Source organism: Humulus lupulus, chromosome 9 (assembly GCF_963169125.1).
Source record: "Humulus lupulus chromosome 9, drHumLupu1.1, whole genome shotgun sequence".
NCBI lineage: Eukaryota > Viridiplantae > Streptophyta > Magnoliopsida > Rosales > Cannabaceae > Humulus > Humulus lupulus.
Genome location: NC_084801.1, coordinates 71,127,914 through 71,200,002, shown reverse-complemented (window position 1 = coordinate 71,200,002; position 72,089 = coordinate 71,127,914). Strand labels below are relative to the sequence as shown.

Below are 72,089 nucleotides of genomic sequence, written 5' to 3'. Positions count from 1 at the left end.
TCTAGAATCTTTGTTACCAACTCCTCACACCTTACTCAGTACAAAATAAAAATTCCTGAAATGTCTTTTTCCTTGATCTCCAGCTAGTAATAACCAAGTCGCAGATCAACTCCTGGAGATATTGTCCTGTCTTGTACCCAACATCAAACTTTCCATTCTTAACTGACGATGCTAACAATCCCTGCAGTAAAATGCTCTGTCTATTCCAAGGTCAAATCTCTTCGATTGCTTCAATAATTCTTTCTGTCAACTACTATCTTTCTCAACATTCCTGATACCACTCCTATCTGTAGTCCGACCTTGAAGTACCCCCAATCTTTCCTTATATACCCATATAATTTTTCCCACTGGTCAACTCAGTTCCCATTCAGTCTCATTAACTTACTCCAGATGATATCCTCTACAATCCATGGTTATTTCTTAACTGATTAGCTCTCTCACTGTGACCCATGCTAAGGCTCCCTTAAGAAAAACTCTGTCGTATACTATGCACTTCTTGATCACTTGCATCCCAATCCATCTGCCAGAGTTTCAAATTTCTTCTCAATAAGTGTTACTATCATCAGCCTCTCAAATAGCACCTTTGAGGCAACCTCTCTATGTCCATCTCCCTCTCGGAACATTCTCAACACCGAGTTCTTCCAGTTTGTTACATGACCAAAGCATAAACCAGTCAATTAAATACTCATCCTCAAGGAATCAGCCTCGAACTTCGAATGTATATATGCATTCTAGTTCTCCGTTCCCTCACCATGGGAAATCCATCCTAACATATCGAGTCATTCTATGTAGAAGTCATGCCATCACCTGACCTCCTCTCAGGTGGCATCCTCTCCCTCATGTGCATACCAAATAACCTCCCTGGTTCCTGTCACCATCTTGATAACTACCTTTTCAATCAGGCTTCTTTCCAATCTCAAATTAGGTGCCCAAGCACTAACTGGGGTCCTTCTACCTCAAAAATTGAGAATCTATCCTTGCTGCATTCTATCAATAAAAGTACCATCTTATCAATCAGACTTTTCCCCCTTTCTGGATAAACCAGAAGCCACATAACTATCCGAGGTTCTTTTAACTTGATTATCACGAATCTATCTTTACTAACTCCATCAAAGGAAGCACTGCCATTGCGGCTCTAGCACTCATGCTCTATACATCAACCATCAGTTCCTCGAACAACATGGCCCTCTCCGCCATCCACATACAGACGATAAATTCTTACATCAGAGCGGCCCAAATACCTTGGACTATCCCAGAGTTCAATCTTTAAATGGGTCGTCATCATTTCCGGATACATCCGTCAGTATCAATTTCCAAAATGAATTACCCAATTCACGAAACCCATTGATTTACACTGTTGTTACCCTATCACTCCAAACCAAGCTTATAAGCCCACCAGTCTCCACAGTTCAAACCATGTCTCTATAACCCCCTTTCTTATCAATTCACCATCTGAGTTCTTTCCAACCCATCATGCCAATATCTCAGCCCGAGTACCATATCCAGGCATCCCTCTGCCACAATATTTAACACAACCCTTTAATCATGGGCTCTCATCCCCTTATAACCAAGGGTGGAATTAACTTTGCCCATCCACTGATAATTTCTTTGTTAACCCGAACTTTCCTCAGAACCAGAGGATAACACCCTTTAAGCCTTTCACATAACACCCTTGTCTGTCCATATCCCCCCAATAAGCTAATACTAGTAACCTTATTCTTATCCAAGCACACAAAGCTGTTCTTTCCTAGAGAAGTCCATTACTCCTCTGTCCCGTCCCAACTGTTAAATTCCACAGCCTGCTCACACATTGGCAATCGTCTACTGCATCTTTCAGGGGTAGATGGAGGTCTCCACTCCAACTATTACCAAAAAAAAACCCCCCTACAAAACAACACCAAGCCCACTTAACCAACCTAGGCACAAACAACTAGAATTCATCTTCCACCGCTGACCAAACTGTTCAACCTCGGGGTTCACACTCTGAACCAATCCATAACTAAATCCAAATATCCACAGATATCATGCACACACAAAGCATATTTAGGCCAAAACCACAATGATATACATTTAGCTACCAGATTTTAACATCACCAAGTATACCCAAGTTCCATCATGCTTTAACCAAGCCAGTAAACATATATAACATATGAATTTAATTCAGACAATTAACCACATAAACTCAATATGTAAACCATTATGCCAATATTCATCCACATGCATAATAATGTTATTCAGCACGCATCAATCTCAACATGCAATAGTCAAGGGCCCAGCCCCAACAGTATCTCATGCATATGTCAACTCATTCCTCATGCTCCATATATATAAGCAGGCAAACAGGGCATTCAAACATATGTTCAAGCATGTCAATCATCCATACCAACCAACCCTGAGTCGAGCTTGTCACTGACAGCGAGCGTACATGTTCGGTCAATCTCCAGAACCAATAAACCTAGGCTCGCTATGATACCAAGTTGTAACGCCCTACTCCCTTAGAGCCGTTACCAAGTGAGTTTTAAAAGAAACTTTGTGCAAAGAACTCGCTAACCGAGGTTTTTAAAACCAAAGTGTGATTAAGTAAAAGTTCAGGTTGTAATCTTTTGAAAATGCTTTACTTTATTGAAAACTTCAAGTATATAACATCTGGGATCCCAAAATAAGGTTTGAAAACTATTTACAACTTAAAATAAGTTTACAGTTGATTAGTTATAAAAATCACAGATTATTACATCCATTTTTTGTAAATACCCCCAACCAAAGCAGTCGGGCAGGCCAAACATGTACGCGTCGCTTCATGCTCTCCGTACTCATGGCTGGTTGACTCAATCCTTTCCCTTTCCTGCAACGCAGAGCACCCGTGAGCCGAAGCCCAGCAAGAAAAATCATACAGTTCATAACATATGCAATTTATACAGTTAACATATTAGACAGTCCATAGTTTCATCTGGTACTTGTTCAATACATCAAAACATTCTTGTAAATCCCTTACATGTCCTTCTGCTTTCTCAGACTTTACCCGCATGTCGTCCACGTAGACCTCCATGTTTATCCTGATCAATTCTTTAAACATGTGGTTAACTAACCGCTGGTAAGTCGCACCTGCGTTTTTCAGTCTAAAGGGCATTACTTTATAATAGTACAAGCCCGTATCAGTCCGAAAGCTGGTGTGATCCTCGTTAGGGGGATGCATGCTAATCTAATTGTAGCCTGAATATGCATCCATGAAGGAGAGGATCTCGTGTCTTGCAGTAACATCGACCAACTGGTCGATTCTTGGGAGTGGGAAGCAGTCCTTTGGGCAGGCTTTATTAAGGTCTGTAAAATCCACACAGGTTCGCCATTTGCCGTTAGGCTTGGGAACCAGCACTGGATTGGAGACCCACGATGGATAAAATGCTACCTTGATGAACCCATTCTCCTTTAACCTTTCTACTTCTTCTTTTAAGGCTCTCGATCGATCTTTATCGAGCAGCCTTCTTTTTTGTGGCACGGGCGGAAAAGTCTTGTCTATGTTTAGGACATGGCTGATAACTGCAGGGTCTATCCCAGCCATGTCTTTGTGTGACCAGGCAAAGACTTCCTGGTTCTTCTACAAAAATTCCACCAGTGTATGCTTCGTGGTTTGTTCAAGATTTTTCCCGACCTTTACGACTCTGGTCGGGTCTTTTTCGTCGAGTTGGACCTCTTCCAGGTCCTCGACGGGTCCAACATTCTCTTCAAAATCCCCAAAGCGAGGATCTAAATCTCTATCCTCACTTTGGGCAACACCCTATTTGGTGACCTCATCACCGGATTGGGATTGTGTATCGATCACCATCTGCAACTTATCAGAGGTAGTGCTCTTTGATGTTCCCTTTTTCGCCTTCGTGGCTGAGGCGTTGTAGCACTCTCTGGCTTCCCTCTGGTTTCCCAACACGCGTCCTACCCCTGCGTCTGTCTTGAATTTCATGGCTAAGTTTCACATAGAGGTGACGGCCTGTAGATCAACTAGTATAGGCCTCCCAATGATGGCATTGTACATCGAAGGACAATCGACTACTATAAAAGTAGCGAGTAATGTCCTGGTAGCAGGCGCTGTACCTGTTGTCACTGTTAGTCTGATTGATCCGGCGGGGGCGAGTCCCTCACCAGAGACGCCATATATTGTTTGGTTGCAGGGCTCCAGGTCCTTAACGGACAATTTCATGCGTTCCAGCGAAGACTTATACAGGATATTCACCGAACTTCCTGTATCGACCTGCACTCTCTTCACCATCATGTTGTCCATTTGGATATCCACGACCAGTGGATCGGAATGTGGGAACCGGACGTGTTGGGCATCGCTATCAGAGAAGGTTATCTCGCCTACCTCTGACCGAGCCTTCTTTGGTGCACGGTCATCCACGGTCATCATCTTGATGTCCTGGTCGTGGCATAGAGTCCGAGCATATCATTCTCTAGCCTTTCCGCTGTTTCCCGCGAGGTGCGGGCCTCCACAGATGGTTAACAATGTGCCAATCACGGGGGCAGGCTGCAAAGGTGGCGAGCGTTGACGCGTGGGCGCCTGCTTGTTGCCACCCGGAGCTTCTCGTTGGGAATTTCCCAAGGCCCGTACGTATCTTCTCAAGTGTCCTTGTCTAATAAGGAACTTGATTTCATCCTTCAACTGGTTGCATTCGTTGGTATCATGTCTGTAGTCGTTATGAAAACGACTGAACTTGGAAGTATCTCTTTTTGAAATATCCTTTCGAATGGGGGCAGGCTTCTTATAAGGCACGCTGGAACTCGTGGCCTGATAAACCTCTCCCTGAGACTCAACAAGGGCAGTATAGTTAGTGAACAGAGGTTCATAATGGTTACCCTTGGCTCGCTTATTGTCAGAGGTGGAAGGCTCATTGTGTGGCCGTTTCCCCCCATTCTTGCCATTGCCGTTGACGTTCCCATTGCCCTTGCCGTTTCCATTAGGCTTAGACCCATTGGCAACTTTGGCAGGCTTGGCTGCCTTCTTATCCTTGCCTGAAGGCTTTCCATCATCGGCAATGGCATCTTCGAGCTTGATGTAACGATCAGCCCGGTCCAAGAATTCCTAGGTAGTTCTATCCCCATCCTTTTGGAGGCTTTTCCAGAGGGGGTTGCGACGCCTATTCCCTGCAGTTATGGCCATCAGTTTGCCTTCGTCCCCCACTGTTTTTGCTCCAACTGTTGCTCGTATAAAGCGCTGGATGTAGTCCTTCAGTGATTCTCCATCATGCTAGCATATTTCAACCAGCTGGTTTGCCTCGGTCGGATGCACACAATATGTGTAGAACTGTCCGTAAAACTCCTTTACGAACATCTCCCATGAAACTATGCTTGCAGGAGGGAACTTGAAAAACCACTCCTGTGCGGCATCAGAAAGTGTTGCAGGGATGATCTTGCACCGAGCATCTTCAGACACTTTCTGAATGTCCATTTGTATCTCAAATTTATTGAAGTGAGATACCCATCAAAGTTCGGAAGCCTAGGCATTTTAAACTTGCTAGGAGTCTCTGCCATAGCTATCCTCTGGACAAAAGGAGTGCCTTTCCTCCTGTCGTGGTCGATGTAAGATGTTCTTCCCCCGACCAGCTGTTGCACCGCCTGGTTAACAGCATCTATCTGGGCCTGCACAGCGACATGAATCGCTGTGGCCTCTGTTGCTGGGGGGATGTTCTCTCCATGCAGCTCACGGCGATCGTTGAGTACATCTCTCAAGTCCTCGTCTCTTCTACGCTGCTCGCTAGCTCTGAGCCGGTTGAAGACGTTATTTTTCCTGGGTTGCCCCCTAGCGTCCCGTCTGCCGGGTTGGTCATCTTGAGGTGGCTGGCTCCTGTTTCCACCTCTTTCGTCATTCCTCCGACCGACATTTCCTCTGCCGAAATTGGCTTCACCATAACCATTGTCATCTCTAAATCGTGATTGGCTATGACAGGATCGACTGTTCCCTCGATTTCCTTCCCTGGCTGAAACATCCCGAGCATTAGAGGGTAGCCTGCGTTGGTCGTTAGGTCCCCGTGAATTATCATGCCGTGGGCGACCTCAGACAACAGAGCCTAACTCTGAGTTCCTCCTGTTACTAGGAGGATGTTGTCCTCTGTTCGAAAGGTTTGGCTCGTCGCCCCTATGGCGTCTAGGACTGCGAGGCTGCTGCCCAGTCCTATTCTGCCTCTGCTGCGGGGGATTGCCACGACCATCTTGGGAAGGAGGTTATGCCTCAGGGTCTCCTAGCGGGACATCGTCCTGAGGCGCTGGTGGCTGCTCGGGCCTTTGTGGGCTCGAGGGTTGGATAGGCGGACTAGGATTGGGACCCCTGTGGGATGGCCCATTTGCGGGTTGATCAGGCTGCGAGGAAGGTGCAGCCTGATTCCTAGCCAATTGCAAGGCTGCCTCTAGGGCTTCCATGGCTTCGCTTTGGCGACGGTACATCTTTGCCTGCCTCTCACTTAACTCCACGCGCTGCCATTCAATCTCTTACTACTGCCGCGCCATGATTTCGGCAGCACTTTCCTTACTGGCCCTCAGATTGGCCAGCTCTTCATGGAATGCCCCCAGAGTACTCTTCAGCGTCGCATCATCCATTTCTTCCTCCTCAAATTCCAAATGCGGCTCATCCTCAGCCACGTTGGGAGGAGGAGGAGGCGGGTTAGATGGTGCAGCGCCGGCCGCCTGTCCAGTTTTCCTGGTAGTTTTCGCCATTGGTTTTCTCAACGGTGATATATCAAGCTCTCAATGAAAGCACCAGAATGTTTACCCTGATTTTGGCCAACTGACATGGAGTCAGAATACGCTTGACGTGGAAGGATACGTTGAAATAAATGTAATGACGAAAATAATAAGAACACAAGATTTTAGAGTGGTTCGGCCCCAGGATCTGGTAATAACCTACGTCCACTTAGATTGTTATTGATATAAGATCAAAAGGAGTGATCAAAGAACTAGGGTTCAATGAGTTTCACCCACCTCTGAAGAATAAGACAATATCTCAAATAGAATTACTCTAGTCTCAAATCATTCGAAAGCCAAAAAGTCCCTTCCTTGAGCTATCTTTCTCTATTTATAGGCTCAAGGGGGATTACATGAATTTGTTACAGATATTCTTTCCTAAATAATTGGATACTCAGGAAATTGTGGGAGTCAATTTCGGGATTTACAAAGATCTTTATAGACACATCATGAAGCATGCGGAAGCTGTGACCACACTGGTCGCAAGTAAATTTCGGCTGCCTACTGCTTATAATTTGTCTTCTGGTCGATATCCTAGCAGAGTTCCTCCAAGTGTCAGCCACGTGTCCGGGAATCACATGCCACGTCATCCATGCCAGTTTTTTGGATAACAAAGGTCAAACACACAATCACACCCATAATCCACACTTTGGTTTCAAATTTCAGAAACTTACACCATAGCTTTTAAAACTTAAACCAAGGCTTGAAAATTGTAAACCATGCCTCAATATTCTTAAACCACACCAGAAACGAAAGTTCAAAGATGTAATGCCCCAAATTTCCTAATATGTTTAAGGACCTTGATTAGGAGGCCAGGAGGGCCATAATTGATTTATTATTGTATTTAATGATCATATGCATGTAATTGTGAATTATATTATTATACGATGATAAATGCATGCATATGGGTGTACTTATAATGATAAGGGCATTTTGGTAATTTGGCCTGCTGAGGGCGTATTTGTAAATTGGGTGCATATCGTAATTTGTGAATGAGATTTTATTATTATGGAGATATATTCTAGCTATTCGGCATGAGACGGTTATATATATGGATTAGCGGTTTTGTCATAACGGGGTCAATTTCGGGGTAATAGAAATGTTTATTTGGTGTTAGATTGGGAGTATTTGAGATCAGGGTGGAATTCTGGAAGTTTTGACTATAGTATCCCCGGGGGTGTTTTCGGGACCCCGAGCACTAGGTTTTATTTGAGGATACTTAAGCTTGCTAGATAAGAACGTACGTTAGAAAACCTCTCATTTTCTCTCTCGACAGTCCGTTATACCGTTTGAGCATTTTTGAGGAAATCTTGAGTTCTAGGAGTCAGAATCAAGTGAGGATCGAGGCATAGTGATCCTAGGAAATATTAGAAGCTTCTTAACCGAAGTATTTGACGAAAAACAACCCAAGCAAAGGTAATCTAAGTTTGAAGTTTGAAGTTTTTAATGTTTTTAAGCTTAGAATTGGACTTTGTGAATTGTTGAGTTTTTGATTAGTTTGAACCTTGGGTTTTGAGGGTTTTGGAGTATTGGAAAGCTTGGGAACTTTGATTTGATGATTGGGGAATGTTTGGGTATGTTTTTGGAGGATTTGGAGTGCTTAAAACACGTTTTGGGAATGGCCCAGGGTTGGGGGTCGCGGCCCTGTTCTTGAGCGCCGTAGCCCTAGTTTGATGAAGCAGGTGTCAGGAAATTGGCCTTCCTAGGCGCCGCGGCCCTTGCCTCAGAGAACCCTGGGGGCCGCGGCCCAAGGTGCTAGGGTCGCAGCCCTTGCCCTATTTTCACCCCGTTTGCTCGTTTTGACCCCAGGAACTTAGCTATGGGCCTCGGGAGTGTCCCTACTACTTGGATTAGGTTGGATTGATCTCTTGGAGGCCAGATATTGGTTTGAAAACCTTTGATTATCATGTTATTGGTGGTGTTCCATATTTGGTTATGATTAGGTGACCGTTAAGGGCTTAAAGGTTGATCGTTCTCAAGGGTCGTTCTTATATTGGTTCTAGCTCGAATCTGAGGTAAGAAAACTGCACCCCATATGTGACATGCATGGCTATGATTGATGCATGTTGGATGTTGAATGTGAACATTGATAGCATAATGTATGCTTGGAAATCTTGCCCATTTGTACATGATTATTGTTGAAGCATGCTGAATGATTAAGTGTGACGCATGTGGTGTACGAGAAACATTTGATTAGGGCATGCCATGAATGATGAATATGAGATTGGTCAGAGCTTAAGTCTCTATGTTTGTGCATGATCATGATTATGCAAGCAACTGTTTAGTAAGCATGCTAAATGCCCTATTCTTGGATAATTGGCATATGATACACATTGATAGCATTGCTTACTTGTGCATGGTACTGCCTAATTAGTCAGATTTGGCAATGGTGCTAGTATCAACTGTGAAGCTGTGACTCATTAGTCAGGTTGGGCAGTGGTACTGGGCAGTGGTCACGTTGCACTGACTCATTAGTCAGAACGGCCTTAGCGTATTAACGCGAGCCAACAAAGATTAGATCTAATCGACTATCTGCATTGAATGACTCAAAGAGCACTAATGCCAGACCGACCTCAAGGGTCGATGAACATTATAAGCGCTTGAAGGCTAGAGGCTTACCCAACAGCCAACCTTCCATTTGAATTAGTGACTCGCTTGTCGGTCACTCAGCATGGTATATCAGAACCTCAGGTGTTGCGACACTCATCTGATTAGGATTGACTTGATAGTCCTCCAATCAGAAAGCCAGGATCTCTTATCCTGCATACCCCGGCATATGTTGGAATTCGTTTGCATGCTGAAAAGAGCTGTGATTGCTAGACATGCCAGATATGGTTTGATATCATGTTATGAATGTTTATGAGCATGTGAGTTTTCTTGCTGGGCTTCGGCTCACGGGTGCTTTGTGGTGCAGGTAAAGGCAAAAGGAAGCTGGACCATCCTTGAGTTGGAGAGCTTAGGTGATGACGTGTACATATGCAGCTGCTCGACCAATACTTGGGTGAGGTTTGAAAGTGGAACTAGGGCTGAACCCTGTTTTGCCGCTTAGAACGGTCTGTTGTAAACACTTTCTTGTAATAAACTCTGAAATTATATTTTTGGGATCCCAATGTATACAGTAAATGTTCTAGTGAAACGTTATATCTTAACCAAATTTTTTAACCCCTAAACCGCTAATCACGCTTAGTTACACGTTTATGGCCAAACGACTCGATTAGCGAGTTTAGCACTGTTTGCAATGTGCACTGTAGCGGTCCCTGGAGTTGGGGCATTACAAAAGATGCTGAGAACCCTTCCCTCAATCAATAGTTCAACTTTGAACTCTCTCCAATTCTAGCTTTAAGTCAATTCCTCTTGACTACCAAGCCGAATTCCCATACAAAACCAGCCACAACTCTCTTTCAATTTCATGCTTACTATCTAAAAATCAAACTTGGAACTTAGCAAAACAGGGGTTAAACTCTTACCTCTGAGCAAGTCTTAGCCTATACTTGATTTTGGTTGCCTCAAGCCTATTGATTCTCTTCCTAAGCTTCCCAATTTCTGCTCCCCTCTTTTCTTCTTCTAGCCCTTAGTTTTCCTTTTCCTTCTAGTTTCTCTTCCAATTTCAGCAAGAGAAAAATATCACTAAGTGTAAGAACGTGAGTCATCTTTTCCATCAGCTGAAGCTATCTAAACCCCTGCCAAAAGACTATTTTACCCATCCAAGTAGTTCTTTTCCTAACTAGGCCTCAAGGCATTTTTGACATTTCACCTTTCTTACAAATCTACCATTCTCTCATCTAAAATTGTTACTCTTAATGGTCACCAATGGTCACTCAAGTTACTCAATTACCATTAACCACTAACTCACAAAATCAAAGTATAAAATTCCCAAAATACCCCTAGGCTCCTCCCGAGCCGGGTATCTAATCCCGTTGTGACTTTTAAACTAATTAGCTCCCTAGGACCGTCTCGACACGTGCATCACAATAATATCACCCCTCACACATGGTACTAATCATATTACACAATCATTACATTTTTTCCCTCAATGGCTAAGATTACTAATTTACCCATAACAAACAAATGGGGCCCACATGCATATTTATTCCACCTAAACATGCATTCTAATCACATATTCATTTAAATTCATATAATAACATGTTAATTCATTTATTGCCCTCCAGGCACGCTAATCAAGGTCCTAAACCTTATTAGCAACTTGGGGTGTTACAATTATCCCCTCCTTACAGAAATTTCGTCCTCGAAATTACCTGAATAACTCGGGATGCCGCTCTCGCATATCAGACTCAAGTTCCCATGTCGCCTCTTCAACCTTGTTGTTCCTCCACAACACCTTAACCAAGGTGATGGTCTTGCTCCACAAGACTCTGTCCTTTCTATCAAGGATCTGAACGGGCTTCTCTTCGTATGATAAATCCTGATCCAGCTCCAAACTCTCATAGCTCAACACGTGAGTAGTATCTGACACATATTTCTGGAGCATGGATACATGAAACATGTCATGCACCCCTGATAGAGCTGGAGGCATCGCTAATCTGTAAGCTACCTCTCCAACTCGTTCTAGAACCTCAAAGGGGCCAACGAACCTGAGGCTTAGCTTGCCCCGAGCACTGAATCGTTTCACTCCTCTCAGGGGCGAAACCTTAAGGAACACATGATCACCGACCTGAAATTCCACGTTCCTGCGTCTCAGGTCTAAATAACTCTTTTGGCGACTCTGGGAGGCGAGCATATGAGCTCTAATCTTTTCAATTGCCGCATTGGTCCTCTGAACCATCTCTGGACCTAGATATCTTCTCTCACCTGTCTCATCCCAATGTATCGGTGATCTGCACTTTCTCCCATACAGCATCTCATACGTAGCCACTCCGATAGTCGCCTGATAACTATTGTTGTACGATAACTCAATCAAAGGTAGATACTTACTCCAAGATCCCCCAAAATCCAACACACAGGATCGTCCTCTCAGATTGCCCATCTTTCTGAGGATGATAAGCAGTACTAAATCGTAACTATGTGCCCATTGCCTTCTGCAAGCTCTCCCAAAACTTGGAGGTGAAGGTGGGGTCCCTGTCGGATACTATCGACCTTGGAGCCCCATGAAGTCGAACAATTTCCTTGACATATAGCTCAGCATACTGTTCCACAGTATAAGTTTTTCTCACAGGTAAAAAGTGGGCGGACTTAGTATACCTGTCCACAATCACCCACACCGAATCATGCTGACCCACGGTCTTTGGCAATCCAACCACAAAGTCCATGATAATATCTTCCCATTTCCACTCGGGAATCCCTAGAGGCTACAATAACCCTGCTGGCCTCTGATGTTCAGCCTTAATCTACTGACAAATTAAGCACTTAGCCACATAGTCCACCACATCCCTCTTCATGCATGTCCACCAATACAAAACTCTCAAATCTTGGTACATCTTCGTAGTACCTGGGTGTAAAGAGTAGGGAGTGGTATGAGACTCATCCAGAATCTCTCGCCGAATATATGAATCGATTGGAACACAAATCCGTCCCTTGTACTTTAACAAGCCCATCTCTGAGATAGAGAAGTCCCCAGTCGCTCCAGCTCAGACATTCTCTCTACGTTCAACTAACTGGGGATCCCTTCCCTGTACTTCCTTAATCCTTTCAAGGAGCGTGGACTGAAGAGTTATGTTGGCCAACCTACCAACCAAAAACTCTATACCTGCTCTGGTCATCTCTTCAGCTAATCTGTCTGATACCTGCCTCGAACTAAACAACTGTCCTGGGCCCTTCCGGCTCAATGCATCAGCCACTACATTAGCCTTCCCAGGATGGTATAGGATATCACAGTCATAATCCTTTGGCGCATGTTCAAATCTTTCTGAGTAAAGAAATACTTTAAACTCTTGTGATTAGTGTATATCTCGCACCTTTCACCATACAGGTAATGTCTCCAAACCTTAAGTGCAAATACCACTGCAACCAACCCCAGATCATGTGTGGGATATCTCTACTCGTACTCCATTAATTGCCTTGATGCATAAGCTATTAGTTTCCTAGCTTGCATCAACACACATCCCAAACCCTGTCTGGAAGCGTCACAGTAAACCACGAACTTCTCATTATCTTTCGGCAGACTCAACACTGGTGCAGTAACCAATCGACGCTTCAATTCCCTGAAGCTGCTCTCACATCGATCTGTCCACACATACTTGGTCTTCTTTCTTGTTAACTCTGTCAATGGAGTAGCAATTCTGGAGAGCCCCTCTACAAATCGCTGGTAGTATCTTGCCAACCCAAGAAAACTTCTGACCTCAGGAACACTGCTTGGTCTAGGCCAATCTCTCACTGCCTCTAACTTACTTGGGTCAACCAGTATCCCCTCCTTACTGACAATATGGCCCAGAAATGTAACTTGCGGTAACCAGAACTCGCACTTGCTGAACTTGGCATATAACTTATGCTCTCTCAATCGCTACAATACTAGGCGCAGATGATGCTCATGCTCTGTCTCTGACTGGGAGTACACCAGGATATCATCGATAAATACAATCACATACTTATCCAAATAATCTTTGAAAATTCTATTCATCATATCCATAAAAGTTGCTGGGGCATTGGTTAATCCAAAGGACATAACCAGAAATTCATAGTGCCCATACCTTGTTTGAAAAGCTGTCATTGGTATGTCCTCCTCTTTAATCCTCAACTGATGATAACCTGACCGGAGATCAATTTTTTAAAACACCGTACTCCCTTGTAACTGATCAAATAAATCATCGATCCTAGGAAGTGGATACTTATTCTTAATAGTCAACTTGTTCAACTCCTTGTAGTCAATGCACAACGACCCATCTTTCTTCTTAACAAATAACACTGGAGCACCCCATGGTGAGAAACTCGGTCTGATGAACCCCAAATCTAGTAGCTCCTGTAACTGAATCTTCAACTCCTTTAACTCTACCGGAGCCATTCTATAGGGTGCCCTAGACATTGGCTCTGCTCCCGGTGCCAACTCTATGACGAACTCGATCTCCCGCTGTGGCGACAATCCTGGAAAATCTGCTAGAAATAGGTCTGGGAACTCACAGACCAATCTGGTTTCATTCGGTCCCACAATCACCACTCTAGAGGTATCTACAACACTTGCTAGGAGTCCTATGCAACCTTCCTGCATAAGGTCTCTAACCTTCAGTGCTGAGATCATAGGCACTCGCGGTCCATTCACCGTCCCCACAAATACAAAAGGTACCTCGCCTTCTGGTTCAAAAGTAACCATTCGTCGCTTGCAATCAATCGTTGCTCCATACCTCGTTAACCAATCAATCCCTAATATCATATCAAAATCATCCATGTCTAATTCAACCAGATCAAAAAAAAATTCCCTACCATCTATCACTACTGGTAATGCTCTAACCCATCTCCTAGAGACTAACAGTTCTCCTGTTGGTAACAAAGTCTAAAACCCCTAGCATACACAATACTAGGTCAACAAAGTTGGTCTATCACCCTAGTAGATACAAATGAGTGGGTAGCCCCTGAGTCAATCAATGCAGTATACAAGGAACCAGCGCTAGAGATCTGACCTGTCACAACTAAGGGACTAGCCTCCGCCTCAGTCTGAGTCAAAGTGAATACCCTGGCAGGAGTGAGACTGTCTCCCTACTTTGGCTCATCTTTCTTAGCTTGTGGGCAGTCTTTCTTCAGATGGTTAACACTCTCATAAATAAAACATGCCCTAATCCAGCACTCACCCTGATGTCGTCGTCTGCATCGAGGACACACTGGAAAACTCCTCCAGTTGTCCCTTCCTCCCTGACGGTCACAAATAGAACCTGGTACCCTCCTATCAGAACTAGGAGGAACAAATGAATCTGGGACTCTTCTTTTCTGCTCACTAGGGCCACTACCCCGACTAGACCCGGTAAAAGGAGGCACCGTCCTCCTGGCATCGCGCCTAACAGCGCTGTCTTTCCATATCTGATCCTCAGCCCTCTCTGTAGTAAGGGCCTTATCCACTACTTGAGCATAGGTAGTTGTCTCTGAATTTAAGGTAATATTCACATCATGGGCGATCATCACATTCAACCCCCGTATAAACCTATCTCTCCTAGCCGCATCTGTCGGCACTAAGTCTGGCACAAACTTCGCCAATCTATCAAATCTCACGGTGTACTTAGTAATTGATAACCTGTTCTGAGTCAGGTTGATTAACTCATCAACCTTCGCAGCTAGAACTGCTACGCTGTAGTATTTCTCATTAAAGATACTCTTAAATTCCTCCCAAGCCATAGTTGAAATATTCCTCCGCTGACTCACTACATTCCACCAGATGCGGGCATCCTCTCTAAGCATGTAGCTAGCACAAGCCACCCTTTCATTTCCTTCAATCCTCATGAAATCTAAGATTAAGGAAATCATATTCATCCACTGCTCGGCCCACAGTGGGTCTAATCCACCCTCAAAGGTAGGAGGTTGTTGCTTTCTGAATCTTTCGTACAGAGGTTCCCACCTGTTCTCAACCACAGGCTGAACTGCTGCCTGCTGCCTCAACTAACGAAGTTCTTCTTCTGTTCTCTACAGTCTAGCCTCCATTTTGGCTAATATCTGTTGCCAGTTCTGCGGGGTAGGTGGAGGGTCCTGACCCTGGCTGTTATCCTCGGCTCTACTACCGCGGAGTCTAGATGATTGCCGAGGCATCACAACTATATGCCTACAATCAGTGACGCCACTCATTAAGCATGATAACAAAGTCCATCTCCACCTCCCATTCACAACAGCCAACCATAATCAACAATCCAGATAACATACAGATAACATATAACACACAACAGGCCTTGCCCTGGCATCACGCATATGTTAACTCATTCATCATGCTCTTTATAAACTAAGCAGCCAAACAGGGCATTCAAACACATATTCAAGCATAATTATCAACCATACCAATCAACCCTGAGTCAATCTTTTCAAAGACAGCGAGCGTACATGTTCGGTCAATCTCCAGAACCAATAAACTTTGGCTCGCTCTGATACCAAGTTGTAACGCCCTACTATCTTAGTGCCGTTACTAGTGAGTTTAAAATGTGCAATTAACTCGCTAATCGAGGTTTTTAGAATGAAAGTGTGATTAAACAAAAAGTCAAGGCTGTAATCTTTGAAAGTACCCTATTTCATTGAAAATTCCAAGTTTCTAACATTTCGGATCCCAAAATACAGTTTATAAAATATTTACAACTCAAAATGGGTTTACAGATAATTAACCAACAAAATTATAGTTTAATACAACCATTTCTCAAAATGCCCCCAACCAAAGGAGTCGGGCAGGCCAAACATGTACGCGCCACTTCATGCTCTCCGTACTCATGGCTGGTTGACTTTTTCCTTACCCTTACCTGCAACACAGAGCACCCGTGAGCCGAAGCCCAGCAAGAAAACTCATACAGCACATAACATATGCATATTATATAATCAACATAACAGATAATCCATAGATGAACAGATAGTCCATCAGACTAAACAAATACGGCCATTCTGTCCCAGAAGCGTTACCAAAGCCTGGGGTCTCGGTTCTCACCCTAAGGATATACCATGTATCCATTGGGGTCTCACCCTAACAATAAGCACTCTATGTGCTAAGTGTTATTCCCGGCCCCACTGCCGTTCTCGGCCCTTCACCATTCTTGGCTCCTTGTCGTTCCAAGCTCCTTTGTCGTTCATTCTACTATAATCACATATAGTATAACTTAAACAACATTCAAGCATATAATAATTCAATCAAGGCTACACCCTAACATGTAATACAATCTAGGGCCGTGCCCTGCAACAATACTATGGGCCCATGCCCTGCTCTACGAGTACTACAGTTTTCTTACTTGTATCCCGAGCTTCACAATGCACCAAAGTCACGAGCACGGTCCTCTAACCCGAGCCTCTCTGAAAACCTAGTCACAACACATATAAAACACTCTGTAATACTAATCAATCCAAAAACACTTCCCGGGACCAATCCCGTATTCTCGGGACCTCCAATTTCACAAAACAATGCAACAGAAACATCCCCCGAGCCCTCGGGACAAATGCCCAAAAATGCAAAATTTCTCTATCCTGAAAATAGGCTAGCACCGAGCACTACCCTTTGAGGGCTGCGGTGCCCAGAAAGTCCCTCAACTCTTGATGCAGCCTTGCACCGCGGCACCAAAGAATAGGGTCGCGGCGCCCCTTCGCGAACCCAGAATTCTGGGTTTTCCCTTGCATTTTCCCCGAGGCAAAACACCTCCAATTCAACCCAAACACAAACCTAAACCCGAAAATCAATTTAAAACCCCAAATGAACCATTTAACAACCTATAAATACTAACAACAAGGTCAAACACACAATCACACCCATAATCCACACTTTGGTTTCAAATTTCAGAAACTTACAACATAGCTTTTAAAACTTAAACCATGGCTTGAAAATTGCAAACCATGCCTCAATATTCTTAAACCACACCAGAAACAAAAGTTCAAAGATGCTTAGAACCCTTACCTCAATCAATAATACAACTTTGAACTCCCTCCAATTCCAGCTTTAAGTCAATTCCTCTTGATTACTAAACTGAATTCCCATACATAACCAACCACAACTCTCTTTCAATTTCAAGCTTACTATCTAAAAATCAAACTTGGAACTTAGCAAAACAAGGGTTAAACTCTTACCTCTGAGCAAGTCTTAGCCTATACTTGATTTTGGTTGCCTTAAGCCTCTTGATTCTCTTCCTAAGCTTCCCAATTTCTGCTCCCCTCTTTTCATCTTCTTGCCCTTAGTTTTCCTTTTCCTTCTCTAGTTTCTCTTCCCATTTCAGCAAGAGAAAAATATCACTAAGTGTAAGAACGTGAGTCATCTTTTCCCTCAGCTGAAGCTATCTAAACACCTGCCAAAAGACTATTTTACCCATCCAAGTAGTTCCTTTCCTAACTAGGCCTCAAGGCATTTTTGACATTTCACCTTTCTTACAAATCTACCATTTTCTCATCTAAAATTGTTACTCTTAATGGTCACCAATGGTCACTCAAGTTACTCAATTACCATTAACCACTTACTCACAAACTCAAAGTATAAAATTCCCAAAATACCCCTAGGCTCCTCCCGAGCTGGGTATCTAATCCTGTTGTGACTTTTAAACTAATTAGCTCCCTAGGACCGTCTCGGCACGTGCATCACAATAATATCACCCCACACATGTGGAACTAATCATATTACACAATTATTACATTTATGCCCTCAACGGGCTAAGATTACCAATTTACCCCTAATAAACAAACGGGGCCCACATGCATATTTATTCCACCTAAACATGCATTCTAATCACATATTCATTTAAAATTATATATTAACATGTTAATTCATTTATTTCCCTCCAGGCACGCTAATCAAGGTCCTAAACCTTATTAGCAACTTGGGGTGTTACAGTTAGGGGACCGCGAGTACCAATGATTTCAACATTAAGGGCTAGAGACCTGATCCAGGAGGGTTGCATGGGATTTCTAGCGAGCGTGGTGGATACCTCTAGGGTGGTGTCAGTTGGACTGGGGGAGACCATATTGGTTTGTGAGTTTCCAGATTTGTTCCCAGCAGATTTTCTAGGGTTGCCGCCGCAGCGGGAGATTGACTTTGTTATAGAGTTGGTACCAGGAGCGGAGCCAGTATCTAGGACACCTTATAGAATGGCTCAAGTGGAGTTAAAGGAGTTGAAGATTCAGTTGCAGTAGTTACTTGATTTGGGGTTTATCAGACCGAGTTTCTCGCCATGGGGTGCTCTAGTATTGTTCGTTAAGATGAAGGATGGATCCCTTAGGATGTGTATTGATTACAAGGAACTAAACAAGTTATCCATTAAGAACAAGTATCCACTGCCTAGGATCGACGATTTATTTGATCAGTTACAGGGAAGAACAGTGTTTTCCAAGATAGACCTCCGATCAGGTTACCATCAATTAAGGATAAAAGAGAAGGACATACCAAAGACCGCTTTCCAAATGAGGTATGGACACTATGAATTCCTAGTTATGTCCTTTGGATTAACCAATGCCCCAACAGCCTTCATGGACATGATGAATAGGGTTTTCAAGGATTATCTGGATAAGTTTGTAATTGTGTTCATCGACGACATCTTGGTATATTCTCATTTAGAGACAGACCACGAGCAGCATCTGCGGTTGGTTCTACAGCGGTCAGAGACTGGCAATGCTCTAATCCATCTCCTAAAGACTTCCAGTTCCCCAGTTGGCAACAAAGTTTGAAAACCCTTAGCATACAAAGCACTAGGTCTACATAACTGATCTATCACTATAGCAGACACAAATGAATGAGTAGCTCCTGAATCAATCAATTCAGTATAAGATGAACCAGCACTAGAAATCTAACCAGTCACAACCGAGGGGCTAGCCTCATCCTCATTTTGAGTCAAGGTATGTAACGACTCGAATTTAATAATAGGGCTTAGGGCCTTGATTAGCGTGCCTGAAGGGCAATAAATGGTTTAATATGTTAATATGTGAATTTATGTGAATATGTGATAATGATGCATGTTTAGCTGAATTAAATATGCATGTGGGCCCCGTTTGAATGTTAGGGGTATGTTTGTGATTTTAACTCGTTGAGGGCGTAAATTTGATACATATGATATGCATGTGATATATTTCTATGTAGCACGAACCGAGACAGTCCTGGGGAGCAGTTAGCCAGAAAGTCACAACGGGGTTGAGAATTCGACTTAGGGTGAGTCGAGGGGTACTTTCTGTATTAGATATATTATTGGGTTATTGGGATAAGAAAATAAATATTCAGAGATATAATTGAGGTTAGAATGTCTAGGAGGGAATATTGGGGAAATTTACCATTTTTCCCTCGGGGATGTTTTGGTACCCCGAGCCTTGAGGTAACCACATAGACTAAGTTAAATAAAACAAAAAGAAAGAAATACTTAGAGACTTGTAGTAACCGACATTCTGCTCTCTCATTCTCAGCTAGAGTTAATTCTATGCCCTCTCACCTTTTCTTCTCTAAGGCAACTCAAGGAGGCAAGTTAGTGAAAAACCAGTTAAGAAGCTTTGGGGGAACTAGTCAAGAATTGAGGACTTTGGGCTGTTAGAGTTAAGGAGCTAAAGATGGGCATTTGGGGAATCAGTTCAGAAGCATAACTTAGCAAAGGTAAGCTCTAACTATGGGAATTATGCTTGAATTTCAGCTATGTTCTTAGGTTATGCATGTTAGTAGAATTTGATCTGTTCTTGGGTGTTTTAGTTGAGTTTTTGGAGCAGGTTTTGATGGGTTTCGATGTTGAAACTGGGCTAGAATATTTGTGTTGATTATCTGGAACTGTTAGCTTGATTATAGGATGAGTTGGTCTGAAGACAACGCAGGAAAAAGGTGAAGAATTCTGGGTTTGGAGGTGAGGGCTGCGACCCTAGGAGGGGCATGCCGTGGCCCGTGTGCGCGTACGGCCATGGAAGGCCGAGAAGCTTGAGGCGCACCACGGTGCTTGGTGATGCGCGCCGCGGCCCGTGTGTGTTGCAGAGAAGGGCTAGCCTCTGTTTTGAGGCTGGCCGCGGCACTTGTGGGTAGGGACGCGACTCTTAGTGCCAGTTTGAGTTTTTAAGAGTGTTTAAGCATGGGAACTCAGTGGTTAAGGCTCGGGATGGATTTTATCACCCGGATTGATAGAATTCAAGGTCCCAGAGGATAGAGTTATGGCTCAAAGTTATTTAATGGATTAGAACTTGATGGATGGATATTGTTAATGTGTTGTGACTAGGGTTTCGGCGAGGCTGAAGTTAAGGGACTGTGCTTGGGATAGCAGTGCTCGGGAAGCTCGGGACGCAGGTAAGAGAACCCTTGTTCCCATAGAGCTTGTATGTAGGGCTAAGCCCCAATATGTTTGAATTGCAGGGCATAGCCCTTTGATTGAAATTGTTAGTGTTCAGTATTTGTTTATTTTTCTATGAATGCTATTGTGTAAATGATTGGCAAGAGCTGGGAAAGGTGTAGGCCGAGGTCGGCAGGGGCTGGGAATGGTGTTGGACACGTTGAGTGCAATGCCGGGAACGCAAGGGGTCGAGAGCAGTGTTGGGCACGTGGAGTGCAAGCTGCCAGGGCGAGACCCTAAAGGAAACCTGGGATATCCTCATGGTGTAGACTGCGAACCCAGGGCCTAGTAAAGCGCCTGGGACGGCTTGGCCGTATGTGTTTAGCCGATTGATGGCCTGTTTATATACTTGGTGTATGTTTTGCATATGTTATCTATTTGTGGGTTTTCTTGCTGGGCTTCGGCTCACAGGTGTTCTGTGCTGCTGGTAAGGGCAAGGAGAAAGCCAACCAACTATGAGTGTAGCAGGCATGAGGCGGTGTGTACATGTTTGGTCTGCCTGGCTGCCACAACCAGTGGATTTTGGGGGATGATTGTAATAAAACCTAGATTTATTGTTTAGCTGACTTGGTTGTATTTATATGTTGTAAATATTTCTAAACAGTATTTTGGGATCCCAAGTGTTAACTTTTAAGATTTTCAATGGAATAGAGTTATTTCTAAAGTTTTTACTCTGATTACGGCTTAATTACACTTTTGCTTTAAAAACCTCGATTAGCGAGTGATTGGGCATTTTAGACTCACTTAGTAATGGCTCTAAGGTAGTAGGGCGTTACAAGTTGAATACTCTGGCAGGAGCGAGACCGTCGCCTTGCTTCGGCTCCTCTTTCCTGGCTTGTCAGTAGTCTTTTTTTAGATGATTGACACTCCCATAGAAAAAACAGGCCTTGATTCTGCACTCTCCTTGATATCGTCGTCAAAAAGCACTAGAAAACTCCTCTAGTTGTCACTTCTGCCCTGACAACAACAGAAAGCAACCCGTGCCCTCCTATCCGAGCTAGGAGGAACAAAAGAATCTGGGGCCTTCCTCTTCTGTTCACTGGTGCCACTACCCCGACAAGATCCAGTAAAAGGAGGCACTGTCCTCCTGGCATCGCACCTAATAGTGCCCTCTCTCCATATCTGATCCTTGCCCCCTTCAGCCATAAGGGCCTTGTCGACTTCCTGAGCATATGTAGTAGTCTCTAGATCCAAATTCATCTTAACATCATGGGCGATCATAACATTCATCCCCGGTACAAACTAATCCCTTCTTGCCGCAGCAGTCGGCATCAAATTTTGTGTGAACTTCGCCAACCAGTCAAATCTCAAAGCATACTTAAATAATTGTCAACCGGTTCTGGGTTAGGTTGTTAAACTCGTCAACCTTTGCTGCTCGGACTACAACACTGTAATAGTTTTCATTAAAGATGTTTCTAAACTCTTCCCAGGTCATAACTGCAAGATTTCTTCTCCGAGTCACTACATCCAACCATATGTGGGCATCCTCCCTGAATATGTAGCTAGCACAAGCTACCCTCTCATTCCTTTCCATACTCAACAAATCCAGGATGGAGGAAGTCATATTCATCCACTGCTTTGGCCGCAGTGGGTCTGGTCCACCCTCAAAGGTGGGCGGATGCTCATTCCTGAACCTCTCATACAAAGGTTCCCACCTATTCTCCATAACAGACTGAACCAGCATTGGCACCACAGCCTGCTAAACTGGCAGTCCAGTGGCCTGAGGAGGGGCCTGCTACCTCAGCTGTCAAAGTTCTTCCTCTGTTTGATGTAGTCTAGCTTCAATTTCACATCAACCAACCATAAACAGCGGTCCACATAACACAAACAACACACAACACTCAAGGGGCCATGCTCTAGCATCATGCATATGTTAACTCATTTATCATGCTCTATATATAATAATCAGGAAAACTGGGCATTTAAACACATAATCCAGCATATAATTCAATCATTTCTGACCATCCTTGAGTTAAGCTTGTCACTGACAGCGAGCATACATGTTCGGTCAATCTTCAGGAACCATAAACCTTGGCTCGCTCTGATACCAAGTTGTAATGCCCTACTTCCTTAGAGCCATTACTAAGTGAGTTTAAAACATGCAATTAACTCACTAATCGAGGCTTTAGGTTAAAAGTGTAGCTAAACTATAATAAAAATCATATAATTTGAAATTGTAATCGGTCTCTGAAATTTTAAAGCGTTATACATTTTGGATCCCAAAATACTGTTTAGAAATATTTACAATTCAAAATATAATTAAAGTCGACTAGACGAAAAAATTAGGTTTAATACACATTATCTCCCAAAAATACCCATGGCCGTGGCAGCCAGGCAGGCCGAACATGTACACGCCACTTCACGCTCTCCGTACTCATGGTTGATCGACCTTTCCCTTGCCCTTACTTGCACCATAGAGCACCCGTGAGCCGAAGCCTAGCAAGAAAACTCCACCCAAGCAATCAACATATGCATATCTATCAATTAACACATAACAAAGCCGCCAACAGGCTAAACACATAACGACCATGCCGTCCTAGGTGCTTTACCAAGCCCTGGGTTCACGGTCTACACCGTGAGGATATCCCAGGTATCCTATAGGGGTCTCACCCTAGCAACTTGCACTCTGTGTGCTTAATGCTGCCCCGGCCCCTTGCTGTACTCGACCTTGCCATTCTTGGCCTTATCCTTATGGCTAAAATCACAGTTCAAAGCTTACCTTATCCTCTTCTTGAATCCACAAGTTGAAACTGAGCTAATCCCCATGTTTAGAGACCAAATTCCTTGCTTAATCTTCAATGTTTCCCTTGGTAAGATTTAGAGAAAATAAGAGAGAGAGGAAAGGGAGACAGGGTCGGTTGCCAAATTTCTGAGTGTTTCCTAAGTTTTGTTCTACTTATCCTAGGTCACTTAAGTTAACTTCAACACTCGGGGTACCAAAAACGTCCCCGAGGGAAAAATAATAAATTTCCCCGATATTCCCTCCTATACGTTCCAACTTCAAATATATCTCCAAATATTTATTTTCATAACCTGATAACCCAATAAAACATCTGATGCTCGGAATACCCCTTGACTCAACCCGAGTAGGGTATTCGACCCCATTGTGACTTTCTAACTAAACCGCTTCCTAGGACTGTCCTGGATCGTGCAACACAAATATATCACCACTCGCACGTGGTAATTATCACAATATTCAAAAATATTACATTTAGGCCCTCAACGGGCTAAAATTACAGACATGCCCTTAATGACCAAATACGGCCCACATGCATATTTAATTCACCTAAACATGCATTTCTAATCACATACTCATCAAATTCACATATTCATATAATAAATCACTTACTGCCCTCTAGGCACGCTAATCCAGACCCTAAACCTTATTAGCAAATTTGGGATGCTACACAGCCTGTGATGAAAAACTAGTCAGAGTCTTTATATGAGAGGTTCAGGAATTAGCATTCTCCCACCTTTAAGGGTGGCCCAAACCCACTACAGGTAGAGTAGTAGATGATTATTATTTTCTCCATATTTCTTGAGGGTGGAAGGGAATGGGAGAGTGGCATGCGCCAGCTACATGTAAAGAGAAGACGCTCGCATCTTGTGGGATGTTGTTTTCCAGAAAAAGGGATGTGACCGTTATTACTTGGGAAGAATTCAGGAACATCTTCACAAGAAATATTATAGTGTTGTAGTCCAAGCTGCAAAGGTGGACGAGTTTGATAATTTGACTCATAACCGGATGACGGTTACAGAATATGGCATGGAGGAGCACACCAGCTTTTCCACGGATGTGGGGCTGTACTGTTATAAAGTTATGTCGTTTGGCTTAAAAAATGCAGGAGCCATGTATTAGCGACTAGTAAACCGTATGTTCAAAGACCAAATAGGAAATAACATGGAGGTTTTTTTGGATGGTGTGTTGGGGAAATTCAAAAAGGTTGGGGAGCACATTGAAGACTTGGAGGAATGCTTCAATATCTTAAGGCAATATAGAATGAAATTGAACCCCTTTAGATGATCCTTTGGTGTGGGGTCGGGAAATTTTTTGGGGTTTATAGTGAACTCTCGAATAATTGAAGAAAACCCGAAAAGATAAAGGCATTGGTGGACATGCCCTCACCATCCAGGAACAAGGACAGGCAGAGTTTGACAGGACACATAGCAGCACTCAACAGATTCATGTCCAAATCCACTGATAAGTGTATACTGTTTTTTAATATCCTTAGAGGCATAAAGAAATTTGAATGGACTGAAGAGTGTGAACAAGCCTTCCAAGCCCTAAAGCAGTAGCTGGCACAACCCCTGATCCTTTCAAAACCTCTAGAGGGTAAAAAACAGTGCATATATGTAGCAATAACTCAACACACCGTCAAGGCAGTCCTGGTTATAGAAGAAAACAAGATCCAACATCTAGTCTACTATGTCAGTAAAAGGCTGGTCGAAGTCGAGAGCAGGTATCCTCTAATTGAAAAATTAACTTACTGCCTGCTTCCGTCGTCCAGAACACTTCTTCCATAGTTCCCAGCTTATCCCATAAAGGTTCTTACCGACCAACCATTTCGCTAAGTCTTGAAAAATCCAGACACCTCTGCCCAATAGCCGTAAAGAATCCAGAAAATTAATAAGAAAAGTTGCTTGGTTTATAATCCTGGATTGGGTGACATACTGAAGGGGGTTTTCCATGCCATTACTATGGTGTGTCAACCAAACAAGATCAGGACGGCTGCTGGAGGAAGTTCATGAGGGTTTCTATGGGAACCATGCAGGTGGCAAAGTTTGTCTAAGAAGATTTTAAGGCAAGGCTACTTCTGGAAAACTATGAACAAAGATGCCCTTGCATATGTCTTAAGATGTGAAAAGTGGCAGAGATTTTCCAAGATACCTCGAGCAGCCCCAAACGAGTTTACTGAAATGCAAAGTCCATGGTCCTTCGCCATTTAGGGAATTGACCTTATTGGTGGATTGCCAAAAGGAAAGGGGCGAGTACAATATGCAGTAGTGGCAGTTGATTACTTCACCAACTAGATGGAAGCCAAGCCACTGGCAACCATCACTTCCAAATAGGTACTAGACTTTTTGGTGAGGAATATAATCTACAGATTTGGTCTACCTCAAAAAATAGTATCTGACAATAGCACTCGATTTGACAACCAACTGTTCACTGATTTCTATGCTAGGAATGGCATCACAAAAAGTTTTTCAATAGCCTCGCACCCTCAACCCAATGGAAAGGTAGAAGCAGTTAACTAGACTCTCCAAGACACTCTAAAGAAGTGTCTAGAAGAGGCTAAGTGAAATTGGCCAGAGAAACTACCTAAAGTACTCTAGTCATAGAGGACTACCAAGCGAACAGGTACTGGTGATACCCCCTTTGCAATTTCATATGGATATAAAGCACTACTGGTCAAGTCCTTAGACCAGATTGAACAAAGACACGAAAAGTCCAACATACGCCTGGCTGCCCAAAAGCAAAAGGTTACTCGGCACTTTAAGTCTAGAGTTAAGGAAAGAAAGTTTGATATGGGTGATTTAGTCCTACGAAAAGTATTCCCAGAAACTCGAGACTCTTCGGCAAGAGCACTAGCTCCAAGCTGAAAATTCCCTTACCAGGTCACAGAGATAGTACTGCCCGACAGTACAAGCTAGCACGGTATGACTGTAATGCCCCAAATTTCCTAATAATGTTTAGGACCTTGATTAGGAGGCCGGGATGGCCATAATTGATTTATTATGTTATTAAATGATAATATGCATGTTTAGGTGTATTAAATATGCATGTGAACTCATTTTTGAGTAATTGGGTGATTTTCATATTTTGGCCATTTTCAGGCATATTTGGCATATATGTGATATGTGTGTGGTGCTATATTATTATTTGGTTATGCCAGGGTTACTCAGTACAAGACGATCCTAGGAGGTAAGATAGTGGGAAAGTCACAACGGGATTTATGCTTGACTTGGAGTAAGTCAAGGGGTATTTAGAGCATTAGCGGGTTATCGGGTAATGGGAATAAATATTTGGTGATAAATTGGGAGTTAGTAAGATCAGGGGGAGATTCTAGAGGTTTTGACTAATTTGTCCCCGAGAGTGTTTTCGGGACCCTGAGTGTTAGGATTTGGTTGAGGCTACTTAAGCTTGAAGTAACCTTTTAAAAGAATAAAAGAACGTTCTGTACGTTCTCTCTCCCTCTAAGTTTCCTTTTCGTCTCTCGATCGTGTTTTCGAAGGTAACTTGAGTTTTAGGACTCAGAATCAAGCAAGGATTGAGGCATAGCGATCCTAGGAAAGATTAGAAGCTTATTATCCGAAGGATTTAGTTGGAAACAACTAAATTGGAGGTAATTGAAGTTTTAAGTTTTTAAAAGTTTTTAAGCATGAATTGGATTTTGTGTTTTGATGAGTTTTTGTTAGAGTTGAAGCTTGGATTTTATGGGTTTTGGATCATGGAGATGTTTGTGAACTTTGATTTTGGGATTTGGAGATGTTTGGATAGGGTTTTGGAAGGTTTTAAAAGTGGAAAAACAAGGAAAAGTAGCTGGTGCGAGGTTGGGTCGTGGCCTTGTTCTAGGGCGCCGCGACCCTAGCTTGATGAAGGTGGAGGAGGCTTTGCCAGGGGGGCGGGCCATGGAATGGTCCTTGGAGGGCCGTGGCCCTTAAGGGAAAATAAATGCCAGATGTGAGTTTTTGTTATGGGAACTTAACTCTAAGGGCCTGGGATCGATCCTACTACCTAGTTGAGTGGGATTCGACAACCCGGAGGCTTGGGTTGGGTTTGGAAGTATTTATTTACTCATTTTGATGAGGTTTTATATCATGGTTGTGACTAGTTTATCACTAGGGGCTTAGAATCAGGATCGTGCTTGTGGCTCATTTATTGGTAACCTGTGCTTGGACCAAACGTAAGAAAACTGCACCCTGTGTATATGTGACATGAATGGTTATTCTTGATGCATGTTGGATGTTTAAATGTGATGCATGTAATGCACGAGAAACATGTGATTAGGGCATGCTATGAGTGTTGAGTATGGGATTGTTCAGAGCTTGAGCCTTTGTGTTTATGCATAATCCTAATTGTGCTAGTAATTATTGAGTAAGCATGCTAAATGCCCTTTATTTGGATAGTTGACATATGATATATGTTTGGTGGCATTGCTTACTTGTATATGGTACTGACTAGTCAAGGATACTGACCTAAGAGTCAGAAATGGCATAGCGTCATGAACACAGGGCCAAATGAAGATTAGGTCTAATCGATATCAGCGTTGAATGACTCTAGGAGCATTAACGCTGGACCGACCCTAAGGTCGATGAATCCTATAAGCGCTTGCCTAGTCTAAGACTAGTTACTAGAGCCAGGGCCTAAGCCCTAGGTGACTGCTTGTCACATGGCTAGGGAACAGAGTTCCATGGTTATGACTCTATGGTCATGAGGAAGGTTATGTTGGTGACTAGTCATCACTCACCTATCCTCTTTAAGCTAGTGAAAGGCTCACTTTTCTATAAAAGCCCTGGTGACACTATCGTCACATGGCTGTTGGGAATAAACCCACCTTAGTGACTATTACAACTGTCACACTTCTATTTGGGGCCAAGAGCCCTGTATGATTATTATGATCATTGGTTGATGTGTTATACTCAACATTATGTGGACTCATTTGCCTGCTGGATTAGGGCTATACCTGCTAGGCGTGTGCCTTATGATTTGATGACATGTTATTACTGTTCATGAGCATATTAAGTTTTCTTGCTGGGCTTCGGCTCACGGGTGCTATGTGGTGCATGTAAAGGCAATAGAAAGCTGGACCATCCTTTAGTTGGAGAGCTTAGGTGATGATGTGTACATATGCAGCTGCTCCACCAACACGGCCGAGGTTTGAAGAGGAACTAGGGTTAAAACCTGTTTTGCCGCTCAGATCGGCTAGTTGTAAATATTTTCTTGTAATAAACCTTTAAATTATATTTTTGGGATCCCAACGTATATAATAAACGTTCTAATGAAATGTTATATCTTAACAAAAAAAATTAATCCCTAAACTGCTAATCATACTTAGTTACACGATTTTGGCCAAATGACTCGATTAGCGAGTTTAGCACTGTTTACAAGGCACACCGTAACTGTCCCTGAAGTTAGGGCGTTACAATGACCAAGATCTCAAGTTAGTATGTATCCCCCATTACTGGAATGGGGAGCATGTGAGGAACTCTTCAAATAAAGATCACTTTTAAGTGATCGTTCACTGGCTGGTACAGGCACGAACTGACCATACCACCGACCAGCTTAAGTTAGCTATATTAATTATGCACAATCACGATTTTCCCATTAATTGTAATAATTAATATTTATGAATGGAAGCTACGATTGTAGTGACGGAGCTTGTATGGTTAATTTTTACCCAATATGACACGATTTTTGCCCATTTTTACAATCCTTACTTTTACATTGGTTATCTTGCTAACTAGTGATTTATTTCATGGATTATCGGCAGTGTATGAAAGTTTTATATGTTTTGGTAAACCTATGTGGTCCCGAATAGGTTATTACGAGCAACTCTAGTCAGTTAGCAAGTGACCAAGATGATAACCCAAGAGTTATCAATCCTGCTCGGTCATTTTGAGGGCACCATAGTCATACATGGACAAACAAAGGAGAAAGTGAGTAGTCAAAAGCACTTGAAACATTAAATTTTACTAATGTTAAAGTGCTTATGCGTTGCTCGGTATGTACCAAGAAACAAAAAGATCCTTAAAATAATTTCTATAGATAGGGTTGAACAGTTTTTGTCCACAACTCAATCAAAAAAATTGAACAGCTCTGATTTACAGAGCCGTACAGCTCCAAATAGAGCCGCAGTGCTCCAAAAATGCTCTGATTTATAGACAAGGAAGAATACCCACTCTTCTGCTAGGCATTAATTGAACCACCCATTCATTGGTCCCCTCAACAGATGTAGGCATGTCCATCCAATCACGTCTCCTCAACTATCGCACACGTCAACCCACTATTTGATGAGTACACAATTGTTGGTACATTTAATAAGAGACGCCATAATGATACTTTATGGTATCAAAAAGAGGCGAGAAAGAGTGAAAAGTCATTTCTTGGAATCTTGAAGAAATACAAAGGCTATTAATTATTCCAGATGATATGCCACGTAGAAAGGAGCATATACCCCTAACCAGGCTAGACGGTATGCTCTTGAGAAGAAAGTTTAAATGTGCTTAGCACCATTGCAAACATGGCGTGCAAATGTTATCTGAAAAATTTGCATATCTGACGTGGCACTAAACTTGGTCACATGTAGCAGGCTGGGCAGACCCCCTAGCAAGTTGGTCGGTGTATACTTGCAGGGTATACGACAAGTTACTGGTTTGAATGCTATCTCTAGAGGCTCAGCTGCTCGGCAAGACCCCGAGAAACTTGCTGGTCAATATGATAGGTAGGCTGGTCACAATACACTTGACAAATGAAGAATAGTCATTGCTCAGTACGTGTAACGCCCTACTACCTTAGAGCCGTTACTAAGTGAGTTTAAAACAGAAATTGTGCGTTTAATTGACTCAAAGTGGTTCCTAAAACCAAAAGTGTGATTAAACCAGAGTTTAAGGCTGTATTCTTTTAAAATGGTCAACTTCATTGAAAACGTTAAATATAAAACATCTGGGATCCCAAAATAAGGTTTACAAAATGTTTACAACCCAAAATAGATTTACACTTGATCATCTATCAAAAGAATGGTTAAATACAGCCATATACAAAATGCCCCCAACCAAAGCAGTCGGGCAGGCCGAACATGTACGCGCCGCCCCCACGCTCTCCATACTCATGGCCGGTTGACTGACTCCTTGCTTTTACCTGCCACACGAAGCACCCGTGAGCCGAAGCCCAGCAAGAAAACCCAAAATAACACATAACATAAGCAAAACAAATAGCTGGTAATAATTCACTGAGACATAGGAAAACCACCATAATAAACAAGTACGGCCATGCCGCTCCCAAGGCCTTACCAAAGCCTGGAGTTTCGGTTCTCACCGCGAGGATAACTCATGTATCCCTTGGGTCCCACCCTGAATATAAGCATCCCATGTGCTGTGTTAATTTCGGCCCACGGCCGCCCCGGCCTATGCCGTACCCGGCCTCTGCCGCTCGTTTCAACATAATAACACATATAGTACATTCAAAATAAACATTCACACACATCATGGTTCATTTAAGGTTAAGCATTTGCACGTAATACAATCCGGGCCACGCCCTACAATCACACAGTGGGGCCATGCCCTAAACTCGGGTGTTATGGTTTTCTTACCTTTAGATTAAGTAGCCTTGATCAACCTGACTCCTTGAGCACGATCTTACCCGAGCCCTAGCGCTTACCTAAGCAAAATCCACAAGTCAAAGTCATCACCAATCCTCAAGTCCAAAACCTAGCCTCGGGACTAATCCCGAGCCCCCCCCCCCCCCCCCCCCCCGGGAAGTCCTAAATCCCCAAAACAAAGTGGCGGAATCGAGCCCCGAACCCTAGGTCAAAATCCCTTCACAAAAGCCCAAAAATCCCCTCTGTGAACAGTGCAGCGCTACAGCGCTCAAAAGTTAGCGCTGTAGCGCTACAAGCAGAACCACCCTCACCAGACAGGGGCTAGCGCTACAGCGCCCCCTGCCTAGCGCTGTAGCGCTAGTTGCAGCACAGCAAAACCAAAAATCGCATCTTGCGATTTTCTTCCTCCATTTCGAACCCAAACTTGTCCAACTCTTTCCCAAGCCCAAAAACCAACATATATACACCACACACTCATCCCAAGCACCCCAAGAACTCAATCCCAAGCTCAAGCAACACACAACTCAAAATCTAACCCAATGAACCCCAAAACCAGAAAAATCAATCAAACAACAAGGATAGGGTCATAGAAATCATACCGTGGGTGGAATTTCGACCTTGAACTACACCCTAGACCTCCTTGGCTTGCACCTTTACAACCTTGACCTGTTTTCCCCAAAAACACCATCCATTTATCTCAAAAACACAGTTTAAAACCAGCAAAACCCTAAAACCGAAAACCTCAAGAACTTACCTCAAATCTCTGATTTGATCTTGCTAATCTCTTGCAAATCCACAAACCTAGCTTACCACTGAGCTTCACCTCAAGAAAATCAAAGAAAAAGGGTGGGAGAACCACAAACCAAACCTTCAAAGCCAACCCTTCAGCTTTCCCTCTCTTCTTTTCTCTTCTTTCTTTTCAGCCTAAAGTTTTCTCTACTAAATCCACTAAGTATAAAGGCCTCCTTTATTTTATCTCTTGCAAGCCTAATGACCAAAATACCCTCTCTTATTAATTCTAAGCCTTTATGTCCATAAAGGGCATTTTAGTCATAATACCCAATTTCCCACTAATTCCTCAAGTGTTCCTAATAATTCCCGCTCGCTACCCAAAGCCTAATAAATCACCAAATACATTCCCAAATTCTCGATTAACTCCCCAGGCTTAACCCAAGCCTGGTACAGGTTCCCGCTTTGACTTCCCGCTAACCCGCTCGTTCTAGGATCGTCTCGAGTCATAGATCACAGGTATCAACATAGTCATGCCCAACATGGCCAAATTACAAATATGCTCAATTAGGTCTACATGCATATTAATTCACATTATCGTGCACCACAATAAATCACATAATCATAAAACGTGCACTAAATCATAATCATGCATAAAACCCATTAAAGACCCACACAGAATTCCATTATGCCCTCCAGGCACGCTATCTCAGGCCCTAAGCCTTAACACCGAATTTGGGGTCGTTACAGTACGCTTGTACAAAGAGCAGCTGGTCGGTATGACGAATTGACATACCTGCCCGAATGAAAGCAGTTACACTCACCCTCAACAGTTCATAGGAATCGCCCATCCACCCGTAAAGAGCACCTAACAACCCTGAAAACTTGGTCAAGCAACCTTAGAAGTAGGATTGTAACTACCTGCGAGAATAATGGGATATTTCCACCATTAGTTACGTCATGTGCAATCCCTAGGCCAACATAGTATTTTAAATACAAACCCTCCACCACAGTGGAGGGGGTTCAGAAAAATTAGCCTACTGACCAGCACGAGAAAAATTAGCCTAAGACGGTCTTTCGAATGTGGTATGGGCACTATGAGTTTCTGGTCATGTCGTTTGGTTTGACCAATGCCCCAACAACCTTTATGGATCTAATGAATAGGGTGTTCAAGGATTTTATGGATCAGTTTTTTATTGTCTTCATCGAAGACATCTTGGTGTATTCCAGTTCAGAGACAGAGCACAAGCTTCATCTTCGATAGGTTCTTCCGAGATTGAGGGTGCATCAGTTGTACGCTAAGTTTAAAAAATGTGAATTTTGGTTACCAGAAGTGACATTCCTTGGACATATCGTGGGTGTAGATGGGATTAAGGTGGATCCATCTAAGGTGGAGGTAGTCAGGGATTCGCCGAGGCCAAGGAATGCCTCGGAGGTGCGAAGTTTTCTTGGTTTGGCGGGTTACTACAAACAGTTTTTAGAGGGCTTCTCAAAGATAGCAGCACCGATGACAAAATTAACACGAAAGAATCTGAAGTTTATCTGGTCAGACAAGTGCGAAGACAGTTTTCAAGAGCTGAAGCGACGGCTTATTACAGTGCTGGTGTTGAGTCTTCCTTCGGGGGAAGGGAAGTTTTTTGTGTACTACGATGCATCGAGGTTAGGCTTAGGCTTTGTGCTAATGTAGAATGAGAAGGTTATAGCATATGCGTCACGACAGCTGAAAGAGTATGAGCAACGGTATCCTACCCATGATTTGGAGCTAGCAGGGGTGGTATTCGCATTGAGGATTTGGCGACATTATCTATATGGGGAGAAGTGTGAGGTATACACTGATCATAAGAGTTTGAAGTATTTCTTTACACAGAATGACCTGAACATGAGACAGAGGCGTTGGCTGGAGTTGGTAAAGGACTATGATTGTGATATTCTTTACCATCCGAGGAAAGCCAATGTGGTGGCAGATGCATTGAGCTGGAGAGGCCCAGGTCAGTTATATAGTTCCATTCAGATCTCAAGAGAGTTAGCTGATGAGATGGTCAGAGCAGGGATAGAGTTGGTGGTAGGCCGGTTGGCCAATATTACTCTGCAGTCGACTCTACTAGAGCAGATCAGAGAAGGATAGTTGGCAGATGCTCAATTACAGAGGATTAGGGAGGATGTCTTAGTGGGAGTAGCTAAGGACTATTCAGTTTCTGAGGTTGGGTTACTTCGGTATCAGGGACGGATATGTGTTCCAGCTGATGAGGGGATCAAACGAGAGATATTAGATGAGTTTCATACGATGCCGTACTCGCTTCATCAGAGTACCACGAAGATGTACCAAGATCTACGGACGTTGTATTGGTGGCCCGGGATGAAGAAGGATGTGGTGGAGTACGTTGCCAGATGCTTAACCTGTCAGCAGGTGAAAGGTGAGCATCAGCGACCAGCAAGGTTACTTCAACCTTTGGGTATTCCTGAATGGAAATGGGAGGACATTTCTATGGATTTTGTGGGAGGTTTACCCAAGATAGTGGGGCTTCATGACTCGGTGTGGGTGATAGTGGACAGGTACACCAAGTCAGCCCATTTCCTTCTGGTGAGATCGACCTATACTGTGGATCAGTATGCTGAGTTGTATTTGAGGGATATTGTACGTCTCCATGGGGTTCCTAAGTCTCTAGTGTCAGACCGAGATCCTTTCTTCACTTCCAAGTTTTGGGGTGGTCTGCAAAAGGCTTTGGGGACTCAGTTGAAGTTTAGTACAACCTTTCATCCTTAGACTGACGGACAGTCTGAGAGGATGATTCAGGTGTTGAAGGACATGCTCAGAGCGTGTGTGATCGACTTTGAGGGTTCATGGAGTAAGTATCTTCTGTTGATTGAATTTTCGTATAACAATAGTTATCAGTCAACGATTGGAGTGGCTCTCTATGAGATGTTGTATGGGAGGAAGTGTAGATCACCCATTCATTAGGACGAGATGGGTGAGTGGAGATACTTGGGGCCAGATATGGTTCAGAGAACAAGTGAAGCTATAGAAAAGATTCAAATTAGGATGCTTGCTTCTCAGAGCAGACAAAAAAGCTACTCTGATCCTAAGCGTTGGGACGTGGAGTTCTAGGTTGGGGACCACGTGTTTCTTCGAGTTTTACCATTGCGAGGGGTGAGGAGGTTTGGAAAGAAGGGCAAGCTAAGCCCTAGATTCATTGGACCATTTGAGATCCTGGAAAGGATTGGTTAGGTGGCTTACTAATTAGCCCTACCACCATCATTGTCTGGACTTCATGACGTATTCCATGTTTCTATGCTCCGGAAGTACGTCTCGGATGTAACTCATGTATTAAGGTATGAAGATTTGGAGTTACAGACAGATTTGGCTTATGAAGAGCAACGAGTTCAGATCTTGGATCGAAAAGACAAAGTACTACAGAATAAGACAATTCCTCTCATTAATGTTCTATGGAGGAATAGAAGGGTCGAGGAGGTGACCTAGGAACTTGAGACAGCGATGCGGGATCAATATCCTGAGTTATTCAGGTAAATTTCGAGGAAGAAATTCTCATTAGGAGGGGATAGTTGTAACGACCTAGATTTACTAATAAGGCTTAAGGGCCTCGATTAGTGTGTCGGGAGGGCATAATTGGAATATATGTGATTTAATGATTTAAAGCATGTTGTATGACTATTTGATATTTGAGATGCATGACTATGTGTATTAGTATGCATGTAGGCCCTGATTAGGTTAGAAGGGAAAAATCGTAATTTTGGCCCGTTGCGGGCATAACTGTATATATATGCGATAATTGATAAGACCACATTATTATGTGGATATATTTATAATCGGTGATTCAAGACGATCCTTGTGAGCGAGTTAGCGGAAAAGTCACGGTGGGGATTTATACCCGGCTCGGGGCAAGCCAGGAGGTATTTCTGGGAATGTAGGTAATATACTGGCAATTATTTGGTATTGAGGAATATGATTGGAGATTAGTTAGGTATCGGGAAGTAAGCGGAAAATATTAGAGACACTCGAGGAAATAAGCGGGAATTGGGTAAAATGACCCAAACGCCCTAGATGCACTTAAAAGTTTAAAATTAAAAGGGAGGGCATTATGGTCATTTGGCTTGCAAGAGATAAGTATGCTGAGGCTTTATACTTAGTGGGAATTGTATAGAAAGGTAGAAGGCTGAGGAAAGAAGGAATAGAAAGAAATAGAAAAGAAAGGAAAACAGAGCAGTTTTCTTTGGGTCGGTTGGTGATTCTCTCACCCTTTCTCTTCAATTTTCTTGGAGAAAAACTCAGAAGAGAGCTAGGTTAGGCTGAGTAACAAGAGTATTGAGCTGAACTTGAATGGTTGGCAAGGGATTAGAAAGAACACATCAATATTTGAGGTAAGCCTTTAGAGTTTTCAGTTTCTGGTTTGGTTAGTTCAAACTATGGTGTCTAAGCTGAGTTAATGGGAACTTTAGGGGAATTCAAGCCAAGGAATTGGGGAAGAACAAGCTAAGGAGGTCAAGAAGTTAACTTGAAATTGAATTTCCATCAAAGGTATAAATTCTGAACTTTAACTTTGAAGTTTTGACTGTGTTTTGTTGAATTCTGAAGTCTAGGAGTGACCATGGTGAATTTTGGGATTAGAGGTTCATGTGGTTAGATTTTATGTGGTTATGATGCTTGGAATGAGTTAGACATGTTAGTGAGCTTGATTTTGAGTTTGGTGAAGGTTTGGAGAAGTTTTGGTTATGTTTGGCTCGGGGAGATCGCAGGAAGGGAAAATGTGGTGTTGGTAGTCTGTGATTAGCGCTACAGCGCTAGCCTTTGGGCGCTGTAGCGCTAGGCCAAGCTTGCTGAGGGCATTTTGGTTCTATTTGTAGCATTGTAGCGCCCTCCAATGAGCTCTGTAGCGCTACCCTATGTTCAGAAAGGGATTTTAGGGTTATTTTCAAGGGTTTTTGACCAAGGGTTCGGGGTTCGATTCCACCACCCTGTTTTGTGGAATTAGGACTTCCCGGGGGCTCGGGATTGGTCCTGAGGCTAGGTTTTGGACTTGAGGTTTGGTGATGACTTTGATCTATGGTTGGGATTAGGTGAGCACTAGGGCTCGAGAGGGATCGTGCTCAAGGAATCAAGTGAACAAAGCTAGCAAATCTAAAGGTAAGAAAACTGTACCCGATTATATGTTTGTGATGGGACTAAGATCTCCTGATATCTGTATAATGTCAATGATGGTATTATTCCATGGGACACGTGATAGCAGCCTAAGGGTGTCGTATACAATATTTGCGCACAGGGCGCGGCTTGGCCACTGGTAGCCGAGGACAGCTTAATATTCATTGAGCTCGGTTTAAGTGGGCCAGAGTTAGTGGGATAACGGAGGGTGCGGCCTGAGGGCGCTAACCCTATTTATCATTTGTGAATTGATGTATGATATGAGTTGATATGTTTGGTATGTTGAATACTCGGTTATTCTGAATGTCTAAATGGTTGAGAACATGTTTATGGAATATGTGATATTGAATTGTCTGTTGATTGCTTATGCTCTGTTGTTGTGTTTTCTTGCTGGGCCTCGGCTCATGGGTGCTACGTTGTGCAGGTAAAGGCAAAGGCAAGTTGGACCAATCCTGAGATGGAGAGCTGCGGGGTTGAATGTACATAGCCAGCTGTTCGGTCGCCATGGCCGAGGAGTGGATCAGGACAGAGATTGCCTAATTGTTTGTTTTGCCTTAATATGGCTAATACGGTATTTAATTCTTGAATCTTTTATAAACGGTTATAATCTTAATATTGTGGGGATCCCGTGTAAACAGGAACTGTTTCTTTTTAAGAAATGTGACTTTTAAGACCAAAACATTTTAACCCTAGTTCCATTATAGTTTCAGTAACACGTTCTTAATTAAATGACTTGATTAGCAAGTCTAACACTTTTATAAGCACACAGTGTAACGGTCTTGGCTATCCAGGGCGTTACATGCTAAGTTTTGAAAAAGTGAGTTCTGGTTACCCCAGGTAACAATTCTAGGTCACATTGTGAGTAAGGAATGGATTCTAGTGGACCCAAGAAAGATTGAGGCAGTGAGAGATTGGCCCAGATCGAGCAATGTACCAGAGGATAGGAGTTTCTTCGGATTAGTAGGGTAATATCGGCGGTTCGTTGAGGGATTCTCTAGAATAGCTACACTGTTGACCAAGCTGACACGTAAGAAGACCAAGTAAGTCTTGAACAATAGATGTGAGAACAAATTAAAGGATTTGAAGCTGTTACTGGTTACCGTACTGGTATTGATTCTGCCATCAGACAATGAGAAGTTTGTTCTACTGCGATGCTTCGAGGTAGGGTTTGGGGTGTGTATTGATGCAAGCTGGGAAGGTGATAGCCTACATGTTAAGTCAACTGAAGGATTATGAACAGAGGTATCCCACTCACGATCTGGAACTGGTTGTGGTGGTATTCGCACTAACTTGTTTGATCCGGGTATCTGAATTCAAAACCTCATCCTGAGCCGGGTATCTGACCCCGTTGTGACTATTCTCCTAATCTGCTCCCTAGGATCATCTCAGGCCACATATCTCAAATATGTCCTTATAACACAGGGGTCTTACTCGTAGAGCATACATATTTACATTTATTTCCTCAACGAGCCAAAATTACAAACGTGCCCTATTCACTGAAATTGGCCAACATGCATATTAATACACACAAACATGCATGTCTAATAACATTACCACATAATTCATACACACAAACATGCATGTCTAATAACATTACCACATAATTCATACACACAAACATGCATGTGAGTTTTTGCTACCCCAACATTTCTGGGTCATGTTGTAGTAAGGTGGGGATTTTGGTGGTCCCAAGTAAGATTGAGGCAGTGAGGGATTGGCCCAGGCCGAGCAGTGTACTAGAGGTTAGGAGCTATTTGGGATTGGTAGGGTACCATCAGCGGTTCAGTGAGGGAATCTCTAGAATAGCAACACCATTGACAGAACTGATGCGTAAGAAGACTAGGTATGTATGGACAGACTGGTGTGAGAATAGTTTGAAGGAGTTGAAGCAGCGACTGATCACCGCTCCAATATTAAGTTTGTTGTCAAACAACGAAAAGTTTGTAGTTTATTGTGATGCTTCCAAGCAGGGTTTGGGGTGTGTGTTAATGCAAGATGGAAAGGTAATAGCCTACGCATCGAGACAGTTGAAGGAGTTTGAGCAGAGGTATACCACACATGATCTGTAATTGGAAGCGGTGGAATTTGCACTAAAGGTTTGGACACATTATTTGTATGGCGAGAAGTGAGAAATATACACCAACCATAAGAGTTTGAAGCACTTATTTACTCAGAAGGATCTGAATATGCGCCAGATGCATTGGATGGAATTGGTAAATGATTACGACTATGATATTCTATACCATCGTGAGAAGGTCAATTAGGTGGCCGCACACTGAGTCAGAATGTCCCAAGACATTTTTTTAGTTCGAGGCAGGTATATGATTATTTTGCTGAAGAGATGACTAGAGCAGGTATTGATTTAGTAGTTGGACAGCTTGCCAACATCACTCTTCAGTCTACACTCCTTGAGAGGATCAAGGAAGCACAGGAGGAATATCCCCAGTTGAGGGAACACACAGAGGGAGTATTAGCCGGGGCGGCTAAGGACTTTTCCATTTCATAGATGGGTTTATTGAGGTAAAAAGGTCATATTTGCGTTTCAATGGATTTCTGTAACCAGCAAGAGATTTTAGATGAGTCTCATACCACTCCATATTCTTTACATCCAGCTACGATGAAGATGTAGAAGGATTTGAGAACCTTGTATTGGTGGCCAGAAATTAAGAGGGATGTGGTGGATTATGTGGCAAAGTGCTTGACTTATCAACAAGTAAAGGCTGAACATTAGAGGCTAAAAGGGTTGTTGTAGCCTCTAGGGATTCTAGAATGTAAATGGGAGGATATCACCATGGACTTTGTGGTTGGATTACCGAAGACTTTGGGATAGCATGATCCTGTACGGGCGATTGTGGATGGGTACACCAAGTAAACCCACTTTTTGGCTCTTAAGGAAACTTATACGGTGGAGCAGTACACTGAATTATATGTGAAGGATATTGTGCGACTTCATGGGGATCCGAGGTTGATAGCATGCAACAGGGACCCCACCTTCACCACCAAGTTTTGGGAGAGCCTGCAGAAGGCTTTGGGCACACAGTTGCAGTTTAGTACCACTTATCATCCTTAGACGGATGGACAGTCTAAGAGCACAATTCAAATACTGGAGGATATGTTGTGAGCTTGTGTGCTGGATTTTGGGGGATCATGGAGTAAGTATCTCCCTTTGATTGAATTTTCGTACAACAACAGTTATCAGGCGACTATCGGAGTGGCTCTGTATGAGATGTTATATGGGAGGAAGTGCTGATCACCCATCCATTGAGTTGAGATGGGTGAGAGAAGGTATCTAGGTCATAAGGTTGTTTAGAGGATTAGAGCGCGAATGCTCGCCTCATGGAGTCGTCAGAAGAGTTAGACTTGAGATGAAGGAGCATAGAGTTTCAGGTCGAGAACCATGTGTTTCTTAGAGTTTCTCCCTCGAGAGGGGTGAAACAGTTTAGAGTAAGGGGCAAGTTGAGCCCTAGGTTTGTTTACCCCTTTGAGATTTTGGAATAAGTTGGAGAGGTAACTTACAGATTGGTAATGCCTTCAGCTCTATTAAGGGTTCACAATGTGGTTCACCTATCCTTGCTCTGGAAGTATGTATCAGATTCTACGCATGTGTTGATTATGAGAACTTGGAGCTAGGTCAGGATTTATCGTACAAAGAGAAGCCGGTTCAGATTTTCGACCGGAAGGATAATGTCTTGCGGAGCAAGACCATCGCCTTAGTGAAAGTGTGTGGAGGAACAACATAGTGGAATAGGAAACTTGGGGACTTAAGATAGATATGTAGGATCGGTATCCCGAGTTATTCAAGTAATTTCGAGGATGAAATTTCTGTAAGGAGGGGATAGTTGTAGCGTACCAAATTTTCTAATAAGGCTTAGGGCCTTGATTAGTGTATCAGGAAGGCAATAATTGATTTAATTATGCTAATGTGTGAATTTAATGAATATGTGATTAAAAATGCATGTTTAGGTGAATTAAATATGCATGTGGGCCCCATTTGGTTATTAGGGGCATAAGTGTGACATATGTGTATATTGTGATTAATACCTTGACTGAGTGGGGATATATTTGTGATGCATGATCCGAGAGGATCCTAGGGAGCAGTTTAGCTAAATAGTCACAACGAGATTGAATACTCGGCTCAGGAGGAGCCTATGGTTATTTTGGGAATATAATGTGTTTGGGAATTACCGCGTATCGCGTAGTAACTTAGCAATTACCGGGTCAGGATTAAGTGGGGATTTATATGAACACTCGAGGAATTAGTAGGACATGGAAAATGACGGGATTACCCTTGGAGGCATTAAAGCATTTAGAATGGACTAAAGGGTATTTTGGACTTTTTGGCAACGGGATAAACACGGCTTAGGATGTTGAGACTCTAGAATGAGTTAGAATGAAACAAAAGGAAATTCTTAGCTCTCTCTATCTTATACTCAGCTCAATCCCTCTCTCTTTGGGTGCTTGGAGTTTGTTGAAGAAACTTGAGGATTCAAGGCTAGAACATGTGAGGATTGAAGCTTGAAGACTTGGGGAATTAGCTCAGTCTAGGTTTACAACAGAAGTATGAAATCTGGTACTGAACTGTCTGAGTTTCTGCGGTAATTTTTGGTATGATTGCTTAGGTTCAGGTCTAGTAGATTTGGAGTGTTTGATGAGATTATGGAAGTGTTTCTAGTTTGTTATGTTACCTAGGCTGCATCGATAAAAAATGTAGGATCAATTCTGGGTCTAATTGGTGTTTTGGGTGAGAATTAGTGGTTTACGCTTGGGGAAAAACACATAGAAAATGGTGGTTTCTGGGTTTCAGAGGCCTGAGCCGCGACCCTGCTCTTCAGGTGCTGCGACCTGCGTGTTTGATGAGGCTAGAGAAGCCTCTGGCTTGCCCAGGCGCCACGGCCCTAGGAGGGCATGCCGCGGCTCGCATCGTTTAGCAGAGAGAGTTCTGCTCTCTGACCTATAGGCGTGCTGCGACTCTAGAGGGCATGCAGCGAAAGAAAAGGGAAGTTAAGGTTTTAAGCTAAGGAATTTGAATATTAAGGCTCAGGAAGGATTCTACCACCCGGTTTAGTGGAATCCAAGGTCCTAGAGGCTAGATTAATATTCAGAAGTTATTTATTGGTTTAAGGCTTGATGGATGGTAATTATGAATGCGTTGTGACTAGGTTTTCAATGAGGCTCGGATTAGAGGACTGTGCTCGGTATCGCATTGACTTATCAGCTCGGGACAAATGTAAGAAAACTATTGTACCAGTAGAGCAGGGCACAACCCTATTATTTGTGTTTCACAGCACAACCCTATTTTTTATGCTTAATATATTTGTGGATGTTTATGATTCTTATGCTATGTTATGCATGTTTGTGAGTGTTCGGCGAAGGCCTAGAATGACAAGAAGTTAGGTACGGAAAGGAGACAGAATCGACATTGAGCCCGCTGAGTGCAGGTCGCTAGGGAAAGACCCTCCTAGGGTGCTGTATCCACCCTCTCAGTAAAGACCGCGAACCTAGGGCTTGGTAAAGCGCCTGGGACAGCCTAGGCCGCTGTGTGTTTAGCCCGTTGGGTGCTTTGTTGTATACTGTGGAGTGTTATGTCATATGTTATATGTTCAGTTTTCTTGTTGGGCTTCAAGTCACGACTGCTCTATGGTGCAGGTAAGGGCAAAGGGAAGGTCGACCAACCATGAGTACAGAGAGTGTGGAGCGATGGGTACATGTTTGGACTACCTGGCTACCACAGTCAGAGTTATATTGGGAAAATTTTTGTGTTGGTTTGTTTTGTCGCTTAGGTCGACCGTATGTATATTTTGAGTGGTAATACATTTACTAAACAATATTTTTTTTGGGATCCCAACTGTATATCTTTCTATGATTTTAATTAATGTCCAAATTCTTTTCATTTATGTCGTTAAATGAGTTTTATTTCAGTTTATTCACACTTTTAACCTAAAACCTCAATTAGTGAGCAAGTGGCACATTTTTAACTCACATAGTAATGACTCTAAGTAGGAAGGGCATTACAGTATTATAGTTTCCTAGGAACATTGTACGTTCCGTGCGGGAGCCATTCGGGGCCTGGAGTGCAAGAGCCATTCTCTCGCTCCATGACTAATTAGCGTGGTTTCTCAAGTTTGTGGGGATCGTGCCTTTCCTACTCTTGGCCAGGCTTACAAGTTGTTTGTGGGATGGCATATATTTTGCACCTTGTAGGAGACCGTGACACCCACCCTCGCAAAGGTGTTATACTATTATCGGTTGGAGTCCCAATTGAACTCCAAAGACAAGGTGTAGGATGGATGTTATAAGTTAAAGAACTGTGGTGTCTGTCTGACTCCATACAGTTCTTGGAAACATCCCCCAGATATGAGACTCTATTGGTTCATGACATTCGGATTCCTTCAATAGAAGAATCCCACTTTGGTGCTAGAATTTCAATGTTTGGGTAAGTTATCCTTCTTTTTCCTTCGTCTCGTCCTTTGTTTTGTTTATTGCATGTTCACGTTCTTGTGAACAGGTCCGTACTCAGTGCTGAGGAGCAGGACGTGAGGGGATTCATGACTACAAAAAACCTTCAATTGGTCATTGTAACGCCCTACTTCCTTAGAGCCGTTACTAAGTGAGTTTAAAAACGTGCTTTCATCTCGCTAGTCGAGGTTTTAGATCAAATAGTGTAATTAAACTATAAACAGAGGAAAACCTTAGAAATATTAATTTCCACAGAAAATCATAAAAGGTTTACACTTGGGATCCCAAAATATAGTTTAGAAATGTTTACAACACATTAATTAAACCAAGTCGACTAGACGACAAAATCAGATTTTATCTATAAGCATCTCCCAAATAATTCACTGGCCGTGGTGGCCAGGCTGGCCAAACATGTACACGCTGCCTCATGCCTGCTGTACTCATGGTTGGTTGATCACCTCTGTACCCTTTACCTGCACCACAGAGCATCTGTGAGCCGAAGCCCAGCAAGAGAACCCACAAGCAGATAACATATGCAACACATAAATCAAACATATAAACATGCCACAAATGGCTAAACACGTACGGCCTAGCCGTCCCAAACATTTACCAAGCCCTGGATACACGGACCATGCCGTGAGCATATCCCAGGTATCCTTCTGGAAACTTGCCCTGGCAACTCGCACTCCACGTGCTCAGCGCTGCTCCCGGCCCCTTGCTGTTCTCGGCCTTGCACCCAACGTGCCTGACCCCGTTCCCGACCCTTCGCCGTCCTCGGTCTACACCATTCCTGGCTCTTGCCGATCACTCACATATTATTACACATAATATAACAGAAAGTACAGAATTCTAGCATAAACAGATAAAGGGCTACGCCCCGTAGTTCTAACATTCTGGGCTCGGCCCTGCATACTAATTCATTCATTCACACTGGGCTCAACCCTGCATATCAGTTCTTTCAAACACATTGGGCCCAGCCCTGCACACAAGTTCTATGGGAACAAGGGTTCTCTTACCTGAGTTCCGAGCTTTCTGAGCACCGATGTCCAGAGCACATTCCTCAAACTGGAGCCTTGTCAAAAAAATCCCTAGTCACAACACATCACCAATATTCAGTCATCAAATTCTAATCCAATGAATAACTTCAAGCCACAACCCTAACCTCCGGAACCTTGAATTCTATCAATCCGGGTGATAAAATCCATCCCGAGCCTTAACCATTGAATTCCCAAGCCTAAACACCCTTAAAAATACATACTGGCACTAAGGGGCCGCGGCCCCACCCTCAAGAGTCGCAGCTAGCCTCAAAGCAGAGGCTAGCAACACACTGACCCCCACGCGGGCCGTGGCGCGCATGAACCTTCTCAGCCTCCCATGGCTGCGCGCATACACAGGCCGCGGCACACCCCTCCTAGGGCCGCGGCGCTCCTCGCAGAACCCAGAATTCTTCATCAATTTCCTCCCTTTTCATCAAGCCAACCCTCACCAAAACTAACCTATCTAACCCAGATATTGAACGCATACTTCAGCCCAACAACAGCTCAGTAACAACATCAGAATCCATCAAAGTCTACTACAAAAATCCAACTAGAACCGCAAGAACAAGTAAAACTTAACTAGTATGCATACTCTAGCAAACCAGTAGCAATTCTCAACATAATCCCAATAATTAAAGCTTACCTTGCTGAATTCAATCCCTGTAGTTGATCCTCTAGCCTTAAGCTTCAAACTCCTATAATCTCACAGCTGAATTCCCCTAGACCTTCAAGTTGAGTCCCTTAGTTTTTCCTTGTGTTTATCTTAGAGAGTGAAAGAGTGAGGAAGATGAGAGCTATCTCAGCTAAGAGAGGTAGTGTTAGTCGGTTCCCACAAGGTTCTAATTAATTCCTCTTTTTTGTTTATTTGACTTAAGTCTAATGGGTTACCTCAAGGCTCGGGGTACCAAAACGTCCCCGAGGGCAAAATGGTAAAATTCCTCAATATTCCCGCCTAGACATTCTATCCTCAAATATATCTCCAAATATTTATTTTCATGCCCCAATAATCCTATAACACTCCTAGTACCCCAAATTACCCCTCGACTCACCCCGAGTCGGAAACTCAACCCCGTTGTGACTCTCTGGCTAACCGCTCCCCAGGACTGTCTCGGATCGTGCTGCACAGACATTTCACATATATATAACATATATCACATTCATGCCCCTAATATCCAGATGGGGCCCATGCACATTTAACTCACTAAACATGCATCACTATCATATATTCACATTAAAGCATAATAAATCACTTATTGCCCTCCAGGCACACTAATCAAGGCCCTAAGCCCGATTAGCAAATTCAGGTCGTTACAACTATCCCCTCCTTACGAGAATTTCGTCCCCGAAATTACTTGAACAACTCGGAATACCACTCCCTCATCTCTGACTCAAGTTCCCATGTCACTTCCTCAATCTCGCTGTTCCTCCACAGCACTTTTATCAAAGCGGTGGTCTTGCTCCGCAAGACGTTGTACTATCCCCTCCTTAATATAATTTCATCCTTGAAATTTACTTAAGCACATCAGATCGTATACCTCATACCTCTGATGACAATTCCCAAGGTCCAATGCCTTTACCCTTAATCATTTATAGTACCCATGCACGAGTACAATCTTGTTCCACAAGATCTTATATGATAACCATACTTCTTTAACTTTTACTTATGCATTAAATCTACAGAACTCCAGTGTCTGCTTGATTCTCATCAGTCTCTTCGTTGATTATTCTCAATGTCAAAATACTTATGAATCATCATCCTTACCAGGGTAAGATCAACTTATAGGCCCGCGGCCAAATCCCTATTACAACTTTAGAACTCTTGTCGAACGAAAATCATATCTCCCTTTTCTGGAACCCCGTACTCCAAAGCTAACAGTTGCAGGATCCTATAAACTTTCAGATAGGCAGACATCCCCTGCCCTAAGAATTCCAATATCCTCTATGCTTTTCCTCTGAATTATTACTGAACCACAGTGTCCACTAACTCGTTATTCTCTGTTTTTATTTTACCAAGTCCCATGCCTTGTCACCTTAGTTGTACTCCAGCATCCAATACCGTGATTGTCTCATCAAAGAGTACACTTCCCTTGATACTCTAAAAGTTGCACATTCAACGCTTAAACCCTTAACATAATTGTTAAGCCTTAAGATTGCTATCCTCTTTGCAACCAGTCAGTAATTCCATATTACTACTCTGTTTTCTTTGATCTCAGATTCCTCTCCATAAAACAGAAACTATAGGGTCTCAATTTAACATTACCAATGCCCTATTTCATTACCAGTTTATACAAACCAAGGTATGCTATCTTGTTCAGCTGAGTTATAACTCTTCCCCTGATCCATCACCTTATCTACAGGCTAATGTGATCCATTCTTATGATCCATCGTCGTATTATTTTACTGTTCAGTATTCGAGTATCTCAGGTTCTGCCATCAGCTAAAACCTTCCAGTACCACAAACCCTAGGAAGTGAAACAACACCCACTTATAATTCCCATCTCCACATCAAATTCTCTTTGGTCCATTTATCTGGTGCTTGCACCTTATCTTGTATAACACTCGTAGGGTTCTTCTCTGTTTCCACAAAACCCAAGCTTTGGATTCCATTATCCGAAGGATACATATGTATTCATCACAACACACTAACACTATACTAGTTTCAATCATTAACCTATCCAATCCATTGAAACCCGTGGCGCTCTACTAATCAATACACACCTACCAGGTAAGAGATCCACCTCTTAATAAGTCTCCTCCTCGCACAGTCGAAGACTTATAACATCAATCTTCCATCTGCTGTGTTCCACTAACTTCCAGTCTCAAGATTACCTTTCTTACTAACAATCCAACACTTGAGTACCTTATGCTATGCATAACTGTCAACTTAACATTCCAAGTACATCAACCATGTTCCATTCTTTCACCTCCCGCGAGGTTCGACCCATCCTCACGCCAATCTAAGCCTGGGCATGCCCAACCTGTGACGCACCCCCGAGATTTCATACTCTCACCATAGATCAGATCATTCATGCTATCCTTCTATACTTAACCACAACACATACATACTTATGCATCACAAGACACCAATCAATTCTTGCCCTGCCATTTGAATTTTAATTTGACACCATTCATCCTGTCTTACCCCAAGTTTTACCGTTCTTCCCATCTCTGATGTAGTTGTCTGCGGAGATACCTATACGATAGAGGATGCGCTTGCCAGCCTTATTATGCTTCCTGTTCCTCAGACGTTCCTCACTAACTTCTTCGTGATTTCAGATCAAATCTTCTCATACCCATCCTTTCTTCTTGTAGCTCTACTCTGAGTACTCCCAATGAAACCCAAATTGACACTTCGTAGAACCTTACCTGTGACCCTACTTTCTTGGTACTAACGTCTTCAACATAATAGACATTCGCTCTCCATTTCCGTCTGGAGGTAGTCCATATATACTGCTCGTGAACTTAAAGGAGACTTGCCCACATCATTCCAATATTCTCTACTTAAGAACTTACCTGTGCTGCTGTAGCTTGAACCATTCTAGAACCTTTGTTACCAACTCCTCACACCCTACTCAGTACAAGATAAAAACTCCTGAAATGTCTCTTTCTTTGATTTCCTGCTGGTAATAACCAGGTCGTAGATCAACTCCTGGAGACATTGTCCCATCTTGTACCCAATATCCAACCTTTCATTCTTAACCATTGATGCCAACCATTCTCACCATATAATGCACTAACTAACCCAAGGTCAAATTTCTATAATTGCTTCAGGTAATTCTTTCTATCAGCCAGTGTCGTCTACCACAACATTCCTGATAACAAATCTACTTGTAGCCCGACTCTATAATAACCCCAATCTTTCCTTATATACCTATACAAGTTTCCCATTGATTAGCTCAGCTTCCATTCAAGCCAATTAAAGTACTTAAAATGATACACCTTAAAATCCATGGTTATCTCTTAGCAGATCCAATTCCACTCCGCCTCTTGCTGCGGCTTTCTTATGACGAACTTTATTATTCTACTATGAACTTCTTAATTACTTGTATCCCAATTCATCTTCCAGAAGTTCCTTATTCCTCCTCCATAAGTGCTCTTATCCTCAACTTCTCACATAGCACCCTTGAGGAAAACTCTCTATGTATAACTCCCTCTCAGAACATTCTCAATACTGAGTTCCTCCAGCTCGTTACATGTCCACAACATAAAACATCCAGTTAAATACCCATCTTCGAGAAATCAGCCTCAAACTTTGTGTGTAACAAGGCATTCTAGTCTTTCATCCCCTTACCACGGAACATCCATCCTAACATACCGAATTATTTCATTTAGAGGTCGTGCCCTCACCCGGTATCCTCTCAGGTAGCATCCTCTCCCTCAGGTACATACCAAATAACCTCCCTGGTTCTTGTCACCATCTTGACAACTACCTCTTCAATTACGCTCCTTTCCAACCACAAATTAGGTGCCCTAGCACTGTCTGAGGTCCTTCTACCTCAAAAACTGAGAATTTGTCCTTACTGAGTTCTACCCACTAAAGCACTGTCTTTCACATCCCTTGCCCTGTAACACTCATGCTTTTTACCTCATTCCAGAAATCTCAAATAACATAGCTCTTTCTGCTACTCAAATACCACCGAAGATCTAGTACACTGGAGCGACCCTGCCACCTAGAATCATTCCAGAATTTCATCCTTACATGGGTCATTATTTCCAACCACCACCATTTGCATAAATTTCCAAAGTGAGGTATCCAACCCCTAACACTCACTAACACAGGTTGTCGTTGTCTTATCATTTCAAATCAAGCTCATAAATTTATTAATCTCCTCGTTCCAATAACTTCTTTTATCGAATTCCCCATTTGAGTTCTTCCGAACTCACCATGCCAATATCTCACCCTGAACACCACCTCCTAGTGTCCTCTTGTCACAAATACTTAGCACAATTCTTTAGTTATGACCTTTCACCTCCATATAACCAAGAATGAAGTTACCTTTGTCCATTACTAAACAATTTCCCAGGCAACCCAAACTTTCCTCTCCAACCAGAGGTTAACGCACTACACCAAACACCCATTACCATAACACATGATTATAATAGTATTTACAATGAGTTATTGTATATGTGAAAAATTTCAGGCGACAAAGTAAAATAAAATACCGCCAACCAAAATGACTAAGTTTTTTCTAGTTTCCCGTGTACCCATTTCCCCTTACCCATTTCTTCTTCTTCAATCTTTCTCTTCACGAAGGCTAGTACTAGTAGCTCTCTCGGTCTCTCTCGGTCATTCCCGTAGGCTAGTAGCTCTCTCGGTCTCTCTCGGTCATTCCCGTAGGCTAGTAGCTCTCTCGGTCTCTCACTCCCCTTCACGAAAGACAAATCCTGAGAAGGGCTTCACCACATTCGAGTCAAGGGTTTCTCTGATTCAAGATGAAATTACTACAGTTGAAATTTCTTGTTTCAATCTGCGAAGAACAACGAAGGAGCTTTACGGTACAGTCTCTGATTCTAATTGTTCATCACTCTAAGTTTTTACTGTAATTTCGTTTTTGGTTTTTTCATCATTGATTTAATTATTCATCAATCATATTTTCTCTTTGTTAATCAATTTATATAAGTTAAACTCATATATATATATTCATTTTTTGGTGTGTTTTCGGATAAGAAAAAATGTTTACATATAAGTTAAACTCATATATATATATATAGAAAGAGAGAGAAAGAGTGAATATAGGACGTATCTGGACTTGCTTGCTGTTTTAAAGTATATATTACTAAGCTTTAAATAATGCATTAAAGGTGTTTGACAGAATACTTCAATGAGATATATGAGTAATTGCTTGTAAATGAGTAAATGGGATTCTTGGCCTTGAATCCTTTCTTAATTTGACATTGTATGCTTCTTAATTTAGCATTGAAATGTGAGATATACGACACTTGTTTTTGTTAAAAATGATGTTTAAATACATGGTTGAGGACACTTGTTTCTTCCATGAAGGGTCTTCTAGTACTGTTATAGCCAACAAAACCCACGAAAATAACTAGTAGCTGCTCTGTCCATAAGTATAATGTCTCCGAATAACCCAACACTATATTTACAACAATGCTCTGTTTACTATTCCCTATGTCTTGTTTGGTCAGTAGATAAAAGGACCCCATATATTTCTTGTTTTACAATGAAGAGAAGAAAAGTAATTTGTGTGCTGTGGTATGAGAAACTAGTACACAGATAATTACACATATACACACACATACACGCTTTAAGCAGGCATGTAAGTGAGTTTATTCCCCACAATAATTTTGGTGGATGAGTTGGCACATTTCATTAACCTATAAACTATTTTTCTTTCAAGATAACAAATGAAAGTGGTGGCAAGAACTTTTACTCTGTTCTGGGATAGATTTAGTACCAAAACCAATATAAATGTCTGCTTCTATGTTGGTTTTCTGCTAGCATGAACTGAAGTCTTTATAAAGCATATGGAGGGATTTGAATATGCAGGGATTTGACAATTGTTATTTAACATTTGAAATTGCAGACAACCTGGTGGCTGGGTTTGAATATGCAGGGATTTGACTATTTATTTAATGACTTGGTGCAGGATCTAAATAGATTTATTGATGAGAAGAGTGAAAGCAGAGGAACTGGTACACTCTATCATGTGTTTAAATTCTCTTTTCCTCTATTGTTATTATTTATTATTGTACATGCTATTCAGCCTCCTTTATATCGTCGCATTTGTTAATTATTGTTTAATGTTTATTTTCAGCTGAATTGTTTGGTGCTCTAAGGGGTCGTCTAGGTGACAACAACAAAAATTTAGTCATGGCAACATTGACATGCATTGGCAATGTTGCATGTGCAATGGGTCCAGCTGTTGAGAAAGCAAGCAAGGTTGATTTCTAATTCATGATCGCTAATTTTATGTAGTTTACTCTTTAAATTTGAATGTGAGTGTATTGATTTCTTTCAGGGCATTTTAGTGGATGTTTTGAAATGTTTGGGTGACAATAAAAAGCATATGAGGGAATGCACATTGAATGCTTTAGATTCTTGGCTCTCTGCTATTCATCTTGATAAAATGGTAAGTTTTTTTTTTGCTCTACGTTGTGGAAGCTGTGTAGTTTTTTTGTCTCAGGTGGCATGATTGTATACTTCTTGCAGGTTTCTTACATTGCTGTAGCTTGGACAGATGCAAAACTTGGTGCGGAAGGGCGCAAAGATATTTTTGAGTGGTTTTCAAAACAACTATCTGGGTTAACTGAATTTCGTGATGTTGTACAGCTACTAAAGCCAGCTTCCTCTGCTCTGACGGTAATTATGACTTGTCAAAAAGAGTGAAATATTCTTTTTACTTGTTTGCATAGCTAGAATATTTCCATGCTAACAATAATGTGCAAAGAGATGTAAGAATCATGATGCCAATTCCCTTTCCATTGTTTCTGGTTATGACTTTATGAAATTTTCATCCAGGATAAATCATCAGATGTTCGTAAAGCAGCAGAGACATGCATTGCTGAAATCTTGAGAGTTTGTACACAAGAAACTGTAAGTGCACTAGTAACTTTTGGTACTATTTTGACTCATTGGTCAGTTAGTGCATGAACACATTGTTTGAATGTATTATTTTAGGTTGAGAAGCTTGTTAGGGATGTTTAGGGACCAGCTTTAGCTCTTGTTCATGACGTTTGAAGCATTATGGTAATTTTCAAGGTAAGGCTGTTGGGTACTTGGGTCTCTTGCTTGTATTTTGTTTTGGTGATTTATACTGTTTACCGAGTTTTTCGGAAACGAATAACTAACAGAATAATAAAAAGATAAGAACTGTAGAAATGCTGAAATGTAACTAAACAAACAGTGTTTTTACGTGGTTCAGGCGTTAACAAGCCCTAGTCCACGAGTCGATGTTATTATACTTGGAAAAGGTTACAGTAAGATGGCTGGTGCACAAGAACTTCCCACACTCACAGTGTTTCTCTCGGGTTCTCTTGAAGAAGATGAAGCTAGAGAGATTTTAGTTGAGTTTTTGCTATATGATTTGTTCGTCCCCCTTCTTGTAAAATGAAGGGGTCTTTATAGCTAGGGTTTTGGATTAGGGTTTTTCTCTACGTACATGAGTCTTAATTACACCAGCCATAAATAGGGATACAATTACTGTAGTAGCATGGCTACAAGACTCTATGTGGGTATATTTACGTGAAAGTATGGGGAACACACAAAGTCAGCCGTCTTTTCCAAGTTGTCAGCGGAACAGTAGGCGAAAAGGTACCCTTAGGCGTGCTGGGATGTGTGCGGCTTTGACCTGAGGGGCGTGTCAGGCGGGATCCTGTGTCAGGCGGATATCATTCCAAATATGCCTCCTCCAGGACTCGACCGTTTGGCTTTGTTCCGTGCGAGGCACGGAACTGCTTCCGCGGAGACCACTCGAAGATCTTCTCCTGGAAGGAGCTTCCCTGAAGGATACCCTTTCGGGAGTCCGGGAGAGTTGACGAGTTTCCGTATTGTGTTTGCTTGGAAGAGTAATCCGGACACCAAGCGGGAGAGGCGAAGCCTTTCTGTTCATCCGCGAGCTCTGGTCACCTACCGTGAAAGACATCGATAATTCTGCTTCCCCGAGGCCATCAATCTAAACGCTATCCGGAAATCTGGATAACATTTACCCCCCAAGGTCACGGAGCTTTGAGGGATCCGGGAGCTTGTACAATCGGTTTCTTAGATTAGGCGAGGGGGCACCTTCTGTGTTCCCGGAAGGGTTCCTTTTTCCCGCCTGAGTGTTAGTATGAAAAAGAAAGGGAATTTCTTCTGTTTGAGATCAAGTACTCAAGTGCGGCAAGGACCACGTGTCATTCTGGGAATGGTTCTGCGACCAAGACGTGTGCGTGAGGCGACTGGTTGAGTATGCGTGCGTCAGTCATCTGACTAATGATTTGACGGTTTTTAATGGTACTCCGGGCCCGAGGTGGTGTAATGATGGGAAATAAATACTTTATTCCCATCCGAGGAGTCATAAATAGGATCGTCGCTTCCTCTCCAGCCGTTGGATCTGATGCACACGGAATGGGAAGATCGGGACCGTCCACTTGAGGAATTCGAAACGGCCTCTTCCCTGCCATAAAAACGAGGGAAAGGACCTTTCTTTCTCTTTACGCTTTCAGATTCTCCATCTTTAGGATTTTCAGATTTCCAAACCTTCGAACTCTCAGGCTTCCCAGCTTACGTTCCCCCGAACTTGCCATTTCTTTTGGTAAGTATCTGGAAACTTTTCTTTTTGATTTGGCAGTGGGTTTATTCCCCGAAGTTCCTGGTTTGAATCGCCGTTCGTCTTTGCAGCTTTTACTTCTCGCGATCGTGCTGTGCAGTGATCCAGTTACTCCTTCAACCTCCAACTACCCGAATATCAGTAAGTATTTCTACTTTGCTCTTTCCTCCCAAACCTTAGGTTGTTGGTAGTTGTTAGAGTAGAGGTTTCTGCCATTATTGCTTATGTGCATGTGTGAATAGGGCTTTGTTAGGCATGTGATTGATTGTGAGTCGATAAGTAGCCTTTTCTGCATGCTTTGGCGATTTGCGTTTGGAAAGTCGTCCCTTGTTTTGCTGTTTTAGGGCATAAGCATGAACGCCTTTAGGGTGTCTTTCTCTGGAAAAACACTTCTTTTGGTGGGCTTAGGCTCGGGGTCTGAGTCTGGTTCCTTGCTGTCCTTCGGGTGGCATGGTGCCAATCCCTCGGTAAGCTCAGTGGGAGCCTCTCCAGGCAGTTTTCGGGGAGGGTCTCCCCGACGCCTTTGATACCACTAGGGTATGACAAGGGTGCTGACTGCTTAGAGTGTTTTCTTCTTTCTTTTCTTTTGTCCAGTGACGAACATCTCGAAGGAACAACTCCTTGCTGCGGGGGAGGCTGATTCTGCCCAAGAGAAGGGCTCTCCTGTCGCTGGTGGAAAGGGGAAAGGAAAGGCGAAAGCGGTCGCGGCTAGCCCACCAACCTCCAATAGTTCCATCTGGGAGATGGACCAAAAACCGAACCTTTTCAGGAATTATGGCATGCTGGAGCTGTATTCCTCTGAGGCAGGCCTGAAGAACATCCCAGGTCTGATGTGGCACCGTCTATCGGTGCTGGGCGAGTCAGCTAGCCAGAGTCACGAGGGCTTTGGTGCCTGGAGCTAGGCACACATAGTGTGCGGGGCGCACTTGCCCCTAAGGAGTTACTTCGCCAATTTCTGTGTGAAGGCGGGGATTGCCCCCTTCCAGTTAATTCCTCCCAGCTACAAGCTCTTAGCAGGGTGGTTCATCTTTTGCAAGTCCCGGAGACTGGAAGCTCCTACCCCGGAGGAGGTGCTGTACTTTTACGGGTTGAAGTCTCAGCCTATGAGGGGTCATTCAGACAAGGTGGGGTTTTACAGGCTAGAAAGGCACCCGGACGTGATGTGCCCCATTGTCATACCGCGAGGGTTCCAGACCTCCGGGAATACTGGTTCCTGACGACTGGCTTCCCGCTGAAGAGGGTGCCAGCCCTATCTTTGGACATCAAAATCCCTGGTAAGCGCTCCTTCCTCTCCTTTTCTACTTTGTTTCTTTGCACTTGATTTGCTTTTTGGGAGGATCTCTAACGCTTGTATTTGATTTTCGCAGAAGTCGTTCCGCGGACACCTCGCTGCGCGGAGATGATAAGGAGGTCCAAGTTCTACGAAGGGCTTTCTGAGGAAGAGTTGAAAGTGGAGGGACTTGTGACCTCCGAATCGTTGAGGGAGTATGGGCTACTTGCCTTCTTCCAAAACATCGAGCCAGTGAGTGGCAGGGGGCAAACTCAGGTGTTAGCTGATATCCGGGAGCAGATTGCCCTGGAGCTGTCTAAGGTGATCACCCAAGCAGCTCGGGACGAAAATACTCTATCTCCTAGTTGGGCGGAGAGGTTCCCCGACCCCCAGCCGGAGGAAGAGGAGATCGAGGCTCGCCACGCCGCGGCTTACCCTAACGAAGGGGCTCCGGGGGCTAGTACCTCCGGGAGAGGTAAGACTAGTTTTCGATTGATCCACACCCCTAGTCTGTCTGAGGTTTCCCGGACCTCTCAGATGGGGTTTGATCCCCGTTTCCTTAGGCTAGATCCGCGTAGGATACCTTTCGACAGGTATTGCGATAGGGTAGATGAGCTCCTCTGGTGTCTGAGTGATGGTAGTCTGCCAGAAGGTGTCATCATGGTTGACCCTTCTTCTCTCAGCATGTCATTCCCGGACTTCAAGGAGTACGGGAGCTTCCTGGAGCAGGAAGCGATGTTTTGTTTTGCTCGGGGAAGGCCATCCACGTTTCTCGTGCATGGTCGTCCCTTTCAAACTTTTCTTTTTCTTGTTTCTTGTTCCCTGCTGGCGGGCTTGCTTGTGCTTTTATGTTGTTGATTGTCTTGTCTTCCGCTTATCTTCTTTCTCATTGCTTGTTGGTTCGTTAACCTTGCTTTGTACGTTTCTTGCAGAGTATCCCGAAGCCAAGATGTTGGGGAGGGTTACTTTGCTTATTAAGAAGGCTGCCACCAGCCAAGACCCATCCACGGGGAAAGGACGGAAGACCAAAGCTGGTAGGGGAGGTAAGGCTGCCTCCCCCAAGAAGACAAGTGGCGAGGCACAAGCGTCTCCGAGGGTAGAGAAGTCCCCTGCTGACGGGCCTTCCGAGACTATGATGGTCTCGAGTAGCAGCAGCGACGCGGAAGGGCTTGTGTTCCCCGTGAGGACAACTGGGGTGAGCAAGCGTCCCGGAGAAGATGCTGAGGGCGCTAAGAACAAACGCCTTAGACACTCTTCTCCCGGTCGAAGGCAACAACAACAGCAACGACAGCAACCACAACTACAACAACAGCAGCAACAGGAACAAGAGAGACAATCACCAACGCCGCAGCAGCAGCAACAACAACATCCAAACCAGCAGCAGCAACAAGGGCCATTACTTCTGCTGCCGCAGCAGCAAAAGCAACAGACCGGGGCCTTAATACCCCGGCTGCCTCCTCCTCCAGCCCAAAGGGGGTCCACCCTTCCGGGGTCTCCGTCTTCTCAGACAACCAATCTTCCCCTGCCTGGCCTGAAGTTCCACTTTCCGCGGAAGCCAACCAGTTTTCCCGCTGCTCTCCTGGAGGGTGTAAGACGGGCCGATAGTTTTTTGAAGAGGCGGTTAGAGGCGGAGAAGGCCGTTACTCAGGGAAGGGCAGATAACTTGTCTGCCGTGAAGAGAGCTGAGCTGGCCGAGGGGGTGAGATCTCTTCACCCGGCCGGAGCGGTTCTGGATGGTCCAGCCTTGGAGAAGAGGCTGGTGCCCAGGCTCGGACGTGCATTGGCGTCGTTCGGAGCTGAGATGATGGAGGACATGGCCCTGAGCTTATGCGAGCTCAATTCTGAGAAGTGGGCCATCAGTAGCAGCAAGGATCCGCTGTTACTGACACACGCTGTGAAGCAGCAACTGTCCGGGGTAAGCCGTCAGTTGTTATTTTTTGGGATCACCTGTCTTTTGGTCTGGCTTTAGCTCGTTCTGTTGTCTTTCCTTGCAGGCCTCTATGATCGCGGAACGCTCGTTCCGAGAGGTTGGTGCAGCTCTGGTTCAGCTGGAGGAGAGCCAGCTGGCTCGCCAGGCCTTGGAGGCGGAGAAACAGAAGCTGACCCAACAGGCCTTGGGGGCTTCGAAGAAGATTGATCAGGCCCGGCGTACAGCTGAAGAAGAGGCGGAGAAGAAATATCTTGCCAAATATCAAGAGTACCGGGCCAAGGCAGAGAATGAGTTTAGACAGCGGTCAGATGGGATGAAGGCCGAAAACTCCAAGCTCCGGGAAGAGCTGTCCCAAGCCAAGGTGGAGAAGGATACCCTGGAAGCCCGCTTGCAATCAAAAAACGATCTCCTCCTTAAGCGGCAAGAGGAATATTCCACTCTTCAGAGTAAGCTGCACGAGGAGGAGCAACTCCATAAGAGGAGCAGGGATCTCGTGTCTATGCTGCAGTTGGGGCTCGCCGAGAAGGATAAAGAGATCGGGGCCTTGCAATTCACTGCCAGGGGACATGTGACCGAGAAGCAATCCGTGCTGAACCAAAATAGGGAGCAGCGCAAGGAGATTGATTCTCTTAAGGGGGAGCGGGATGCCTCTAAGGCCGAAATGGAAAAATTGAGGGCCCAAGTAACTGTCGCGGAAGCACAGCTGGCAACCTCCGAGGCGGAGCGCTTGAAGGAGAGGGAGGATGCTGAGGTGATACTGAACAGGACGATTAATATATCGCATGTGGTCCTCATGCATCAACTCTGGAAAGTGAACCCGGAGGTATTAGGCTATCTGGGAGATGATGCCGAAGCCATGAGGGAGAAGCTACTCGTGTGGGATCAGGGCCCAGAGGCGTACGTCCAAACTTACAACATTGACGAACGTGCTGAAGCTCCTGAGGCGGGAGATCCCGGAGAGGCGGGGACCTCTGAACCTTCTCATGACCAAGTTCCTCCTTCCAATGAGCCGACTCCGCCAGCCTCCGTTGAAACCGATGCCCCCGAAGCTGCGGTCTTGGAAGCTGTAGTTACCCCCAATGCTTGAAGGGGTTTTATCTTTAATTATTTTTCATTTTGAGTTTTTCATTGCGGACATTTTTGCCATAATCATAGCATTCTCCTTTCTTTTCTGCCGAGTTCTTTATTTATCTTTGCGCTTAGGGTAGACATTTATACGGTAGAAACTGTTGTAGGGGCGTATGGGGTTTTGGTTCCAACGGCCAAAACCTATGCACTTCCCACTTGAAGCTTTAACGGATGATGTCTTTTCCCATGTAGTTTCTAGGTTACGAAGGTTTCCTGGTTCCAACGGCCAGGCTCCTTTCACCGTATTTTAGCTTTCCTGAGGCAAATAGCCAATCCCGGGACTTGTAGTTATACTGTTCGCTAGGATTGCTAAGGTGAGTCGTTCCATTGTTTGGAACGGGGGCTCTTTTGGTGAGCGTCGCTAGACTTAAGGTTAGATCTTTGCGAAGCAAAACTACTGTTGTTGCGAACCTCATGGTGGCTGACTTCAGGGACCTGGCATGGAGCCCTGCGAGGCAAGGCTTATTGCTGTCGGGGAAATCGCCACGCCCACCAGGTGTGATCCTGGAGCAGGGGCTTTGCGAAGCAAAGCCGGCTGTGAGTGGGGGGATCAAGCATGTCTGCTTCTGGAGCTGAAACTTGCAATGGCCATGGAGCTTGCCATGCATTATTTTGTGAGATCCGGAGTTGGAGCCTGCGAAGCAAGGCTTACAACGGTCGCGGATCTTGCCATCTTTTGCCTCGCTGGACCCGGAGCTGGAGCTTGCGAAGCAAAGCTCTACAGCGCTCGCGAATCTTGCCATCTTTCGCCTTGCGGGATCCGGTGCTGGAGCTTGCGAAGCAAAGCTCTACAGCGCTCGCGGATCTTGCCATCTTTCGCCTTGCGGGACCCGGAGCTGGAGCTTGCGAAGCAAAGCTCTACAGCGTTCGCGGATCTTGACATCTTTCGCCTTGCGGGACCCGGAGCTGGAGCTTGCGAAGCAAAGCTCTACAGCGTTCGCGGATCTTGCCATCTTTCGCCTTGCGGGATCCGGAGCTGGAGCTTGCGAAGCAAAGCTCTACAGCGTTCGCGGATCTTGCCATCTTTTGCCTTCCGAGACCCGGAGCTGGAGTTTGCGAAGCAAAGATCTACAGCGATCACGGAGAATTCTGCAAAGGACTTGCCAGGGAGTTGGGGGTGTTTTGGCGTAGCTCTATGAACGTGCCTCAACCCCCAGTCCCGTCCATCGCTGGGCTACACAGGAGATAATTCTCATGATACATAATGGCAGGCATTTCCATGGCAATTTTCACATAAGCACATAATGCACATATGACACGTAATGCAAGCATGTTCATGGCAACAAATAAACCTAAGCTTAACAATTTAAACATTTCAAACAATTTAAAAATTTCAAACACAATGCTAGCACACAAGTGGTGTTCTGTGTACGTTTTGTTCAAGGGGCGTATGGCTATGCCTTAGCCATGTATACCCCCCAAGTGAGCGTGGGGTCCGGACGTCTCCGGACCGCGTGGTCACTTGTTAAAACGCAGCTTTGAACACAGGGATAAAAAGTGCAGTAAAAGCGGAGTGAATCTCTCCGTGTTTCATTAAATTAGCCTGCTAGGCGTGAGTTTTACAACAGGGAGGATTATTTCCACATTTTTCACTTTTGCTATTTTCACCAAGGACTTCCGACTGGATGGTCCGGGGCCTACTGGTAGTAACGGCGGAGGTGCTCCGCGTTCCAGGCGCGCGGGACTTTAGATCCGTCGAGTCTCTTTAAGTGATACGTCCCATGGCCCACTTTTTCTTGGACTTCTTAGGGGCCTTCCCAGTTGGGTCCGAGGACTCCTACTCCCGAATCCTGCGTAGCAGGAAATACTCTCCGTAGGACAAGATCCCCAACTTCGAATGTACGGCTCTGGACTCTCATGTTAAAGTGTCGGGCTATCTTGCCTTGGTACATTTTTAGTTGGACCTGCGACTGCTCCCGGAGCTCCTCGATCATGTCCAAGGACTCCTGGAGGAGGGCATGGTTCCGGGTAGGATCGTAGGTGTCTTGCCTGTGAGAGGGGATCATAGCTTCTACAGGGATGACGGCCTCGCAACCGAAGGTCATGGAATAAGGCGTGTGCCCCGTCGAAGTTCTCTCTGTTGTGCGATAGGCCCAAAGTACTCGCGGAAGTTCTTCCGGCCAGTGAGCCTTGCAGGCTTGGAGTTTTTTCTTCAACGTGGTCTTTAATATTTTGTTTACAGCTTCCACTTGCCCATTAGCCTGGGGTCTGGCGACTGCGGAAAAGCTTTTGATAATTCCATGCGAAGCACATAAGTTCGTGAAGTGTTCACTGTCAAACTGCTTTCCGTTGTCGGACACAATTTTCCGTGGAAGCCCAAAACGACACACTATATTCCTGATGACAAAATCCAGTGCTTTTTTTGATGTGACCGTGTTCATAGGTTCAGCTTCAGCCCATTTGGTGAAGTAGTCTACCGCGACTATGGCGTACTTCACTCCACCCTTTCCAGTTGGGAGGGAACCTACTAGGTCAATGCCCCAAACGGCGAACGGCCAGGGGCTGGTCATTAGGGTAATTTCTGTAGGCGGCGCTCGCGGAACCTTGGCGTACCTCTGGCACTGCTCACACTTCCTGACATAATCCACACAATCCTTCTTCATGGTGGGCCAGAAGTATCCTTGTCGAAGGATCTTTTTGGAGAGGCTTAGCCCGGAGGTATGATCGCCACAGAAGCCTCCGTGAATCTCATGGATGATGGTGCTGACTTCGGTTCCGGCAACACACCTAAGGAAGGGTATGGACAACCCCCTGCGGTAAAGCTTTCCATCCATAACCACGTATCGGGGAGCTTGATATTGGAGCTTCCTTGCGTCAGCTTTATCAGTGGGGAGCTCTCCGGTGGTGAGAAATCTGAGGATGGGTCCTATCCAGGAGTGGGAATGGTCGATGATGGCGTTTATCCTTCGTGTCTCAGTACTGGGGGCTTCTAAGTGCCCGATGGGGACTAAGCCATACTGTTCAATCTCCGGGTCCGTTGCAAGCTTGGCCAGCGTGTCCGCGAGTGAGTTCTGGTCCCGGGGGACCTGGCAGATTTGGTAGCTTTTGAAATGCTGCAGTAGGTCGCGGGAGAGAGACACGTAGGCAGCCATCCTTTTGCCTTTCGTCTGGTATTCCCCGGATATTTGGTTTACCACAAGTAGGGAGTCGCTGTATACTTCGATTTTTTGGGCTCCGACTTCTCTGGCCAGTCGTAACCCAGCTAACATGGCTTCGTGTTCTGCCTCGTTGTTGGATGCTGGGAACGCGAAACGGATGGCACTCTGGAGCTGATGCCCTTGGGGAGATATTAGGATGACCCCCGCCCCAGCTCCTTTTTCATTTGAGGCTCCGTCTACGTAGACCTTCCAGGTGGGAAGTTCCGGGACAGGATCTTTCGGGAGGTCATTCTTTCCAGAGCATTCCACAATAAAGTCCGCGAGAGCTTGACCTTTTATGGAAACACGTGGTTGGTAGTGGACGTCGAACTGGCTCAGTTCCATGGCCCACTTAAGCAATCTTCCAGAAGACTCGGGCTTCTGCAGGACTTGTCGGAGAGGGTGGTTGGTGAGTACTTTGATGGTGTGCGCCAGGAAATATGGCCTCAGCTTCCGTGAAGCGATCAGCAAGCAGAGGGAGAGTTTCTCGATCATCGAATATCTGGACTCGGCGTCCAATAACCTCTTGCTTACGTAATACACAGGGAGCTGGATACGGCCATCTTCCCGGACGAGAGCGGCACTTACTACGTGCTCAGTCACAGCTAAGTATAAGAACAACGCCTCTCCTTCGACAGGTTTGGACAGAATGGGAGCTCGGGTTAAATGTTCTTTGAGGTGTTGGAAGGCTGCTTCGCATTCGGGGGTCCACTCGAACTTCTTGTTTCCTCGCAACACATTGAAGAAGGGGATACACTTGTCAGTGGCCTTGGATACGAAGCGGCTGAGAGCAGCTATCCTTCCGGTAATGCTCTGGACATCCTTATGTTTCCGGGGGGAAGGCATATCTATGAATGCCTTTATTTTCTCAGGGTTGGCTTCCACTCCGCGGGAGCTGACAATGAAACCGAGGAACTTCCCAGACGAGACCCCGAAAGTACATTTCTTTGGATTCAGTTTCATCCCGTACTTTCGGATCACGGCGAAAGCTTCCTCGAGGTCGTCACTGTGGTCCCCGGAGGTCTTGGACTTTACCAACATGTCGTCCACGTACACCTCCATGTTCTTCCCCAGTTGGTCATTGAACATTCTGTTTACCAGACGCTGGTACGTCGCCCCAGCATTCTTCAAACCGAAAGGCATGACCACGTAACAGTAGACACCCTTGTCCGTGAGGAAGTTGGTGTGTTCCTGGTCCGCGACATGCATCTTGATCTGGTTGTATCCGGAGTACGCATCCATGAAGGATAAGAGTTCGTACCCGGAAGTAGCGTCTACCATCTGATCAATTCGCGGGAGAGGGAAACAATCTTTCGGGCAGGCCTTGTTTAGGTCTGTGAAGTCAATGCACATTCTCCAGGACCCATCAGGTTTCGGGACCAGAACTGGGTTGGCCAACCACACGGGATAGTGCGACTCCTGGAGAAAGCCTATGGACATCAATTTGTCCACTTCAGCTTTGACGGCTTCGGCTCTCACTGGGTCCAGCGGCCTCCTCTTTTGGCGAATGGGAGTTGCAGATGGGTCTATGTTGAGTGCGTGGCACGCAACATTGGGATTAATCCCCGTCATATCGGCGTGGCACCATGCCAGGATATCCTGATTATCCTTCGCAGTGGCTACGATCTTATCTCGAACGGCCGACGGCAGGTTTTTCCCCACCTGAATGACCTTGGTGGGTTCTCCCGGGTTGAGGATCACCTCTTCGACTTCCTCCATCGGCTCTATTGCTTTCTCGATTCCCACTCTTGGGTCGAGTTCGTCAAAGTATGCCTCCTGAGCACCCCCAGTTTCTGGCAATTCTTCCGCCAAAGGAATGGCAGCAAACGTCTCCTGGACCGTGTAGACGGATCGGACGGAGACGTTATAACAGCTCCGTGCACTTCTTTGGTCTCCTCGGAGGGTGCCAATACGCCCATCGTCGCATGGAAACTTCAAACATAAGTGGCGTATCGAGGTTATGGCCCCACAATCGATCAGGACTGGTCGGCCTAAGATGGCATTATACGCCGTGGGGTAGTCGACCACCACGAATGTGCTATGCTTGAAGGCACAAGCGTCGCTTTCTCCTCTGAGGGTGACTGGAAGTTGAATTTTGCCTAATGGCATGAGTGCGTCCCCATTGAAACCTTGAAGCTGGATGGGGCATGGGGCCAGGTCCGTCTCGGTCAATCGGATCGCGTGGAAGGCCGCTTTGAAGAGGATGTTCACGGAGCTTCCGTTATCGATCAAGATCCGTGAGACCTTCTTATTGGCAATCTGGGCTTCCACTACGAGGGGATCGTTGTGGGGGAAGTGTACATGTCGAGCATCGTCCTCCGTGAAGGTGATGGGAAGATCTATCATTCGGGGATGTTGAGCAGGTGATTGGACCAAAGCGCACATCTCCTCGGCGTGCTCTAACTCCTTCAAGTACCTCTTCTGGGAGTTGCGGGTACTTCCGGCAAGGTGTGGTCCTCCGGAAATGGTGGCGACGTGTCCGTCAACGGGTGGCGGAGCAAGGCCGGGCGGATATGGGTTGCCTGGTCCTGGAGCCAACAAGGCAATGGGCGCCGGAGCGGGTGGAGCAGGAAGTGCTGGGAACTGAGACCCGGGAGCTTGGGGGTGACCGGCTCCAGGAGCGCTAGCGGCCCCCCTCTGTCCCGGGGAATATGAAGCTCCGTGAACTACCCCCTGTCCGGGATAGATAATGGGTATCCTCACCCACTGACCGAGGTGTCCCGCTCTTGCCAGGGACTCGATCTCATCCTTCAGCTGAAGGCACTCATTCGTGGTGTGCCCCACGTCTCCGTGAAACTCACACCTCTTATTGGAGTCTCGCGGACGCCTTCCTCTGTGAGACACTTTCGGGGGCTTCCTGTAGTTGACCATATTACAGGTCGCCCGATAGACATTCTCTCGCGAGTCTATCAAACTGGTATATTCCGTGAACTTGGGCTCATAGTCCTTTCGGGGTTTCTTTGAATGGTCTCCCCGGTTGGAGTTTCTTCCGCTTCGTTTGCTCCGCGATTGGCTCAAATTTCGTTCTGGGGCTTCCGCTTGCGGCTGCGGCATGCCAGGAGCGATACTACATCCGGTTTGTACTGCTCCGTACCCAGAGAAATGGGTTTGACTCGGCGTCTGAGCAGACGCGGAAGGCCCGTACACACTTGGAGTGAATTGGGCTCCTGGAAGCGTGAGGGCTGGTGCGGGAGCTTGCGAAGCAAAGCTCAGCGCAGTCACGGAAGGGGTTGGAGCCGGGGGAACTCCAAAGGCCTGCTGGTAGGCATCCTCAAGGTTGATGATTCCCTGAGCTTTTGACATGAATTCGGACAGTGTTTCTGCCCGTCTCCTTTGCATTTCCCCCCATAGCAGGGAGCCGACAGTAAGGCCCGATTAAAGGGCGATCAGCTTCATGTCATCGCTGACCTTGGTTTTTGCAGTAGCTTCCATCATTCTCTGAATGAAAGCTTTGAGGTTCTCAGTGGGTTGCTGCTTGATGTTGGTTAAGGAACCAACCTCCATGTCGTGGTCGCGGGCAGCAATAAACTGCCTCCTAAACGCGGACTGTAGCTCCTTCCAACTGTGGATTGATCCGGGAGCTAATCTTTTCCACCAGTCCTCCGCGGACTTGGTAAGGGTGAGTGAGAAGCACATGCATTTGGCGTCCTCACTGACACGCGTCACTTGCATCATCTTATTGTATTTAGCTAGGTGGGTACGCGGGTCTGTCCTCCCATCATATAATTCTATGTGAGGCATTTTGAAGTTATCCGGGAGGGACGTTTCCGCGATCCTCCTAATACATGGTTCCGGGTCTTCCTCCTCAGAATCTGACAGGGCCCCATTTTGCTTCCGGACCAGCTTGGTCAAGGCAGCAATCTGTTCCTCGAGCCTCTTCGTATCACTTTCCGGGAGGTCACGTCCCCGGAGCTTGTCATTAATATGATTTCGGAGGTCATCTCCGCGAGGCCGGGCCTTTTACCCTTTGGCCTTTTCATACTTGGCCTCCAACCTTCTTCTTAGGTCCACCGTGGACCAGCTATCTTCGGAGTGCGAGTTCGCAGCCCGACCGTCCTGATTGACGGAATCACTGGGGCGGTTGTTCCTTCCCCTAGGCCTGGGTGCCTTAGCACCGGGCCCTTTAGGCACAGAGTGCCCCCTTGGTCCTGAAGGACGTCTGGGCTTAGGAGCGCCAGAGACCTTCTGCGCGCGGGGGGGGCAGTCGGCCTGGTGATTCACGCCTTTAGGAGGTGCAGGGGCGTCAGCGCGCACAGGCTCTCCAACTTTTTCTTTGCCCTTGTTAGGGGCGGCTTTGGATGGTCCAGCAGCGGCTGGATCCGGCATGGGGGCATCAGCACCACCTAGAACAGAGGCATCCTCGTCCGAGTCGCCTAGATCTCCGAACTTACTTTGGAGGCGTTCCATCATGCGTTGCATTCTTTCGGAGACGCGCTCCTGCTCAGCAAGCTTGGCCTTAGTGGCCACCAGTTCTTCGGCTACTTGGACCAGTTCTGGGTCCTTCTCATAGTAGCAGCCGTCCTTGTAATAACCGTCTTGGACATACTCTTCTTCGTCTTCTATGTATGTTGTATCTTCGGTACTGACCTGATCCTGGCGGGATGTCGGGTCTTCACCTTGGTAGTCTAAGGGTTCGCTTTGCACCACATCTTCCATCACGGTATCGGGGTTGACCGTAGCATTTTTGTCAACAGCGGATTTTCTCGTAGTCACCATCTCTTTAGCATGAAGTGAATACAAAAAACGTACACAGAAAAAGAGCTGACTAACAACTTCCTACAGCTCTCAATGAAAGCACCAAAATGTTTACCGAGTTTTTCGGAAACGAATAACTAACAGAATAATAAAAAGATAAGAACTGTAGAAATGCTGAAATGTAACTAAACAAACAGTGTTTTTACGTGGTTCAGGCGTTAACAAGCCCTAGTCCACGAGTCGATGTTATTATACTTGGAAAAGGTTACAGTAAGATGGTTGGTGCACAAGAACTTCCCACACTCACAGTGTTTCTCTCGGGTTCTCTTGAAGAAGATGAAGCTAGAGAGATTTTAGTAGAGTTTTTGCTATATGATTTGTTCGTCCCCCTTCTTGTAAAATGAAGGGGTCTTTATAGCTAGGGTTTTGGATTAGGGTTTTTCTCTACGTACATGAGTCTTAATTACACCAGCCATAAATAGGGATACAATTACTGTAGTAGCATGGCTACAAGACTCTATGTGGGTATATTTACGTGAAAGTATGGGGAACACACAAAGTCAGCCGTCTTTTCCAAGTTGTCAGCGGAACAGTAGGCGAAAAGGTACCCTTAGGCGTGCTGGGATGTGTGCGGCTTTGACCTGAGGGGCGTGTCAGGCGGGATCCTGTGTCAGGCGGATATCATTCCAAATATGCCTCCTCCAGGACTCGACCGTTTGTCTTTGTTCCGTGTGAGGCACGGAACTGCTTCCGCGGAGACCACTCGAAGAGCTTCTCCTGATAGGAGCTTCCCCGAAGGATACCCCTTCGGGAGTCCGGGAGAGTTGACGAGTTTCCGTATTGTGTTTGCTTGGAAGAGTAATCTGGACACCAAGCGGGAGAGGCGAAGCCTTTCTGTTCATCCGCGAGCTCTGGTCACCTACCGTGAAAGACATCGATAATTTTGCTTCCCCGAGGCCATCAATCTAAACGCTATCCGGAAATCTGGATAACATATACCAATAATAATTATTTTTTTCCAGAATCTTTTGAATGGTTTAAAATATTTTTTTGGTTGTTGGGTTGGGAAAAATAGACCATTCTTAAAACCTTATAAATTAAGCTCATTTTAACAGGTTGGTAGGCTCTGATAATGATACCGCTTGTAATTTTTTCTATTTGGATTTTTTTAAATGCATGTAATGAAATATGAATATAATTTAGTAATGCATTTGAACTATCTAACATTTTCTTTGCTTGAATTTTTTTAGTGTAAAAGTTGAATTTGTCAGATTAGTCTTAGTGTCCAGTCTTTAATGTTTAATTGGAGAGCTGATTATTGAAATATAAACTGAACTGCAATTTGTTGGATTCAAAACTTGGACAATGTATTATACTATACTATTCGGTTCTTATCATTACAAAATGATTTGCTGTTGTCTATCCTTGTGCAGATCTCTACAAATTTTTATTCTCCAAATATGAATGTTGTCAATGAGAACTTCCTCCCTCTGCTCAAACGCCTTGATGACTGCATAGCGTAAGGGGATGCTATTTACATCATATATATTTATGTATCATATTATTTCTAATTGGTAACGGGTCTTTGTAACTAGTATTTTGGTCCTCTCCTTTCTTATAAGAATAGAAAATAGCCCTGTAATGTAGCTGTTGCATTCCTTAGAAATTCTTCTTTTGTGCCCAAAACTGTGTCCCATTAATCTGTGACAGTGTTGCAAGGTCCATTTTTTTTTAACCAAGCCTAAAACTGTGTAGGCTTATCTAGCATTTTGATCCTCAACCAAGGCTATCATGCAATGCATCATTTGTTAGCATTAGATGAATATGCTTTTGGATCCCTAGTTTGTGTTGTTTCTGCTCTTGCTTTTCAGGGTTGATTTCCTTCATTGTTTTTGGCCTTGAGCTCATTGGGTAGTTTACTTCACTGGGTTTTGATTGTATGCAGACACAAATTCTCACTCAAGTAGAAAGTGCTTCTATATTTTACTAATGCTTGTAGTGTGTCATCTATGAGCAGGCCCGTGAGGCTGAAATTTCTGTACAGGGGAAATTGGGAAATTGTAGAACAAGTTGTTGATTACTGGTACTCCATTACAGAACAGTGTGGAAGAGTTGTGGTAAATAATTTCTCTTTTTCACTAACACAGACATATAAGATTTTGTGTGTTCTGCATTGTTGTTAATTTGATCTACATGCATGTGATTACCCATTTAACAAAACAGTCCAGCTTGTTTGGAGTTTTATGTTTAGAGCTGATTATGGTGCCTGGGAAGTGGGAAGTGGGAAGTATGGGAATAATTTTTGTTCTTCTCCCTCCACCAATTGTGATTATGAGCACATATACCAAATCTTTTAGCTGTTGGACGGGTTTAAACTCTGTGCTTAGTAATTCCTTTAATGTTTAAATTTGCAGAAATATTGAATTATTAAATTTGAATTTCTTATGTTCTATTTGATAATTTTTGGCATCTTTAATTATGTGTGGAGAGGTTGAAGCAGCTACAGTTTCTAGATATGCTAAAATTTTGATGTTGGGCAACTGTTTTGTTAGCTGTTATAGTGGAACCATCATCAATTTCATCTGGTGTCTAGATATCATTTTAATAATATATTTCTAAACTACTCCTGTTTCAAGTACTATTCTTTTTTATTCTTACAATGTTGTTGACTCTTCTGTCTTCTCTTGGCTTTTATTACATTTTAGTTATCATAATCAATCTCTGAATTAGCTTCAATTCCCAGATGTTCTTCTTATTTGAATTCTTCAATAAAATTTTGTTATTATAAACAAGAAAATGCATAACATAGTTGTACAATTACAGCTTATATTGTGACTGATAATAATCTAGAAAGGAGATTCTGGAAATATGGAAATATAGAGTCTGGTATAGGAGCAAGCTATTGAGAAATCTATAGCAAAAACAGGAAGAAATGTAAACAAACTCCTGAAACTAACAGAACCAAAACTAAGCCAGACTCTAATTTAGAGAAGGCAGAACCATTCAAAAGGAAAGATAAGAACTTTAGAAACATATTACTAAATACACTGCCGATTCCGAACATTATCTGAGAAGATGTCTTTGAACTCTTTTACTTTGAACACACACATAGTAACCCAAAATCTGATCTTCTCCCACAACACCTCCCCAGATTCTTCTTTATCTTCAAAGATTCTCTTTTATGCAACATTATTCGATTGCTTTAACTTACAATGCTAACATTAGAAATGTGCTGCCTCAAATCATGTGTTGACGTATCAACTTTTCGTGAGCTTGAGACCTTTGTGAGGTCTGTGAGGGTATTTGTTTGCTTTTACCATTTAGGTCTCTTCTAGCTTTAGGCTTTTTTTTTTTTTGAGAAATAGGCTTTGTTAATATTGCTGCTATTAGTGTTTACATATTGTTAATGAAGAGATGATGCAATCATTGTTGCCTTTAAATGTACGAGTGAATGCATCTAAAAATTGATTTCTGACTTGTATTGTGCTTTTGATTCTTCTCACAGCATTCAATATTAAAACCATTCATGCTACGTCGAGTTAAAACAGATGTAGTTTCAGAGCTTACCAGGAAAACAGAGATCACAGTGCACTGCAAATTGAGTTCACGACAACAAGCTTTTTATCGAGCTATCAAGAACAAGATATCTCTTTCTGAGTTATTTGACAACAATCGTGGACAACTTAATGACAAAAAACTCCTTAATTTAATGAATATTGTCATTCAGCTAAGGAAGGTAAGCTATGCTTTTCCACCTCCTTTCCTGAAATTAATTTAATTGCTACAAGCAATCAAGTGAGGAAGCTAATTTTTATTTATTTTTTACTGTGTGGTGCCAGGTCTGTAATCATCCAGAGTTATTCGAAAGGAGTGAGGGAAGCACATATCTCTACTTTGGTGAGATTCCCATCGCCCTTTTGCCTGCCCCCTTTGGGGAATTGGAGGATGTACACTACTCAGGAGGTCACAATCCTATAATATTCAAGGTTCTTTTTATAGCTGTTGTCTTTTAATATACATAACTATGCAAAATCTCTTGTATTGTTATTATTCTTTTCAAATAAGCTCCATCCCCCACATGTCCTCACCCATCTCCCCTGTATGTAGTTTAACATGAAATAAAATAAAAATGAAAATGAATAGCATTGTAGAACTTATTTCCATATCACCTTACATCCATGTCACGTTTCCACTACTTTTTGGTTGGTGGTTTTTTACAAGTCCTGAGGAAGGCTGGGAAATACATTATCAGTTCCCACAGAAGGCTGAACTTATTTTTTCTTTTTTAGATTTTACCAAACTTGGTTATTTTTAATCCGAATTAGGAAAATAAGATGCAATTGTGATCCTTCTTTTTAATTATTTATTAAAATTGGTGTTTTTCTTAGTTTCTTCCTCTTTACTATGAAGGATTCTGGAAGCTCCTATTCAATTCCTTGTACAAAAGTTTAGAATTTGCAACGTGCTTCTTATAAAAATTGCATGTATAGTTGTGGTGGTTATGGAACTAATGGCTATTGAAGACTTGGAAAGCATATTTTATGTATCTTTAAAACTTATTGTTCATCATCGTGACTACATTAGTATTATTTAATTTAATCTGTGTTGCTTCTGCTACCAATGATTTAATCAGAGCACAGACTAGTATTATTTAATCTGTGTTAATTCTGCTATTAATGGCTTACTAAGAATTCAGTATGCAGGTTGTTCCATGCATGTATGTTTTCCTTTCCTTTCATTAAACTTGTTCATTAAATTTGACCATGGATTACTTTATATATCATTGCTATAAGACCAGACCAGTGACTATATTCTTAGAAAATTCATCACATATATATATATATTAATAATTATCTATAAATTCCCTATGTTTTGTATTTTTTTAATCAGAAATAAAAATAAATGAATAATTAATAATGATTCTTAGAGACAGTGTTTTATGTGTTTCTCTTAGAGATAGTGTTGTTTTATGTGTTTGGTTTTAATGGTATTAGCAGAGTAGAATTTTGATTCTCTTTACTCACTCTTCCATATTTAATACCGTATCATTGTTACTGAAGAATGCTTCATTGTTTATATGATGTATTTGATTGACTTCTGTTAAAAAGGTTTCTTTTAGTGGTCGGTCTGGTAGTTACCATGTGAATTATTTGTGATAGCATATATATCCTTCTTTGTGGTTATAGATTGGAAACAGAGGAATTGTAGCTGTTGTAGAGAATTGTAAGTCCCTGACAGATCTTAGCCTCCGATTTTGTGATAGGTGAATTCTTCTTTTCATTGTTTATAGAATTACAAATATTTGAGTATGAATTACACTTTGATTTCTGTCTTCACTCGCATATTAATTATTAGGGTCGGGGACAAGGCACTTGTTGCCATTGGTAAGTGTAACTCCCTACAGTATCTAAACGTTAGTGGCTATCATCAAATTTGTGATGCTGGAATAATGGCCATTCCAAGTGGTTGTCCTCAACTTACCTACCTAGACGTGAGTGTTCTCTAGGTGTGTTCTCCTACTTAATAACCACCAATTACCACCACTTGATTATATGTACACATAGACCCACTATTTTAGTGCAGGTTTGTCTTGCTCACTGTGGTAGAGCATAATTTTTCTGTGTAAAAATGTTTATTACCATCATTTGTAATCTCGTTAAAATAAACCTTTACGATAACTCATTGATGCCAAAGTATGTCTAGGTTGACTTTGCTCTGTTTGCTTGTATATTTTGGGGGCTATCAAATTTTTTAAAGTTTCTATGTTTTCTAAACTTAGTTTTGATCCAATTCATACCAGCCATCTAGGGGACTCGGGAACAAAATTAATAAATAAAAGAAGTTATAAAATCAGCTTACACGTTAAAATGAGTTCATTGTGCCCTGTTTCATTGTGTGTAGCGAACGACATGGTTTAAAAAGTTAACATGTGTTGTTAAACATGCTTTTATCCGTTATCTACCTGTTTGGTTCTTTTACTGTAAAGCTATTAGATAATTCTTAGTCCTTACCTGTTTCGTTTCATTTTTTTTTTTATGGTTTTTCTTTTCTTTCATGATCCGGTTCTGAATTTTGATGGTTTCTTTGATTCCTCTTCTGCTCTACCGCAAGAGCTACTCCGATTGTCCCTCAGGCATGGACTAAGGCTCAACAACTATCAAATAAAAAAACATGCTGATTCCTGACGCGTTTAGAAGGTCTCTTTATAGTTAGCTGTGACATAAATAGAGGTCACGTTGGTGCTTCTTCATTCCTGCTGTTGGGCTGCACTTATTTGGTTTTCAAATTGTTGCACTGCGTTGCATTGCGTCCAATATTTTTGAACTTGTTTAAGGACATTTACTTTATTTTTATAGCT

The 72,089-nt window shown here is 43.8% G+C and overlaps 1 long non-coding RNA gene across 3 annotated transcripts; it reads left to right on the top strand.

Annotated features, from left to right (window-relative positions):
• Positions 1-51,534: 51,534 nt before the first annotated feature.
• Positions 51,535-69,727, top strand: LOC133800951 (uncharacterized). Of its 3 annotated transcripts, none has more exons than XR_009876667.1 (6): positions 51,535-51,626; positions 51,786-51,860; positions 51,945-52,025; positions 67,749-67,848; positions 69,280-69,467; positions 69,571-69,727. It is a non-coding gene; the product is annotated as an uncharacterized LOC133800951 (long non-coding RNA). The 3 variants fall into 3 exon arrangements; XR_009876669.1 differs by having other exon boundaries at positions 51,544-51,626; positions 51,786-51,842; XR_009876668.1 differs by lacking the exon at positions 51,945-52,025 and having other exon boundaries at positions 51,786-51,882.
• Positions 69,728-72,089: the final 2,362 nt, after the last annotated feature.